Source organism: Hypomesus nipponensis, chromosome 23 (assembly GCF_054491055.1).
Source record: "Hypomesus nipponensis isolate SF chromosome 23, ASM5449105v1, whole genome shotgun sequence".
NCBI lineage: Eukaryota > Metazoa > Chordata > Actinopteri > Osmeriformes > Osmeridae > Hypomesus > Hypomesus nipponensis.
The window spans coordinates 22,400,074-22,470,277 of NC_140383.1; the positions used below are offsets into that span (position 1 = coordinate 22,400,074).

The following is a 70,204-nucleotide window of genomic DNA, read 5'->3' on the forward strand; positions in this document are numbered from 1 at the left end:
GTTGTGGGGATCAATAAAGTGTCTCCATAAAGTCAAGTGCTATTTCAAGGGTTTTTTAGGGGGTTTAGGGATAATGTTAGAATTGGTGTTTGAATTAGATTATGGGTTGGGGGTCAGGAGTTAGGGATAGTGTTATTGTTAGGGTTGGGAGCTAGAGGTAGGATAGGGTTAAGGGTTCGGGTTAGGTTTTTGGGTTGATGTTATTCTTGTGAGTCCCCACAAGGATAGCTGTACACAACATGTGTGTGTGTTTGTGTTTATGTATGTGTGTGAGGCTGTGACCTTATCCCAGCCAGGAAGGGACAAATAAACAAAAGCTAGCTGTTAGTCCCGCTCATTATCCAGACTCCCCCAGGGAGGATGAGGAGAGAGAGTCTACCTCTGCTGGAGGCGGGTCTCTCCTCTGTGAGAGATCAGAGGAGGAGAGACCCGCCCTGGGTCTTAGCGGCTTACTGTACAGCAACCGCAAAGCCTCCCTCACGACACACACAGGAAACACACCCGGAGCACACGCACACTCGACACGCACATACACTGGTTCCACCCACGCCCACTCTCACACACACGGGATTTACAAGTCCATCCCTCGTCGATCTCACTCTAAGTCAGCAGAATGCGGTCCCATGGGACGGTCGCACGGTGAGATTCCTGCCCCAGCAGCTGTCCACATCTCCACACACACACAGAGCTGCTGTGCCTACAAGCCTGGAGGATGTGTGTCTAAGGAACAGGCTGTCCGAGAAAGTGACTGATATTTAAGTCAACTATATAGTTAAGTCAGGGATTCCTGCGATTACCATGGTTACCCTTGCCCGTTTTCTAGTAACAACAACATGCGAGGCTGACTTCACTATGGGCACACTCCCTGGAAAACCATGACACACACATACACACACACACACACACACTCACACATACACACACAGACGCAAGCACACACTCCACCCTGTACACAAGTGAGTGAGTCTCTTTGTGTGTGTGAGAAACAGAGAGAGAGAGTGTGTGTGTGTGTGTGTGGTCAGGGTGACTCACAGCTTCATGTGGTGTGTGTGCATGTGTGTGTTCTTGCAAGTGGACCAGCATCTGTGTGTCATAACAGCATGGCTACAGTAGAGCTAGTATGCGTGTGTGTAGTTCTACAGTTAGATTACAGAGTTTGTTCATGATTTGTGATTAAATATCAACACATCAGATAGTGGCAGGTCTGTCTCCTCTCCATTGCTACAATATCAACTCTGCCCTGTGTGTGTGTGTGTGTGTGTGTGTCTGTGTGTGGGTGTGTCATTATGTCATCATCAGAGGGCATCCAAGACCCCTACCGCCACACTAACGGTCCGGGCTATATAAACATGCACACTCGCTGGGATGCTAAATGCTAACACCCTATACACACTCCCACCGCGGTGCTAACTGCTAGCGCTGAGCTGCTAAGTGTTTTTATCATTGCGACCCACAGCATGATCCCGTGCCCTTGTGCTAGCATGCCACAGTGCCACCCTGCCAGTGTAATGATATATGACTGCAGAGAGCTCTGTTTCCCTGCCTCCTAGTCACCTTGGCCGCCGGCAGGCGTCCACCGAGCTGCTATCAACGGAGCTATTTAAACTATAGGCTGTCAGCTGGAGATCTGAGCTGGCTCACACACACACACACACACACATGCACACACACACACACACACATGCACACACACACATCCACCAACACCCACAGACGTACGGACACACACATACATACAAGCCCACACACATACACACACACACCGACGAACACACACACACACACATAAATAAATACAGAAACACCCGTACATACATACACACACGCCCACACACACGCCCACACACAGTCCTGTCCCGGTCCATGGAGGAGAACAGACATGACTGTGCGATCCTGGAGGGGACAGATGGTTTGGTGAGGACATGCAAGGCACAGGGGTAACGGGTTAGTCACACACACACACACACATAAGGTGCCCTCCTCTGACAAGGACACAACGTGACCTCATTACTAACCACCTCCAGGGATTCTGTCCCGGGCCTGTAGAGTCTGGGACAGACGTGGTTCAGTGAGTGAGGGAGTGAGTGAGTGAGTGAGTGAGGGAGTGAGTGAGTGAGTGAGTGAGTGAGTGAGTGAGTGAGGGAGTGAGTGAGTGAGGGAGTGAGTGAGTGAGTGAGTGAGGGAGTGAGTGAGTGAGTGAGTGAGTGAGTGAGTGAGTGAGTGAGTGAGTGAGTGAGGGAGGGAGGGAGGGAGTGAGTGAGTGAGTGAGTGAGTGAGTGAGTGAGTGAGTGAGTGAGGGAGTGAGTGAGTGAGGGAGTGAGGAAGTGAGGAGTCAGTGAAAGGCCCCAGATATCATCATCATCATCATCATAATAATGTGTTTGTTTAACAGACACATAATAATAATGTGTTCATTCAGCTGACACATAATAATAATAATAATGTGTTCATTCAGCAGACACCTTTATCCAAAGCAACATACAGGCAAGACCTCCTGATTTCTAGTTCCACCGCCATAATACATATAATAGGTAATACCCCTGCCACACTCAGCTAAACCCATCTAGGGGTGAGATGACCTTCAGGTGTGACCTGGCCTGCTTCCTGTTTCCACTGACAGGCCAGGTGTAGGACTGCAGAGGGCCAGCGCGCACACACACACGCACACACACACACACACACACACACACACACATACACACACACACACACACACACACGCACACACAACAGAAGAGGTTCCCAGGGAGCCAGGCTCTATAGGGGCAGCAGAACAGTCAGGTGCTTCAGATGACATTGACTCACACTAACAAGCACACACACATACACTCACACCCACTCGGTGCACATACTCTCTCTCTCTCTGTCACTTTGTCTCAGTCTGTGTCACACTCTCCCTCCCAGCCTCCCAGTGTCCCCAGCCTCCCCAGCCTCTCAGTGTCCCCAGCCTCCCAGTGTCCCCAGCCTCCCGGTGTCCCCAGCCTCTCAGTGTACCTAGCCTCCCAGCCTCCCCAGCCTCCCGGTGTCCCCAGCCTCCCAGTGTCCCCAGCCTCCCAGTGTCCCCAGCCTCTCAGTGTCCCCAGCCTCCCAGTGTCCCCAGCCTCTCAGTGTACCCAGCCTCCCAGCCTCCCCAGCCTCCCAGCCTCCCCAGCCTCCCAGTGTCCCCAGCCTCCCAGTGTCCCCAGCCTCTCAGTGTCCCCAGCCTCCCAGTGTCCCCAGCCTCCCAGCCTCAGTGTCCCCAGCCTCCCGGTGTCCCCAGCCTCCCAGTGTCCCCAGCCTCCCGGGGGAGGGTCCCGTAAGGGGGGAGGGTCATACGTAAGCCATTTGATCATGTGTGTGACATAATGTAATATGCTTCATACTTCCACTTAAAAACACCAACTGGATTACAGGTCTATGCGATTTAGCAGCACGCCACATCAGAGAGCAGGGCGGGGGGGGCGGGGGTATTTTCACTATCATAACAGCCCTTTAAAAGGGCCATGTTTGTTCGTCCAGCTGTTACGCATTCATGGAGGGGGATTAGAGCTCATAATTATCTCAGAGTTGGTAATCCAGCCTGGACCAATCGTCTGACAGCTAGGACAAAGCCTGCTGGGTAACCTACTTGCACAGCCCTTTGTCTCTAATTTGGACCTGGACAGGATTAGCTGCATCCTAATCCCACTGAGATGCATCCTCCATGGACAGATAATCCCAGAGGTCTGAAAGACTGCTGACCTCAGTCAGTCTTTAGACTGGCACTACTTCAACATCACTGACCAATCAGTCTTTAGACTAGCCCTAGCCACTGGCTGACCAACCGTTCTCAAGAATGACTGTCGGAAGTCAGAGGGAATTTCATGCGTAGGACACGTGTAAAACGTAGAGGACACAATGTTGAGAGGGCAGGGAAGACTAGATGAAGAAGAGCGAGAAGGTTAGAGGAGGCGAAGCACAGGCGGAGAAGGAGAGACTGAGCGGGAGGAAGACGGGTAGAGAAGAAGGAGAGAGGGAGGATGAGAAGAGTAAGCGGGAAGGAAAGAAGAAGGGCGGCGGACCGAGACTCGTTCAAACGGACCAAGACTCGTTCAAACAATTCCTCTGGATCCTGCCGAGTCATCAAACATTCAGCAGTCAGCTCACTCCTGCTAATGGAACTGCCATGATCTCTGTAATGCTAGCTTAGACACTCACACCTCACACACTAAAAACACACACACACACACACACACACTGAAAACACACACACACGCCAACTCGGCACACATCACACCCATGGCCACACCGAGGGGAGGTGAGGGAGGGGCTGAGGGAAGTAGGACACAGGGTCGTCCCCCCCCCCCTGAGACCAGCTCCACTCTACTTTATCTATCTAAAGGCTCCGCTGGCTCTCTGCTGTCCTTGATTAGGAGGCACCGAGAGTCAGGGACACACACCAGAGTCGCGGCAGAGGCTCTGGTCGGGTGACACATCCTCAGCGACTACAGTCACTCTCTCGGTTTCTCTCTGCGTGGCATGTGTCACCGGTCTGGCTGGTGCGTGTGGCCTCTGACATCGAGAGTGTGTGTCTGTGTGTGTGTGTCTGTGTGTGTGCGCCAGTGCTTGTTTGCAGGATTAGGGCTATTGTTATGTTCCCCTCAGCTGTTGTGGAGCTAATGTGGGCCATTGTCTCTGGTTTACTTTGCTGGTTTACTTTACTTTCTCTCTCTCAGTTCTGATATTGCATCATGCCATACAGACAGGTGACGAGGCGGGGGCGAGGGAGAGAAGTTTTTCTTCCCCAGCCTTCCAGGTACACGATGAATCTGACACCAGGACACCTCCAGACGAGCCCTGTCAAAACCCAACCGCCGACCGACACCCAGCGAGCACACCGGGCGTCTGTCCCAACACCGAGCGGACACCAGGCGGGAGAACGCTCCTGGAACACACTGCCAGGCAACACAGACGGGAGGGAGAGGGATAAGGGATAGAGAGAGAGAGGAAGAGAGAGAGTGAGAGAGAGAGAGAGAGAGAGAGAGAGAGAGAGAGAGAGAGAGAGAGAGAGAGAGAGAGAGAGAGAGAGAGAGAGAGAGAGAGAGAGAGAGAGAGAGAGAGTGTGTGTGTGTTTGTCTTTGGCAGGGTAATGGTGTTTGATGCTCAGCAGACTGTTTGGTGGTTCTGTTGATGAGTCAGTCAGAATCTTCCTGAGGTTTTCTCTAGGCGGAATACTGCTTGATAACTCAACTGGAAATATAAGTACATGCTGTGTGTAAGCTGTCATGGAAGAGAGATATAGAAAGAGAAAAAGAAAGAGAACGAGAGAAATAGAGATAGATAAAGAGATGGAGATGGAGATGGAAAAGGAAAGAGAGAGTCTGACTCCGAGCTATGTGGGTGAAGACTTTCTAGAGTTTCCGAGGCGTGAGGTGCAACCTCTGACCCTGACCCTGACAGTATGCTCAGATTAGCATACCGTCTGACAGGGAGGCTGGGCCAGGGTTCAACATTAGCATCCGCACAAACAAACAAACAGCAACAAGGGCATGCTGATGTGGCCGGATGTCAACGCACACGGCCGGGGTGACGGAGAGAGCGAATCGCCATGCCGACCACGGCTACGGTGTTCGCAGGAAGTAAATAAGACGTCTTTCAGGCTCCAGTGCTCCCTTGCCTGATCTGTTCTGGGTGGGTTGAAGAAGAGATTGCAGGATGAGTGTCTTAAAGCTCCATCTGTCACGGGAGTGATTCACGGCCTTACAGGCGACAGTCCTCCTCCACGCCTCTCCTCTCCTCACCCACCCTCTCAACGCCACTCCTCTCCTCTCTTCTTCCCTCTCTTCTTTTCTCCATTCTCACTCTCCTCTTCACTCCTCTCCCCTCCCTTTCCCACCCTCTCTTCTCCCCACCTCACCTCTCCAATCCTCTCTCCTCGCCCACCCTCTCCTCACCTCTCCAATCCTCTCCTCTCTCCTTTCCCACCCTTTTCTCTCCTCCTCTCCCCTCCTCACCTCCTCTCTCCTATCCTCTCCTTTCCCACCCTCTCTTCCTCTCATCTCCTTTCCCACCCTCTCCTCCTCTCCTCTCTCCTCTCCTTTCCCACCCTCTCTTCCTCTCATCTCCTTTCCCACCCTCTCCTCCTCTCCTCTCTCCTTTCCCACCCTCTCCTCTCTCCTCTCTTCTCCTTTCCCACCCTCTCCTCCTCTCCTCTCCTTTCCTCCCCTCTTCTCTCTTCCGTCTCCTTCCTGGGAGCTGCAGTGTCTCTGACCTTCTCAGCATCGTCCTCTCCTGACCAACTCCTTACGTCTTCTACTCCTCAGAGACAAAGATACCAGGACAAAGAGAGGAGAGGAGAGCAGAGGAGAGGAGAGGAGAGGAGGAGAGGAGGAGGAGAGGAGAGGAGAGGAGAGGAGAGGAGAGGAGAGGAGAGGAGAGGAGAGGAGAGGAGAGGAGAGGAGAGGAGAGGAGAGGAGAGGAGAGGAGGAGAGGAGGAGAGGAGGAGAGGAGGAGGAGATGAGGGGAAGAGAGGAGAGGAGAGGAGAGGAGAGGAGAGGAGAGGAGAGAGGAGAGGAGAGGAGAGGAGAGGAGAGGAGAGGAGAGGAGAGGAGAGGAGAGGAGAGGAGAGGAGAGGAGAGGAGAGGAGAGGAGAGGAGAGGAGAGGAGAGGAGAGGAGAGGAGAGGAGAGGAGAGGAGAGGAGAGGAGAGGAGAGGAGGAGAGGAGAGGAGAGGAGAAGAGAAGAGGGGAATCCTACTGTCCTCTAACAGCTCAAGGACAGATCCACATACGTGTTCACACCCACTCTGTGTACTGTACATCTTTAAGACCAAGCCTGGGGATTGACACTGTTATTGTGAACCGGCCAATCACTTCCACTGTCCCCACTTCCTTATCACATGATAGGAAATGACTGAGCTTCCAATGCACCGATGCTGAGTAAAACCGCAGGTGCAGCTAAAACATCATCATAGCTACAGCAGCCCATAAATCACATACAGTACACACACACACACACACAGGTCTCTTACACAGACACACGTCTCTTACACACACACACACACACACACGTCTCTTACACACACACACATGGGTCTCTCACACAAAGGCACGCACGCATGGCCATCAGACCCACAGCCAGTGGAACGCCATTAATCATAAGAGACAGAATGGGACTAAGTACCCTCAGTGTGTTACAGTAGAGCTCCTTTGTACCTGGCCTGCCCCAGAAAGAGAACTTCTGGTGGTGGATGGAAGGCTGTATCTCCACAGGGGCACCTGGCTGTGCTGCATGCAGCGCTCCAGGAGAGACCCCCTGGGTGTTCGTCCCCGCCTCTTGGGGAAAAGAAAAAAAAAAGTGCCATCAGCTGACCATCCGAGGTAGCAGTCAGTTGCACCTTCCGAGGAATCTTCTAGACTGAGTGGTTCCTCGTAGTAACCTCTGAACACAGCAGTCAACACCTGATCATGCTCTCTCAGGCAAGAGGGTTCGAAAGAGGGTTCACCGTTCGTCCCTGGAGGTGAACCCTCTGAACCCCTTTCGGAGGCCTAAGGGAGAAGCGGTGAGATGGATCTATTGAGCGCCTTCTTTCGGAGAGAGGTGCCAGTCTGACTAACATCAGCAGCATCCCTCTGGCTCATCGCCTCCACACCTTCACAGCTACCTGCCAAGCGCACGCCCACATCTGACACGAGAGCACCTCTACTCACCAGCAGCTTCACACACACACACACACACACGCTGCCTGGAGCACTGTAAACTCACGTCTTCCCACCGCACCGAACACCGTCGCAATCCGCCATCGTTTTACCAACAGTCAATCCCACAGCTTCTACATCCACTTGTGTGTTGTATCAGGGGGTCTTTTTATCACAACGGCCCACACACACAGTTCTTATTAGACACACTAGAGCGGTCTCTCTTGTCCTGGACCACCTCTGATTAGACCTTAGTGTGACGCTCTCCACAGGACTCCCAGTTAATCTGCCATGACGTAACCAGATAGTAGACATGCTGGTTCTCAAGCTGCCTGACCGGTGGGCAGCCTGGCTCTCCATCACACCAAGCACACACACCCAACACATCAAACACACACACCAAACACACACAGAGATAAAATACACAAGGGGGGCCATATGCCTCAAGTATCAAAATACCACAAATCAAATATCCGTCCCTAAATAAATACCTGAGGGAACAGAGAGAGCTCTCTCTTCATAATAGACTTGCACACACAAACCCCTCTCCGATGGTCACCTAGCTTTCTACACCTGGATTCAAGGACCTATAGACTGAGCCACTCTACTCAACACATGACTGGGGATACTGCATTAGATCTTCCCTCTTCTCGACAATAGCCTTCAGTGTTGTCCAGAACCCTGGACTTTCTGTGGAACCAAGAATGATGAGGTCATCATGCAAGGTTGAGCACAGGAGGTCCTCTAGTGGATCTGAGCTGAAATGAACTCCTGTCGTTTAATAACACGAGATGTGTGACTGGAGACTGTTCTCTGTGTGTGTGTGTGTGTGTGTGTGTGTGTGTGTGTGTGTGTGTGTGTGTGTGTGTGTGTGTGTGTGTGTGTGTGTGTGTGTGTGTGTGTGAGTGAAGTGTGTACACTTCAGCTGCTCTCTGACTGCAGAGGTTTGCTTTTCACACACAGGCATCCAACACCACCAGCTCTGACACGCACAAATTAATGTTTTATTGCATTTGTTAGATACCTACTTATACAAATGAAAGCGCATTTTGCCTCTGAGAAAGACATGTTGGTCTGTGGTGGAGCCGTCCTCCCACTCCAGACAACCGAGTCAACTATGTTCTTTGACAACCATCAAGACCCTAAATATACATGATGGTGGCTTAATTTATTAATTAGACATCCACTTTCACAAGTAAGCAAGCTCGAGGTCGTTTTCTAGAGAAAACATAAACACAGGACAAGATGCGTAGTCGGTACCAGTTCGCATTAAGGATTTGTGAAGGATTATCAGTTGACATAAATGCATCCTGTGTATTCCCGCGGCTTTAAAACAGCACTCTTTGGACACAACGTGACGTATTCCTTAGCAGCAGCTTACAAGCTCATCGAATCCTTTATTTTACAAAATGCTGTCAAACTAAACACGACAGCATTAAACTATCTTAATTGTAAACAAATTAACAAACTCGTGCAGTAGCCAAGTCGGTAGATTTATTTACAGCTTACTGTCGGATCCGTAGATCCCTTAATTATAAGAGTCGGGTGATGAATGACTCATAATTAACTAACTCTAGTTCTCAGGTAAACAAACAAACAAACAAACAAACATCCATGAAAGTTCATTTGCGGTGTTTACAATTTGACCAGAAACACTCACGACGCTCAGGGGCAAAGCTGGTGGAGCGTCGACTTTGACTTGAACCGAACTGTCAAGCGTATAGCTTACTCAAACCCATCCCCCTGCTAAAAAAAAATCCACTCTTGGTTTACGAAATGCGTGTGGTCATTGTGAACAACTCACATTCTCTGTGAAAAGTAGTCATGACTAGAAACGAAATCATTTGGGAGTGGAGTGCCGAGAAAGCCAACGCCAGGGTCTGACACACGCCTTGTCTGTCATATTGACAGAACTCTGATAAAGAGTATAGGCTACTAGTGCACAACAGCAAGTTGTCCCGTTTAAAATGGTTTGGATATCCTCCACTTCATACAATAGTTCACTCTCTTTTGTGCGGGAAGGGAAAAACGGTTGTGGACATACCTGTAGTCAGCCTTTGGTGTCAGAAAGTAACGGTCTCTCGTTTCTCTCGTCGCCGGTTGCACCAAGTGCTCTCTCTCGCTCTCTCGCGCTCGGACGGTTTGACAGCGGTAAGCCGCTCGCTCTGACTATCCCAGATAGCATCCACGCATGCTCATCCCGCGGCCTCGAGGGCAGCGCTACCTGAGCGTGCGCCTTGCATATGTCCCACATCCACTAATGGACGTATAGGTACGGAAAGAGCCTCAATAAGAAGCTAAGAACTACGTTTCTTAAACCCGTTCACATTGAAGGCTGTAGCCCACTTGTAAATATTGTATTGACTGGCAGTGATTCGTTCCCAGAGGGTCACCCATTGCTTCAAATGGCCAACGTTCAAATGTGTTAAAAGTGTGGATGTGCTAAGATTAACATTTTACTGCTACAGAAGGGGAGCTAATTATATGCTATGTTGCTGGTCACCATATAAACCTCTATTTTAGAAGTTAAACACAGGCTGCAGGAACAGCACCCACACTACCAGTTCCTCCCCCAAAGCCTAAATGACCCCTGGAGGTTGATTGACTGCACTAACACACACACACACACACACACACATTGGCTGGCACACACATACACCCTCTCTATTAAAATGTAATTGTGTAATTTTTACCCAGACAACGTTAGTAGCAATAGGTGGCTAAATTCCCCATCCAGTGTGCCCATGAGGCAGTGCAGTAGCCCAGTAGCACCCCCCCCCCCCCCTCACACACACACACACACCATCCCAAGCAGCAGAGACAGTCTCTATCCATCCTTTCCACGCCTAGAAGGTAATGCAGATCCTCCTAATGGACCACAGGAACATGGGCAAGGTGATGTATGGTCTCATTACCTCTCCTCCCTCCCTGCTCCAGGGGGCGGGGGGGCGGAGACACCAGCTTAATGAGATGCTCACACTCCACCCCAAGCAGAGCCGTCGTCTCCGTGACGACCTCTCAGGAGAACGCAGTGTGTCAAACATCTGTGAGGTTCTAATGTAATATTCCACCCCCATCCCCCCATTCCATACACCCCATCCACCGCCCCCCCCCTCCCCACCAGGCCAGGAGAGACACAGGCTGCTATCTCATCCGAACAATCAGGCAGGACAATTAGACTGGAAGTGAGAGGAACAGCAGGAATTATCCCTGAAGCTAAAATTATCTACTGCTGTGGAGGTGACACATTCCTGACTGATACCCTGGGCCTCCCCCGGTCTCTCTATGTCTCTCTCTCTTTCTCTCCTCCAGTCTCTCTCTATGTCTCTCTCCCCAGTCTCTCTCTCTCCCAGTCTCTCTTTCGGTTCCATGGTATATTATTGAGGAGACTGTGAACCCTGTTCACACGACTTGCTCGCAGTTAAAACATAAACTGTGAATAGCTCAGGCTGGGAGAGGGGCTGGAGGGAGATGTGAGAAAAGGAGTCTATTTAAAAGAGACTCTGAGTGAACAATTAGCGATATCTGCACGTGTGAATTAGATAAAATGTTAACCAGTGCAGTCTCACTACAGAGAAACAGGAGGGTGTGTGTGTGTGTGGGGGGGGGGGGGGGGGTGAGAGAGTGTGAGTATGTGTTGATATATTTCATTGAGGAATGAACTCCTCAAAGCAGAAGATAGAATTTAAATCACCCCCCCCCCAGACACTCTGAACTGACAGCAGATCAAGCCTCTGTGATTCTAGATCTTCGTCTCCATCCCTGAGGAGCCAGTCTTCCATTCCGTTGCCCCCGACAACACTACAAAGGACGACCCACTTTCCTCCCCTCCCCCTCGTCCTGCTACGACCTTGGGCTGGCACTCAAGGTCACCCAAGGCAGACACTCGTGTGCGGTTCATCAATGCAGGATGCAATGTGGTGCGGATGGCATTTCTCTGCTATTTTAACATGAGGCATCTTCTGTGTTGCCAAAAAATATTCAGCGTGTCTCTTTAGTGTAAATAATTGAATGTTCCTTCAGTGAGATAAAAGCCTATTTTGGAAACACCTCTGCCTTGTCCTTCACCAGCTGCAGGCTGCCTGTCTTTCCAGTTGCAGTGTGATGAGGCAGCATAACATTAGAAAAACACACACACACACAGTCAAGAAGGGTGTCATTTAAGAACATCAGGTGGCACAACACTCTCACCATGAAAACAAACGTTTATTTTAGAATATGGAGAAAAAAACCCACTTATGCAAAACACACAGGTTTGAGGCGCAAATGATTTAGCTCCTAACAGTTGGATGCCGATTCAGGGTTTGGGGAATTTATTCCTCAACGGTCTACCTCACGGTCAAATATGTTGGCGCCAAGCAGACAGCTGGGTGAAAGTGAGGACATCATCCAACTGCAACTTTCATAGGCTGGTTGGTACTTGGGCTTTTAGTCAAAGACACTTGCAAGGGCATCAGCTTTTTATCTGAAGCCTCGACCAGTTTCCCAAAGCTAACTAGGCCACAGCTGGAGTGAGTAAAGCACAGCACGGGAAGAACAGTTGAGGGAGTTTTTATTCATGTTTCATCTTGTCACAATTTTCGTCAACAGAAAAATAGGTTCCACCAATACAAAATATGCTGCAGCAAATACAAACATGGATATTTTGAGGCTGTGAAGACGGCAGACTCCCGCAGTAAGAACCCCTAGAGATGTCCTTTATTTATATCATATATATACACAGACCACACTGCATGGCAGGTCAGGGCTGGATAACTCCCCCTGCTAACACACACTTCACCTGGCTGCAGCTGTTTGGTACACACACACGCACACACGAGACCACGATGGACAGAGAAGCCAGGACTGGATGAGAAACACATTACACTCCAGCAGTCAGAACGGCAGGAAGCTGGCTGGATGGTCTGGTTCACGGCTATGGATACACAGTAGACATAGCGTCAGCTCTCCCTCTCCTCTCCTCTCCGCCTGCCTACAGAGTAGATCTGATCCAGGTGAAACCAGGGTTTGGACCTCCACACAGCAGCTTGGTTTAGAAGGCCACAATGACCGGAAAAAAAGGACTTGAGCTCATAACCACCCAAGGCTGCATGATGACAGTATGGATATAACAGCCCTTATATCGATGCAGCCAGACTTTCATCACTAGTATTCTCTTATTCCATCTAGCGTGGCTGTTATCCCTTATCCCCTCCTTCTATCCTTCCTCCTCCTCTTCCTGTAGCCAAACTATCTCCTCCTGCGAGGGGAGTCATCTCTGCTCCTCTCCTCGTTCCTCCTGGAATCCCTGTATCGATCGGAATGCCGGTTCTCCTTGTCCTCCCTCCCCTCCCTCCTCTCCTCTTTCCTCCTCTCCTCGCCCCTCTCCTTCCGGTCCTCGCCCCTCTCCTTCCGGTCCTCGCCCCTCTCCTTCCTCTCCTCGCCCCTCTCCTTCCTCTCCTCGCCCCTCTCCTTCCTGTCCTCTCTCCTCTCAAGCCCGTTCCTGGAAGAGTCTCTGGAGTCCTTCTCCTTGCGGCCGGGTTCCTGCGACTTTGACCTTTCATTCTCCCGCTCCCTCCCTCTCTCCTTCCCCCTCTCCTCTCTCTCCTTCCCCCTCTCCCTCTCCTTCCCCCTCTCCTCCCCCCTCTCCCTCTCCTTCCCCCTCTCCTCCCTCTCCTGGCTGCGAGGCCGGCCGGTCCTCTCCTTGTCGCGGTGTCTACGTGCGTCAGCCGGCCTCTCCTCCTCCTCCCTGGGAGGCCTGGCGGGCTGGGCTTCCTGGCCGGCGCGGGCGCGCTCCCGTGCGGGCGAGGGGTCGTCGCGGGGCCCCCGCTGGCGCAGGGGGGCCTGGGGCCGCTCCTCGTCGCTGCTGCTGCTGTCGTCGTGGCGGCGGCGGCGGCCCTCCTGCTTCTTGCTGGCTCGGTCCTCCGGCGGAGGCTTCTTGGAGGACTTGTGGGAGCTCTTCTTCTTGGTCTTGTCCACCTTCTTGGCCTCTGGCTTTTTCTTCTTCTTATTCTTCTTCTGTCTCGCGTCGGAGTCTGCAACAACAGAGACGGCCGTCACGGTTAAGAGGTGCTGAACACGGCTCACTCAGACAACATCGTTGTTTATGATCATTGAGCTTTTGTAAAGCTCTCTCTTGGAAGTCGCTTTGGATAAGAGTGTCTGCTAAATGAATAAATGTAAACACACATAGCTGAGCTTCAGGAAACCAGATTTTTTAATCTGGTGTGGTAGACGGAACACACATACAAGGTTGTTTTCACAGTCAGTTCTGGGGTTTTCCTAAAACAGGTCAGCAAGTGGCTGACCGAGCAGAGCCAGATGATGATGGTGGTGATGTGGATGATGGTGGTGATGTGGATGATGGTGGTGATGTGGATGATGGTGGTGATGTGGATGATGGTGGTGATGTGGATGATGTGGATGATGTGGATGATGGTGGTGATGTGGATGATGGTGGTGATGTGGATGATGGTGGTGATGTGGATGATGTGGATGATGGTGGTGATGTGGATGATGGTGGTGACCCTAAGGCTCCATCTCTGGCTGCAGGGGCAATTCTAGGATCAGACCTTTAGGGGGGTTCAGCCCCCAATGAGAATGTGACATGGATACAGTGCCTTGCAAAAGTGTGTACCCCCCTTGCTAACAAATCCCTAATTTAACTGGATAACAATTAATACATTTATTTATTATTATGCAAAATATTGAGAGAATAAAAAAACGACGAAAGCCCCTTTCTTATATTTAGCAGAAGCTCTTACCCAGAGCGTCTGCCAAATTTCTTCATGAACTACCAGCATCAAATGAAACGATAATGATGTGTCAATAGGGGTGTAACAATATATCGTGGAACAATATATCACAATACAATTTTTTCATATTGCCATAACTCTGCGATACAATATGTATCGTAGAGTTATAGCAATATTTTTACAATATGACGTCCGTTTGATCCTATTGGTTGCGCTACCAGTGCATGATCTACTCTGCACCCGTGTCATGCATGCATTCACTGCACTCACAGAAATCGCTTGAACTGACTTAACTAAATTGTATGTACAACAAAGAATTATTGAAAATGTTTAATGTTCTGGAAATAAATCTGATAATTGAATTTCAGTTTAATTTAAAATGTTGTTCAAAATATTGTGATACGTATTGTATCGTACACCCATTATTGTGATACGTTATTGTATCGTGAGCTGAGTTTATCGTAACACCCCTATGAGTCAACAATAAATAAACATTGTTTTAACACGTTAGAGCACTAAAACTTATTTAGGATAATAATAATTTATTTTATTATAATTATTATATTTAGGGGTGCTGAGATGAAATTTAGGTGCTCTAGAGAAGGAAAAAAAAAAAAAAAAAGTCTAAAATCACCCGTCTGGCAGGCTGAGGTTTGTTTAGAGTAGTCAGGCTGAGGTCAGGACATACCAGGCCACTGCTACTGCTACTGCTACCACACACACACACACACACTATATGTACCAGCCCACCACTACACACATACGCACACGCACAGTGTAAGGAGATACACAGACCACAGCAGCCTTGCCATGTGAAGCAGGCTGGCAGAAGCAGCCTTGCCATGTGAAGCAGGCTGGCAGAAGCAGCCTTGCCATGTGAGGCAGGCTGGCAGAAGCAGCCTTGCCATGTGAAGCAGGCTGGCAGAAGCAAGCCTTGCCATGTGAGGCAGGCTGGCAGAAGCAGCCTTGCTGTGGCAGGGCTGGAGGCAGGAGGACCCCCTGTCACAGCAGAGTGGCCTGTGTCACGCTAGCCAGCCAGCAGGGCCCACCACACCACACACACACAGCAAGATTACAGAGCAGGGACTGGTGTTTCACATGCACACATAATCCCAGGGAAGCCCCATTCAGAGGGTGAGGCTCGGAGTGTGGTGTAGCATGTTCTAGGCTGTTTTCCGGGGGGGGGGGAACGGGAGAATGCCGCGTGCAGCTGATGTCAAGGGAAGGCTGGGTGGATTTGATCACCAGAGAACACGTGTTTGTGCGGGACAGATCCTGCCGTCACGCTCCATATCCCCAGAGGTGCTCTGACACACCGCGGCCCGCCTGTGGAACCGCGAGCCCAACGCGCACCAGCAGACACGTGACGCTCTAAGGCGTCAGTGTGTGTGTGCGTGTGCGTTACCTGAACTGCTGGAGGAGTCCGAGTCACTGGACGAGTCGCTGCTGCTGCTGCTGCTGTCTGAGGAGGAGGACGAGGAGGAGGAGGAGGAGTCAGAGTCGGTGGAGGACTCCACCTCCTGCCGCTGGGTCATGATGATCTTGGGGGCGTTCTTCAGGTGCTCCCTCAGCTCGTCACTACGGCAACCCAAACGGAGGGGAAGACGGAGAGAGGGGAAAAGGAGAGAGGGGGAGAGAGAGAGAGAGAGAGGGAGCGAGAGAGAGAGAGAGCGAGAGGGGAGAGAGGGAGGAAGACAAGGACAGAGTCAGTTGAGAAGGCGCCTTCCGACAGAACCCCACATCTCTACTGGCTGCGTAGAGAGGCGCGGAGGGCAGACGCAGCGTGGACTGTGGGGAGCGAGGCGCTTACGTCAGGCCGCCCAGACCGATGGAGGTGAAGAAGTTGATGGCGAAGCGCGTGTTCCTGGGGTTGTCGCGGGGAAACAGGCCCTCGAAGAAGGGCTGGAGAGTCCTGGAGGACACACATCCACACACACACACACGCACGATTAGACCCGCTGGGGGTACATATCCTGCTCGTCCTGACCGGCAGACCCCGAAGGGGAAGGGACGAGGCTCCGTGAGGAGCGTTCCCGGGGAGGCGCCCCCCCCAGTACGTACATGTCTTTCAGCCTCTCGTTGAGGCGGGGCAGACCCATGTAGGCGCACAGCTCCTGGAACAGGATCTTCACGAAGATGCGGCTGGAGGACGTGGTGGTGTCCTCGCTCACCTTGATGCACTCCAGCACCTGAGGGGCAGGCCAGACGCATGGTTAGCCCCTCAGACACACACACACACACACACACACACACACACACACACACACACACACACACACACACACACACACACACACACACACACACAGAGCTAGAGCCTGTCTAACACTGGGCTGATGATGGATCGGTCCATGTTTCCCCTGAATTTCTTTCCTGGCCTGGCGGTACGCCAAAATGAAGATATCAGTTATAAATCAGAAGGACATTTGGGTCCCTTTCATCATGATTGCCCACCACCCCCCCCCCCAAAAAAGAAAGCAAACTAGAACAGAGGCAAGCTGAACCCTGGGAGAGGACACAGTGTGTCAGCGGCGGCACAGGCGGCACAGGCGGCACAGGCGGCACGTACGCTCCAGGGGATGGAGTCCGTGTAGAGCAGGTGAGCAAACAGCCGCGCCACGTTCCTCAGCTTGTTGGTCTCCAGGCGATGGATGGACTCGTACTGCTCCATGAAGATGGCCTCGAAGCTCTCCATGTAGTCCTTCTTCAGCACGCAGAACCTCTGGGAACACAAACACACACATGAACACACCGCACTGTACGCACACAAACAATACCAAGGGCCATCTTTGGGTGAGGGGGGAGTCCCGGGGAGGCGAGGCGGCCCTCCGCACGGCGCTCTCCTTCTCCGGACGGCGCGTGGTCGAACTCGGGGCTCACCCCTGCTAGCAGACCGAAGAACTTCTCGTAGGTCCTCTGCTGGGCACAGCAGTCCAGAATCATGTTGCACAACTCTTTCTGTGGAGACAAGACACAATAATAACACATTTTATTGGCAATGCGCCTTTCTTGCAGCCAAAGCGCTACAGTACAGTAAATGACAACACAATAAAAAATCTGATAAGGTAAGTTTTAAGCAAACATTTTTTTTAAATCATAATAAATGGACCCTGACACATAAGGTTTCAACTTCTCAGTGCCTGTACCAGGACTAAGCCATAGATACATAGAGTCCATAAACAAACCATCCACAGAACACATAAAGGCCATATTGGATCAAATAGGATAGATTGGTCTCGATGTCTAGTGGAGCCCTCCCCCCAGAATCGCCCTGCAGCTGGAAACAGCCCCACCCTCTGGTCTCCAGGCACAGAGGAAGCAGAGATTACAGGCTTCCTGTCTGTGTTGAAGCATTAAGCCCCTGTTGCCCAGGCATGCCGCATCTGGGTTCTGGGGCCTAGATGGTCGAGGCTTGGGACAGGATGTTGGACTAGGACTACGGCTGGGGTCGGGACTGGGGGGGGGAGTGGTAGGGTGAGTTGTCAGGAAGGCTTTGGGGAGCCATCTGTCGTGAGGTTTGTGGGAGGAGGTGCTTTCATGGCAGACGAGGCCTTGCGCACTCTCTCCCTCGGTCTGTCTCTCTCCATTTCTGTCTCTCCATCTCTGTTTCTCTCCTCTCTCTCTCCCTGTCAGTCTCTCCCTCTCTTTCCGTCCGTCTCCAGTTCTCTGTGGGAAACCAGATGAGGTTCTACACCTGATACCTTATCTAGGGAGAAAGACAAGATAAAGGAAAAAAAAGCTAGAGCTGGCACAACTTAACCCCCCCCCCTCCTCCTCCTCCTCTCATCTCTCCTCTCCCCCCCCTCCTCCTCCTCTCATCTCATCTCTACTCTCCCCCCCTCCTGTCAGACAAGTCAGCTTCTCTCCTCTCCCTCCAACTCTCCTGTCAGACGTCAAACTCTTACACACAAAAGGGGGGCGTACAAACTAAACAGGCTTGTCATCTGAATTTTCCTTACAAAAACTAAAACAAATATCAACGCCATGTTTCCACATCCAACGTCCACAGGGTGGGTAGGGGAAGCTGCCGCACCCGCCCGAATGGGGAAGAGGTGCAGCCCTGTACACTCAAGCCCCAGGTGTGTAGCCGTGATTCATGTCTGACAGTCACTGACATGTTTACAACTGACGATAAAAACATCGCTGCGCTCGGCTACCTGGGCACGCTCAACCCGTCACTGACGAGACCCGGCTGAACCCTGCATTCACATTCCAACATCGACAACGAGGGGCTTTTCAACCCGTTTTTTCCCCCCCAAACATACCGCAAACGTCGGTTCGGAACTACGGAAAATCACCAGCTGCTCCTCTCCGCCCACGGAGGAGCGTGGGCCGGGCCACAGCTATATGGGGAGCCTGGTGGAGGCATCAGGTTGTGCTTATGGAAACCTGGAGGTGAGAGTCCTCTTTGGGAAGTCGGAACTGAGGTCTGAGGCTGGGGGGGAGCATGTCGGCCTTGGAGGGGGCTCACTGAACTGTGAACTCTACGTCAGAGGTCTTCAACCCTGGTCCTCAGGGACCCGCTGTCCTGCACGTTTTAGATGTTTCCCTGCTCCAACACACCTGATTCAAATGAATGGGTCGTTATCTAGTGATGCAGAAAGCTGCTAACGACCCATTCATTTGAATCAGGTGTGTTGGAGCAGGGAAACATTTAAAACGTGCAGGACAGGAGGTCCCTGAGGACCAGGGTTGAAGACCTCTGCTCTACGTGACTCGATGGGGTCACCGAGTTCACCCTGTGTCGTGGGGGGTTTGGAGGTTCGATATCTGGGTCGCGTCCAGGTGAGAATGTTGTGGATGGGTAGGGGACTTTGAGGGCAGGGCTCTGGATCCAGAGAAGGTTCTAGGCGTGGGAGCGGAGCTGCAGCCTGGTTCTGAGAGCGGCGGTCTTCAACCCTGGTCCTCAGGGCCCACGACCCCTGTACGTTCTAGATGGTTCCCCGCTCCAACACACCTGATTCTAATGAATGGGTCGTTACCAGGCTTCTGCTGAGCTTCGTAATGGACATTCACTTCAAACAGGCCAGTGTGGCCCTGAGGACCAGGACTGAAGATCATTGTCTGACATCTTAACAGGCCAACCAGGAAGTAGGGCAAATGTCTTCGCCCCCAGTGACCAATATGTGCATGGTCCCCATGGAGACCAGAAGTAAATATTTATACCCAACCCCTGAACAAAGTAAACATACAAAACGTGGGGGAGGGGTGATGGAGGGCTGTGATGGGGGGGGGGGGTGAAAAAAGACATTTATGAGGAGGGAGAGAAGAGGAAGGGGAGGAGGAGGGAGAAGGGGGTGGAGGAGGCATACTGAGGTGTGTTTGGTGGGAGAGAAGGAACAGGAGAAGGTGGACGAGAGAGTGTGCAGCATCCTAAACACCGTCGTCTTAGCAGAAGACTGAGCTGGGCTACCCACCGTCTCACTGTCAGGGAAGTCCATCTTTATCAGCTTGTGGGCACACTCCTCAAAGTCCAGACTGAGGAGACACAAACAGACAGCCAAAGTTAGCTTGAAGACTCCACCAATCCTGCTTCTCTACAGAATCAGCTTGTTTGACAGGAAGACATTTTAGAAGACTGTAATGTGCCTCAGCAAACAAACAGGCTGATTAACAGATTGGGTTTGTCCCCAGGGGGTCTGGACTCTGTTCTACATTGTCCTCATCTTACAGTAGACTGTGTGTGTGTGTGTGTTGTGTGTCTGGGGGAGAGAGAGAGAGGTGTAGATGTAAAGCAGAGCTGAGAGGAATACTCCAGACCCGGTGGGTGACTCCCACACTTACTACACACATTCTGCATCTGGGTGATAACAGCTGTGTGCGCACACACACACACACACACACACACACAGCATCCAACGCATCTGACTCAGTCTCTCTGGCATTCCAACTGAGAAAATTCACACCATCTTCTCAAAATACAGTCTCCTTGATAGCAAACATGCTCCATGATGTACTCCCATCTGATCAAGTGCACCAAGACCTGCCGGACTACAAGATAGATGACAGGACAGCTCGACTTCACACGCTCTCAAATAGCACTGAGCATCTTTTCTTTTTACACCAGAGAAATGTGCGGCACTGATATTTTCCTAACCTGGCTGAGGCTGTTAAAAGCGTGTGGAAGTGTTAGACGTGGTGCCAGGCGTGTGTGTGTGTGTGTGAGTACTAGGGTGAGGAGAGAGGGATGGTAGGCCAGTTGAGAGGAGCGAAGGGGAGGGAGAAGAGAGGACTGTAGACGATGGTGTTTGGGAGTGTTTTGGGGCAGAAGAGGGGCAGGGTAGAGGCGTTCATCAGCGAGCTGAAAGCAGTGCATCAGAGGAGGGGGGGGAGAAGCTTTCAGCATCAGTGCCAACTGACTGGCTGGCCCCAGGGTACAGCACTGATGGGCCTGCTCTCTCACCGATCCCTCCCTCCCTCCCTCTCTCTCTCTCTCTCTCTCTCTTCCTCAATGTAGCTCTCCCGTCCCTCTCTCTACCCCCCCTCTGTATTGGGCCCACCCTTGTAAAGGGTAGCTGAGGAGGGCAGATTGACCGGTTTCAACCTGGTGCTAAACCCTCACTTCAGCTCAGAAGTGTTTGGTAAACAAACGCACTCCCTCCTCCATCCTTCTGCATCTCTCCCTCCATCTCCTTCCCCCATCCCTGGGCTTGTTGTGGTGCTTATTTTGACATTGTCCCACTCAAGTGGCTAAATATATGTATGAATGTATAATAATGGACACAAATTAATTTGTATATAATAAAATATAAAAAATGAGGTGAAGTGAAGTTGTTTTGAGAATCCGTGGTAAATGTTGGTGAAAGCACACCCATCTGGTAGCCTGGCTGCCAGCCAAACTTCTCCCCTGAAGTTGGGTCTGGAGGGTCTCGTATTGGGAACAACTATATAAAACCAGGATCTGGGCGGACCAATGAAATTGCCAGGAAGGGCTTTATAGGATGATGGACAGATGATCAACAGTAGCATAATCAGCAACGTCACGAAAGAGCCCTTGGGTTTGTTTTCAACAAACAACATATTACGTTGCTCTGATTGGTTGTAGGTCTATCCAATTGAGCGTAGAGGCATTTGTTTTACGAGTTAGGTTGAAACACGCCCCATAGTCACAGCCCAACGGAGAGTTTTCAGACTCATATTCTGACTAGAATTATGAGTATGACAATGTCAGGCTACCCATCTGGTACAAATTCAGTTGAATTGTGTAAGCCGTTTGTTCTGACATTACATGTACTGTGCACAGATATCTAAGGCCACACATCCAACCTGCAGTCCAATTAGTACAAGCATTCTGGTAAATCTTGATTATATTACTGTGCTGAATATATTGCTGGGGTGAATATACAGTATGTGTACTGGGTTGAGGTCAGCAAATCCAAAATAATACAATAACGAAATATTTTTTCTATACGGTATCATGATAATCATATACTAACCCTTATTCATTTTTGTTCATTCCTAAAAAGTCCCAATTCATTTACCAAACTTCCTCACTAGTGATTCTTCATTTTTGATTTATTTTTAATTTCCCCAAATATTCCCCCTTATTCCTGAATACTGTATTTCTTTGATTAACGCCACCCTCAAATAAACCTAAAATAAAATAAAGAACTGGAGAGAGGCAGGTGCTCTTGCGTAAGCAAGCAAAACTAGTTTACATGGCTACAGTATAGGTGTTTTTGCTTTAAAGTTGTTCATGAATTCCTTGCAAATCAGCGTTAATAAAAAGCAGATGAGATAGAGCTAGCTAGTCTAGCTAACATTGACATTCGCTTGTTGCTATATCGGTAATTTAGAAGAACGTACTGTTCAAACTAGCTTAGAACATTTAATGTAGGGTGGTGTTTCCACCCCCCCCCCATACACGCCACCCTCAAATAAACGCCGCCCGCAAATTAACGCCGCACCAAAAATTAACATTTTGAAATAAACGCTGCAGCGTTTAATCGAAGATATACGGTATTCCCATGGAAAGCTTCCACCTCTGAAAGTTCCCAGAATCCTGCCCCCCTACCCATTCCCGTCCAGCTCCCCTCCCCTCCTCCCGATCCCAGGAAGGCAGTGGCACCAGGCCATGCATTTCCTCCAGACCCACATGGAGAGATGTGTGACTTCTTCAAACACGCTTTAAATATCCCTACCATCGTGGGAGGCTGCTGTGTGTGTGTGTGTGTGTGCGCGCGCGCATCTTGGCCAGGCATTGCTTTCTACCATCTGTGTGAAGGTTTGATTGAGACCCAGAAGAGAGGTCCAGATCCAGCCTCTGGCTGGCGAAATGACCCACTTCAGTCAGCAACGTTGGCCCTGGGACCAGAGAGACAGGCCAGCCCGGCCGCTGACTGGACCCTGTCAACCCTGGGCTGCCAGCAGGAACTGCTCCCACTCTACAGACACCGCATTGATATCTGGACTACAAAGTCCGGGCTTGCAGAGAAGCCGGACAGAGGCAGTATGGTGCAGTGTGCTTGTGGCCAGGGTATTACACGGTGAGGCGTATACCTGGACTGGATGGCCAGGTAGATGGTTCTCCTGAAGGCGACCAGGTTGACTTCCGTCTGGTCGAAGATGGTGATCTTCTCTCCGTCTGGAGCAGAGAGGAGAGATGATGTTAGGAGGACGTAAGGGGAGGGGGCACAAGCGGCCACCTCCTGGGGATCTCCGTGACAACCCTGGAAGGCCGGGGTGAGGGAAGCGTTCCAGACAGGCCAGTAGGAGAGGCAGGCTGACACACTAATGGCTTTCTGGCTTTGCTTCCTGTGGGCGACCCAGACGCTGGGTGGATGAGAGACGAGGACACACGAGGACACTACTGTGGCTGAATGCTCCCACTCTCTTCCTCTCTCCATCTTCTACCCCAGGCTCTCTCTCTCTCTCCCCCCATCCTCTACACCAGGCTCTCACCCCCCCCTCATCTCATTGGCTCTCTAGCTCCCTCTATCTGGCCCAACCAGCCATGTCCCTCCCTCCCTCAGAGCTCAGTACAGCCGGCTGAACACCTTACCTTCTCCAACCTCTCCCTCCTTCTCTTCATCATTGTCGTCGTCGTCGTCGTCGCTCCCGTCCGCGTCCTCTCCCGAGTCGCTGCTTCCCTCGTCCAGGATCTCTGCACGCGCACGCGGGGAACACGGCGGTTATGGGAGATTCAAAACCAAACACCTTCATGACTTCAGACATCAACGTGCAGATGTTGCGTCCAACCAAGTGGGCGTGTTAAACCTGCGACCTGGACCCGAGTTTGGCCTGTTGCTCCAACATTCCTCCGCATGTCAGTGAGACAGTAAGGCATCCTGATCCAGGAGCGCCACACCTACCCTTCTTGATGGTCTTGTACTTCTCCTCGTTCTCCAGGAAGTCCGGGTCCATCTTGAACACATCTGGACGGATCAGATATTTCCAGTTACAGTAGAGCACAAGGCGCTGTGACGGTTTTGGATATAAAGCATCAGATCAACAGAAACATTGTGTGTATGTAGGTGTGTGTGTGTGTGTGTGTGTGTAGTTAGGTGTGTGTGTGTATGTAGGTGTGTGTGTATGTAGGTGTTTATATAGGTGTGTGTGTGTGTATGTAGGTGTATGTGTCTGTAGGTGTGTGTAGGTGTGTATATAGGGGTGTGTGTGTGTGTGTGTAGTTAGGTGTATGTAGGCGTGTGTGTATGTAGGTGCGTGTGTGTGTAGGTGTGTGTGTGTGTAGGTGTGTGTGTGTGTGTGTGCGCGTCTCACTGAGGACGTCCTCCTGGTTGTACTCGTCCTCCAGGGGCAGCATGTGTGTGAACTGGTCCTCCTCCTCCACCAGGTCCAGGCCCTCGGGCACCACCGGGTGGTCCTTGAAGCCGTCCTTCCTGATGGCGAACATCACCTCGATCATGTACTGCACCCGCTTGTCGATCTCAGACTCGTGGAGGATGTTTCTCAGGCGCTCGAAAATGGCTGTGGGGAAGAAGAAAAAAACCAGTTCAAACGTGTTTGATAACGAAAGCAGTGGCTAACAGTAACCTTGTACTATAGGCACTGTAGTCCTGCATGATGTCAGTGCCTCAGTACTTCTCGCTGGTGCTCCTGTCGGGCAGACACAGCATGGTAAACACTCCTACTTGGTATCAGCTTCCCGTTACGACTACAGACTAATGACGTAGCCTGTATACTTGTTGCGAAAGTAAACAGCGGAGCTCAGCAATGCATGTGCCAACCTGCCTCAGAGAGCCACGATCCGATCATGCCCTGGAGTTCTCAAGAAGCAACGCAGGACGAATCCTTCCTTAGGCGTCCACAATTCGGAGATGTCTATCAGCGCTGTGCACAAGTGTAAACGACTCTTCTGCACAGCTTCTAAGTTGTCAATGTGACAACAAACCCACTGAACGTGGGAGAACGCGGAAATACTTCTTCTTAAGAAACTCAGACAAGCTAGATAAGCTGTGTGTAGCTGCCAACTGGCTTTACAAAGGCACTTTTCAACGTTTCGACCATAAACCCTCTGTACCGTTGATGCCTCTGGGAGAGACCTCGGTGAGCTTAAGGCCACACTCCTTGAGGAAGGCGATGGTGACCTCCACGCTGTCGTCTGAAGGTCTCTCCAACAGCAGGGTGAGCATCTCCAGACACAGCACCTCGTGGGCCTGGTGGAGGACAGGTAGGTAGAGAACCATTAACCGGGAAATAAACAACAGATTTGAGAGATCCCGATTGGTTCTTTGGACAGAGTGACGAGATCTGAAATGGGCAGTTCTAGAACTATGTCAAGAGGCCTAGATGCGTTGTGAAGATGTTCCAGGATGACATACCACATTTTGGTTGATGAGGTGGGCCACGAACTTGGATGCCGTCAGACATTGTTGCTGAAAAACAAACCCCACCGAGTGTTACCAACTAGAAACTGATCAACAGGGCACCTTTATGGTTCACGGTCTGCACTCGTGTTCTGATCTTGTAGTGTCGGTCTTGCGCCACGTGGGCTAGCACGCATACTGGGGCGTTTAGGGGGCAGCGCATCAGGGTGGCTACCTTGTCATTCCTGCGGTATCCCTTGCGGAAGTTGAGGATGAGTCGTCTGAGGATGAGTTCTCCGATCTGGGGGAACTTGGAGTTGATGATGGCCACCACGGCAGCGTACACGTGGGTGAAGATGGGAGACGCACTCTGGGCCTGCAGGACCGAGCGGGCAAACACACCTCTGGACACACACACACACACAGAGTTAGGGATGTGCAACAGGCCATCAATTGCTCCCAATTCAGACCCCTGACACACACACACACACACAGTCCGTTACCTGCCCCTGACGATGTTCTCCTGCAGAAGCTCCTGGATGATCATGGCGATGTTGGACACGTTGACCTTGTTGATCAGACCGTTGATGGATTTCTTCAGAGCCTCCCAGCTCATACGCTGGTATGCCAGGCTAGTGGGGAGAGGGAGATATGTGAGGGAGGGAGGTACAGAATTGGGGTTCACGTCAATAAGTGCACAAGACAGCACCACCTGGTCAGGAATCAGTTGTATCCCTATTGATTCTCATGGCGCTAATGATAATGACGAGGAGGACTACAAAGATGGCGGCCGTACCTGCTCTTGTCGGTGATCTGCGCCTGCATCATCCGGAGCTTGGCGGGGGGGATGTAGGCCCCCCCCGTGCGGGTCAGGATGGGGTCCAGCTCCTCCTTCTTCTTCTTGATTGGAGGCTCTTCGCCTGCGTCCTCCCTATTGGCTGGGGACGGAGACCGGCCCCTCCTCCTGAAGTCCTCCCTGTCCCGGCTGGAGTGGCGTTCGTAGCGGTCCCTGTCTCGGTCCTGATACCGATCTCTGAGGAGGAGGAGGTTAGTTAAGGTGAGTTACAGGTCTGGGACAGAAGCCAGGTGTTTGTTGTTGTGTTGTGATTTACTTGGCACTCTTACAGGCTTTTCACATGGGACTTGGTCCAGGATTAAAAGCTTTATTAGCCCCAGGCTAAGGGAGCTGTTAGCTCCAGGCTAAGGGAGCTGTTAGCTCCAGGCTAAGGGAGCTGTTAGACCCAGGCTAAGGGAGTTGTTAGCCCCAGGCTAAGGGAGCTGTTAGCCCCAGGCTAAGGGAGCTGTTAGCCCCAGGCTAAGGGAGCTGTTAGACCCAGGCTAAGAAAGCTTTCACCCTGGCACAATTCTGGCATATTCCAAAGAGGGCTAACCCAGACTTGAGCCTAGAGCTTGCCTCTGGAGCAGGGTTAGCCCCAAGTGTGCAGGGTTATCCCCTGAAAATCGACTAAACACAGGGATAAGATATCCCGGGGTCAACTCTTAGCCTGGGGCTAAGGATAACCATGGGCTAAGAATATGCAGTGTGAAAAGCCTATTAGATAGGGCCAGTGACCAGAGCAGCCAAGCCAGGCGTGTTGTTACCTGCCGTAGCGTCCCCTCTCATAGCGCCGATCTCTGTCCTGGCTCCTGGAGCGAGACCGTGACCGCGACCGCCGGCCCTCATCGCTCCTGGAACAACAGCAACACGAGAGATTTACCAAGAGCACACATCGTACAACTTGGTCCGTTCTCCCAGACCAAATCTGTCTATTCTATTGTTAACAGAACACATTTTACTCCAAGCATTTCTATGTATTCAGGCCTAGTCTATATCTACACATTCAGGCTCAGTCTATATCTAGATGTTCAGGCCCAGTCTATATCTACATGTTCAGGCCCAGTCTACATCTACATGTTCAGGCTCAGTTTATATCTAGATGTTCAGGCCCAGTCTATATCTACATGTTCAGGCTCAGTCTATATCTAGATGTTCAGGCTCAGTCTATATCTACATGTTCAGTCTCAGTCTATATCTACATGTTCAGGCTCAGTCTATATCTACATGTTCAGGCCCAGTCTATATCTACATGTTCAGTCTCAGTCTATATCTAGATGTTCAGGCTCAGTCTATATCTAGATGTTCAGGCCCAGTCTACATCTACGTAGATCTAGAGCCAGAGGGAGCAGGAAGCCAGGATAAATCTCCACGTACTCGTGGTCTGGGGATGTGCTCCTTTTCCTGGCCTGGCCGGCTTCCCCTGGGGCTCTCTGAAACACAACCACAACAGTATGAACACCAACAATGTGAACGTCGACATGGTCAGTTATCTGATCAAACACACAGCACGCGGGCCTGGGTCAGAGCCACGAATCAACACATACTTTGCGATTAACGGTCACGATTCCTTCGGCCACTGTGCTGCTTGTAAGTACTAAACATGCGTGTGGCCTCACCCTGATGACGTGAGCAACGCTGCTCTTCATCCTGCGGACCGTGCCTTCGTCTTCATCATCGCTGTCTTCGTCATCGCTGCTGTCACTGCGGGACCCGCTGGAGTCCTGGCTGCCTTCGCTGGGCCCGGAGGAGGCCACGTCTCTGGGGCTCACTGCCCCGACCCTTCCTGCCCTGGGGCTCACCACCCCGGGGATGGCTGGCTTGGGGCTCTCGCTTCCAGACTCTCTGTCCACTGCTACAGTGAGACAGAAACGACAGACAATAATTGAATAAGATGCTGGTTTTTCCCTCTGTAGAAAATGTAGTACTGTACAATTGTAACTCACCACGGATCCTCTCGACCTCGGCGTCTCTGGTTGAGGGACTGCCGATGCTGCTAACGGGAGGCTCCATCCGTCTAGGGCTGGACGGCTGAAGGTACAGAGGCCACCGAACCGTAATTAAAAACGAGTTAAATAGCTAGCTAATGCAGTTACTAACTTTGCCTAAGCGAATAGTAAAAGGCGGACTAGCTCAGAGCTCGGGTCAGTTGGACCGACATCTACTTAGGTAGCAATCGTGGCGGAAGCAGCAACAGATTGCCTGACATCAACAACTTAACAAGCTGGTTTACTGTGTAAGGCCGTCCATCAGTCAGGTCAGTTATGATTGAGACCGTTTTAGAGTAAGAATTCGTTGTTGATGTAGCAAACAAGTTAGCAAACCCATCGTTGTAAAGACATATCTATCAAGCAAAACATACGGTGGAATAACCCAAAACGCCACTTAGCCAGCATAGCTAGAGAACAGTTGCATGGAAGATGACAAAAGGGTGTCATACATAGCAGCTAGCTAGCAACTTATAATGGACCCATGCAACTTATTAAATACAAACATTTAGGCCAAAACTTTTTAATTATGAACTTGGACTAGGTAACGGGTCACGAATTGCTAGCTAGTAGTGTAAAGAGGCATGAACGTTAGCATGTCTAGCTAGCAGGATAGCTAGAGCGCGGTCCAGGTTTGCCCCATGTGAGGAGCGCGGTTGCTAACACCGCTAGGCTAGTTAGCTTAGCTGACGGTAGCCAAGCGTCGTAAAATTACCCCATGATAATAGCTGGAACAACTTCAGATACAAGTTGTAGCTAACACTTTTCCTCCTTTTATAGAGGAAATGGTTTGTTGATATTAGTCAACACAAGTATAAAGTTCTCCTACCTCTGATGATTTCGGACTGAGTTCTGCTACCAAATCTGTGTCGTTTGTCTCCGAAGCCATTTTCCACACATACTTCCGTAACAGCTACTCTACTACGGGTAGTTGTAAGGGTAAGAAATGACCATGCACTAAAATATATACATCTTGGAGATACCTGTCGAGAGTATAAGCTGCAGCACCATAATATGATGATGACTATCCGAAAAACTGGGATATCTCGATAAACATCATAGTTATGTATTTCTTAACTTCTTGTGTTCTTCAATGGGTTCTTATCAAGAAATAAGCTACTACAACTCTCAAGAAGTGTAGACGCACAATGATCTCACAAGCCTATACTTTACTGCCACGCAGTGGCTACTGCTACCAACTCAGAACAGCTATAATCAAGAAGAATCATTTGATAAGCTGAACAAAATGCATTGTTTTTGCCGGTAGTACCTGGCCTTGAACTTGATCTGCTATACAGGTCTGCAAAAGTGTCATATATCACACTTATATCGCCTGCTTGGAAATGCAAGCCTATTAAACAGGCTGATTTTTATTTGCAGTACATTGACTATAAAATGTGTCGTTCTGTCTTCAGCAGTAAAGAAGTGTGTACCATTCCAGGATATAAACAGTACTCAAGTTTCATCAACAACACAACATTCAAGAATATGATTTTATTTTATATTTCTTCACAGCAACAAAAAATAGCAATAGCCTACTAGTGTTTACCTTTGACATGAAATATATTATTTTTTCAAATGTTTAAATACATTAAATAACAATATGGCAAATGCCAAGATAGATAAGAAACAATGTTACCAGTTATATTAAATGCTATGTGTTAAACCAGTCCAAACTGCCTTCATTTCACAGGGAGCAACCTGGGTTAGTTAAGATCATACTTGTGATAGACCTTACAGTCTGTTTGTGTTGTGTACTAATTCAGTATGTTTTTTTTCTTGCTAACAGACTACATTAGTATATCAGTTGTATTGTGTCCTTACTTCATGTTCAACCTCTAACTATGTATGTCACAGTGATCAAACAAAACCTTATTATCCTTTCAGGTTTTGAGTAAAATCTTGTGTTTGAACACTCATCCTTTTGGCCATCTGTTTCTAGACAGTCCCTCACATTCAGGGCCTCTAACAAGACTGGCTGCTTTAGGTCCTTGTTGCCCGTCTAAGACAATTACACCATTGAGTGTATGTGAAAAAAGGGCGAGAAAAACTAAATACTGCCACACTAGAGGTGGTATATTTAAAAGTGTAATTGTAACAACAGTGGTTGTTGTCAAGACTTGATACTGATGATGTCAAAGGGCTACACCATGCAGTGGTGGGCTGCAAATCTCTCTCATCTGGGACGTCCAATCACAGACCCTCCATCTCTCATAGCCCCTCCCCCTCCATGACCCGTCCAGTCACAGACCCTCCATCTCTCATAGCCCCTCCCCCTCCATGACCCGTCCAGTCACAGACCCTCCATCTCTCATAGCCCCTCCCCCTCCATGACCCGTCCAGTCACAGACCCTCCATCTCTCATAGCCCCTCCCCCTCCATGACCCGTCCAGTCACAGACCCTCCATCTCTCATTGCCCCTCCCCCTCCATGACCCGTCCAGTAAAGGACCCTCCATCTCTCATAGCCCCTCCCCCTCCATGACCCGTCTCACAGACCCTCCATCTCTCATAGCCCCTCCATGACCCGTCTCACAGACCCTCCATCTCTCATAGCCCCTCCCCCTCCATGACCCGTTCAGTCACAGACCCTCCATCTCTCATAGCCCCTCCCCCTCCATGACCCGTCCAGTCACCGACCCTCCATCTCTCATAGCCCCTCCCCCTTCATGACCCGTCTCACAGACCCTGCATCTCTCATTGCCCCTCCCCCTCCATGACCCGTCTCACAGACCCTGCATCTCTCAATGACCCCCCCATGATCCGTCTCTCTCTCCTTGTGACCCCACTTCCCCTTACATAGTCTGACCCTCTCTATAGCCCCTACTCCTCCCATAGGGCCTCCCTCTCTCCTAGCCCCTCCCGCTTCCTTAGCCCCTCCCTCTCTCCTAGCCCCTCCCTCTCCCTAGCCCCTCCCTCTTTTCTAGCCCTGCCCTTGTGACCCCACCGACCCTCTCAAAGCCCCACCCCAGTCCTCCAGCCAGCAGATTGTCCTTCCTCCAACTCGTCCTCAGAGCAGCTGTAGCTCGAGTGTTCCGTGTGCCCCAGGAAGTCAGTAGGGGGAGACAGGCCCTCTCCATCCTCGTCTTCCTCCTCCTCCTCCTCCTCCTCGTCATGCAGGCTGTTGCTCCGGCTGTCTCCCCCAGGCTTGGTGCCTTTTTTCCCCAGGACTGGGCTCCCTGAGTCTGGCTGGGACGCCCGCTGCTCCTTGGCCTTGCGGCTCCGCTTCCACTTCATACGTCTGTTCTGGAACCAGATCTTCACCTGGTCAAACGCGAACATACACACACATGCACACGCACACAAACACACGCACATACATACACACACATACAAATAATGGTTAAAGTATAACTAAACTATTACCAAAAAATAAGCCTTGTCACCAGCATTGATCCCTAGCTGGTGGACAGTACCTGTGTCTCAGTAAGCATGAGTGAGGTAGCCACCTCGAAGCGCCTAGGTCTGGACAGGTACTTGTTGACCTTGAACTGGTTCTCCAGTTGCAGCAGCTGCTGGCTGGTGAAGGCTGTCCGAGGCCTCCGGCATTTCCCCAGTACACCGACCTGCGGAGTGACTGGGAGACAGGGGGGGGGACGACATTTTATAGGCTCTGAAAGGTAATGTCTCAATCTGCAAAAGTGACCCAACTGTCTGCTTTTACATATCCGCTTGAATGAAGTATAAATTATGATTGAGACACAATGAGAAAGTATCCAGAGTGGTGTACTCCCATGGAGACAGTCATAAATGAAAAGGATCAGGATCATATCCTTTTTTTTTAATCAGTGGTAGGACAAGAATATAATATGCAGAGTCTATATAACTGGACCATTAACTTAATGAAACCGTTGCCTGTTATCAGCTCTTGAAGATTATTTCCTGTGTTGTTCCTTCTCACCTCGACTGATGAAAAGGCTATTTATGACTAATGTAAACATGGTGCCGAAAAGGTGGCATCATTATAGTCACATTATAAAGGGGAAATATTTTAGGATATTATTAAATATTTTAGAATTAGCACTTGATTGAAAATTACTCACTAAAATATACATTATTTGCACGATATAATATTATAATAAAAGTTATACATATAGTATAGTATATATATATAAAACGAATAAGTCAAAAAAATTAAGGTGATGCCGGTAACTCACCTCCATACTCTCCGAGTCTGGGCATCATCATTCCCGCGCTGATCCAGTGTTCCAAAGAGAAGGATCCAGCCATAGCGGCTGCCTTCAGATGCTCCGGATATGGCTGGGCCATCTGCGTAAAGCCAGGATATATGAAGCCAGGATGCTGCGCTCCCAGAGCAGCCAGGGGGTACAGGGAAGCTGGGTACAGTCCGGGAAAGGAGCCCGGAGTCAGCGCCGTGAGGCCGGGATGGGGAATGTTCAACAAACCCGGTTTGGGGATGATACCCGTCTGGATAAGAGCAGCGTTCGATGTCCTCTGGGGAGACGGGGTTTCCGAGCGGTGGCACGACACGGGAGTATGTGTGTTTTCACTGCACAGCCCCTGAGATCCGTCCCAGTGAGCTGGGTGCGGGTGCGCGTTGTGCGCCAGGAGCGCATCAATGCGAAAGTTGTTGGATTTCTCCATTGCCGTCATTTTCTCTCCTCCAGGAAAGCAAATGTCCAGCCAACTCAAATTACACAACTTTTTGAAAAAACCCTAATACTTGTCAGATCGTTAAAAAGAGTCTTTGACAGAAGAAAACCGGAAAACAGCTTTGTTATTTGGTCGTTATATATATATATATATATATTAAAGCCTACACTCGTTATTAAAATTGGCTAATCATCATCCCATCTCCATTCCTTTTTTTTTTTTTAGCTTTCTTCTTTATGTCCCGTCAGCCCCTTGCTCTCTGCTCCCGTGCGTAATGCGCGTCCACCTGCCACTGGTCTAACTTTTCTCCACTATTGCGTCCAGGAATAGTTCTGTCTATCTGGCTTCCGATTGGCCCATCTCAGCAAGCGAGACAGAGGGACAACCACTCACTTATATATCCCCCTCGGTGTTTTAATAATATAAATTACACTCTGAAACTCCCCTCTCCGCGTGCATGCCAGATTGCCAACCGCACCACTCAGGCACGTGGAAAGATAGCACTGGAAAGGACGTTTCGGGAGAAAAACGTCTCTTGGTCTGCTACTGCACCAATGAGCTCATTTCTCAAGAACAAACAGAAAAATGCAAAGTATAATTTGTTATTTATTAGCTGCGACTACAGCTCTTTAGCTCGCTCTGTCCGTTGGTTGGTTGGTTGGTTGGTATACAAAACTGCATAGGAGTACGCAGTTACTGCGAATTTGCACTTGTTTAAAACGGCCTTATCTTTCAAATACCTCATAGGACGGCAGGAGTCAGGCTGGCTGTCCTTGCGCGTGGCCTCTGGCATTCTTTCTCTTCCAGCAGGTGATGCTGGGGCACCTTTTTCCCACCACCTCTCAAACACTATCTATCACACACATGCGTGCGCACACACACACACTCACACACACACCTTTGTGAAAGCTATGATGTTTGTACGTTAATGAAATGTTTAATAAACATCATTGGTTGTTACAATGATGACTATCAGAGGGCTATTACAGTCTTCAGGGTTACATCATAATTATCAGTCATTAACACACTGTACAGCTGATAACCATGACATCAACAACAGGCTTCCCAGCAGCTAACTTTCCACCAACCAGAAGCCATTTCCTGCTGGGTTGCAGAGATGATAAGCGTTGCCCTGCTCCTCTCATGGTGAAGACAAACAGCCACTAACTCCTCATAAAAAAACACATCCTCGTCTGCAGATAATAGCTGACACAAATGGGATATTTTGACGGACAGACTTATTTCAAATTGTAACTTATTTTCCCTTATAATAATGACGTAAAAAAAAAAATCTAGTAGATGTATATATCCAGAACAACATGGCTTACAAATGATTGTGGTTAAAATGTGTGGTAAATACAGGCCGTTCCTTGACTCTGAACACCAAAATACTGTTACCGTGGACTTTTCATCCTTAGCCTCCATAAATTGCAAACAGCTTAGGAACTCTGTGTTGGATAGGAGTATAGAATATAGATAGATATTGTATATGGAGTTCGACAGGGCCGGCCCAAGGCATAAGCGAACTAAGCGGCTGCTTGGGGCCCCTGTGGCTACCAGAGGGCTCCCAAGAGCACATGAAATGACTGTTTAATGTATTATGTAAAAATATATGTATTATTATTTTTTTTATTGGCAACGATAAGCGATGCCGAGGGGCCCCCAACATCTTTTTGCTCAAGGCCCCATAAAGGCTTGGGCTGGCCCTGGAGTTTGCCAAGTGAATGAAGTGGAAACATAAATTGTTGTGAGCAGAGAGGTAAGCCCGTGTTTGGAAGAAAGATATGTGAAGATGAACGTGCTGGTGTTCATACTTCATCTATTGAGACCCTCCAAAGGTGAACCTTGTCGACGTGTCTCCCTGGTGAGCAGACCCCCTCACCCAGAGGAGCACAGATGCTCAGCAAGCGTTAAGGAGCTGACAGACTGCACAGCCTATGGGCAGTAAAACAGCCATTCAGTCATCAACCATTCATACACAAATGTGACAAAGAGGTTAACCCCTTCGACAGCCTGACCCTAGTTAGCACTCTGAAGTTTGAAGAGAGCTGTCTCTCTGTGTTCCGGCCCTACATGTTAATTATAGGAATACAATTCTCTCAGAGCGACAAATGGGTTCATGCTGACCAGAACCTACTGAGGCTGCGCTCTCCTTCCGCTATAATTGTTTGACTATTTTCTCTTTCTCTGAAACCTTCGGCCTCCCTAGTTATCATAGCACATTTAGCAGTTTCTACCCCATTCTGATCCCCAACCCCCAGACCTTGCCTATCCCAGCCCCCAGACCTTGCCTATCCCAGCCCCCAGACCTTGCCTATCCCAGCCCCCAGACCTTGCCTATCCCAGCCCCCAGACCTTGCCTATCCCAGCCCCCAGACGTTGCCAATCCTCAGACCAAATCCGAGCCTCTGCAAGTTGGCCTGGAGCAACAGATGGAGCCCCAGCCTCCGGACTCCCGAGCCTCCCTGTCTTCTAGCCCCCATTCCCCCAGCCCCCATTCCCCCAGCCCCCTAACTATCCAGCCTACCAGGCCCCTAGCCTCCCAGCCCCCAGCCTCCCAATCCCCCAGCCCTCCAGCCCCCCGCCCCCCCCCAGCCTCCCAGCCCCCAATCCCCCAGCCTCCCAGCCCTCCACCCCCCCAGCCTCCCAGCCCCGTCTCTCCTCCTCCTCCTCCTGCTGCTGCTGTCTGTGTGGCCTGTGAAGCCTGGCTGCGTGTGTCTGGCCCATCAGCCTCATTCACAGAGACACCGTTTAGCAGTAATTATCCAGGGCCACGCCCCCTCCTGTCCCTGTCATTGTGCTGGCATGTCAGGGCGGAGGCCATCATTAATCAGCTCTTTCATAACCCTGCTAAACCCCGCTGAACCCTGGCACCCTGAACGCCCACCGCTGGACCCACTCCTTCCCCTGTTCTGCTCAGTCCAGCACAGCCACACAGGAACACCACAATGGAGGCAGAGGAGGGGGGATGACACCGACATGGGATCTGATGAATGGAGAGGGACACAGAGGGATGTCAGATATCTGATAGTGTCTCAATTTGGGAGCTTCCCTCGGAAACAATGTCCAGATTCTGGTTGGAATGTCTAGACTGCTCAAGTTGTAAATTGAATAGTTGAAACTTAGACCGGTGGTTTATGGTTTTGATTGGAATGTTTGCAATGGTCATGTTTTTTCTGGAATGTTCCAACTACAGTTAGATAGTAAACATGGGCGTCTCTTCAGAAAGAAATGTCGCTTTTATAAAGTGTCAAATTGCCATCTGATGTAGCAGAGAGGCATGCCAAGGTCTCTACAGCATAACCCAGCAAACACGGAGGAACAAGTGTGACCTCTTCAGTCCCCTATGTATTATCCTCGGATCTCATCTTCAACTCTTTGACTCATGATGACGGATATGTGACACTGAGGAGGAACCAGCTCTGACAGACAGGCGACTCACCCAATCAGCTCCTCTGTTGATCATGCTGAGCATCCCTGACCTAGTCCTAGTCATCAAGTTGTTTTTCATTTGGGCCTCCCTCCCTCCCTCCATCCCTCCCTCCCTCCCTCTGCCGTGGATAGAGACAGAGAGAAGACAATAAGTGGCGCATTTCCACCAGCTCGCTCAATTGGTGTCTCATCCTTCTGCCCCACAGGCTAACACTAAGACACACCCACTCATAGAATCAGCACATTTTAATCAGGGGCCCTCCCCACCACACATACACACACACACATACACACACACAGCCACTCAGAAGATTAACATGTGTGTTTAACATACACTAACCAAACAACCAGGTTCTATAGATTCCTCTCAAACTGCCTCACCCTGCCTGTGCTGCCTGAAACCTACATCAACCCCCCCCCTCCACCCCCCCTCCCCCTCCTCCCCCAGTCCTACATCCCCCTATCTCCCCCAGTCCTACATCCCCCTATCTCCCCCAGTCCTACATCCCCCTATCTCCCCCAGTCCTACATCCCCTCCACCCCCCCCCTCCACCCCCAGTCCTACATCCCCCTCCTCCCCCAGTCCTACATCCCCCTATCTCCCCCAGTCCTACATCCCCCTATCTCCCCCAGTCCTACATCCCCCTATCTCCCCCAGTCCTACATCCCCTCCACCCCCCCCCTCCACCCCCAGTCCTACATCACCCTCCTCCCCCAGTCCTACATCCCCCTATCTCCCCCACAACTGACAGCAGTAGAGAAAACACAGTGTTATAGAGGTAAATAGTTCCATTGGAATCCTTGTTAAACAGTGCTGGGACACAATCACAGGAGTAAAGACAGAAGGGGGGGGGGGGGTAGGGTTAGACAGGGGGAGGGTTGGGGTAGACCGGGACTGAGGAAAGGGTGTTGATTAAGTTGGATGATTTATAGAGAAATAAAGACAACAGGTTCCTCCCACTCCGGAGGGAAACCTGTCAAGGTCACACGCTAGGAACCCAGCTGAAATACCAGCAGCTTCCCTGTCTGTAGACACAGTCCCAGGCCCAGGCGGGGTCCGTTAATATGTCTGCTGATACAACACTTAGCCTGATCTTCTTATCACCTTCCTGATAGGCTATCCAGTCTAGCCTGCCTGGACACCTGGTCTAATACCTCTAAATGGACAGGTAATGGTGTGTGTGCAGCGCTCAGCCTATCTCTTCCCCAGCTGCTCATTTTCTCATAGGGGACACACACACACACAAACAAGCTCACACACGCATACACACCGCCCACACACACATAGGAGTGTTTGCTGGGATAGTGCTGACAGCTGCCTGTTTATTTAAAAGCCAGTCAGGCAGGTACAGTCAGTAAGTCATGCCATGTACCCGCATGCTGTTTATGCTCCTGCGGCCTTCCCCCTTCTCTCCTTCACAATCTGCTTCTTTATCTTCCGTACTCTCCTCCTCTCTCTCTCTGACCCCTGTCCAGTAGAAGACATTACTCACACACCCTTTTCTCTTTCCAGCTCACCTCGTACATGAAGCCTGAACATAAGTGGCCATAACCACAGAGAAAGATCACCTATCCATGCTAGCAATCTCAATGTGCAGGAACCACAACAGGCATTGATTTTTCCCAGGGTTGTGTAGTTTGGCAGACCAGCTCAGCTGACTCGATTTCCTATCCCCGTCTCAAAGCCAGATTTATAAAGCTGAATAAATCACCTGGTCTATGTGTCTCTATAGCAAGCCTGATTACCTTACAGCCTCACATTTCCTGTTGACATTAGCTCAGGAGCTGTTACTAGTCAATACCAGGTTAGGACCTATCACTGATCAATGACCCAGATCAATACTGTCAATGCAATCAGCTAACAGCTGTGGGCATGGAGCTCTCTGTTCTGGAGTTATCCCCGCAGCTCCCCTAGTGGACGCTAGTCTCCCTGAGGAACGGTTTGTATCTCCTCCAGTCTTAGAAACAGTTTGTGTATCCTGTAGTGGAAGCTGGTCTCTGCAAGGAACAGTTTCCATCTCCTCTAGTGGAAGCAAGTGGGCAACATCAGAGTCTTGTGTTTCTGAGGGACATTGTGTGTCTTGATGTCAAGTTGATACTACAAAATTAAGGTTTTCTTGATGGCTAGCCCGAGCTAGTAACGTTAAAAAGTAAACACCATGAATTGCAGTGGTTTTAATAGTGAGTTTTTTAATTGTGCATCCTGACAACCGACAACGGGGCACTCTTACAAAAAAAAGAAAGGTTGCTGGACAGTGTCAGCCTTAAATACAACATAGATCAGAAAATAGTATATAAAAACAAGGGAAAGTAATGATTCTGGAAGATTTACAACACTGATGTTGATGCAGATACCTTGGGGTTTATTCAGACACACATAAGTTCCTTCAGAGAAGAAGACACAAATAATTCAATTTTACTAACAGGAAGCCCACGAAGTACAGGTTTGGCAAATCATAAAACACAGTTGTTAAGAGAAACCCCAGGAGAAGTAACGAGCGAAAGCACGGAGCTCTTCAGTACTCCTCTCCCTCCTCATCCTCTTCAAACGAGTCGATGCCCACCTCTTCGTAATCCTTCTCCAGGGCGGCCATGTCTTCTCTGGCCTCGGAGAACTCTCCCTCCTCCATGCCCTCGCCCACGTACCAGTGCACGAAGGCCCGCTTGGCGTACATCAGGTCAAACTTGTGGTCCAGCCTGGCCCAGGCCTCGGCGATGGCGGTGGTGTTGCTCAGCATGCACACGGCCCTCTGCACCTTAGCCAGGTCTCCTCCAGGAACCACGGTGGGGGGCTGGTAGTTGATGCCCACCTTGAAGCCGGTGGGACACCAGTCCACAAACTGGATGGTGCGTTTGGTCTTGATGGCAGCGATGGCAGAGTTGACGTCTTTGGGAACCACGTCACCACGGTACAGCAGGCAGCAGGCCATGTATTTACCATGACGAGGGTCGCACTTCACCATCTGATTGGCAGGCTCAAAACAGGCGTTGGTGATCTCTGCCACAGACAGCTGCTCGTGATAGGCTTTCTCAGCAGAGATGACCGGGGCATAGGTGGCCAGAGGGAAGTGGATGCGGGGGTAGGGCACCAAGTTGGTCTGGAACTCTGTCAGGTCCACATTCAGAGCTCCATCGAAGCGCAGGGAGGCAGTGATGGAGGAGACGATTTGGCTAATGAGCCTGTTGAGGTTGGTGTAGGAGGGACGTTCGATATCAAGGTTCCTGCGACAGATGTCATAGATGGCCTCATTGTCTACCATGAAGGCGCAGTCAGAGTGCTCCAGGGTGGTGTGGGTGGTCAGGATGGAGTTGTAGGGCTCCACCACAGCTGTGGACACCTGGGGAGCCGGGTAGATCGCAAACTCCAGCTTGGACTTCTTGCCAAAATCGACCGACAAACGTTCCATGAGAAGTGAGGTGAAACCAGATCCGGTTCCTCCTCCGAAGCTGTGGAACACCAGGAATCCCTGGAGACCAGTGCATTGATCTGCCTGAGGAGAGAATCCAACAACATGTTAGTTTCATCTACCTGGAATTTCTTTTTTTGGAACGCGTTTTCCTATGATTGTAGGGACCTGATGCAGGGGGGACTGAAAAGGCCTCGATAAAGTGGAAGATGAGGATGATTAGTGTCAAGGAGTGGGAGTCAGGTGGCTGAGTGGTTAGGGAGTCGGGCTAGTATTCTGAAGGTTGTCATTTCGATTCCAGGCCATGTCAAATGATGATGTGTCCTTGGGCCCTGTACTTACTGTAACTCGCTCTGGATAAGAGCGTCTGCTAAATGACTAAATGTCAAGAGATTAATGCTAAAGGTCAGTTTTAGGTTTTCACCAGTTTGCGTGTCCTGTCCAGGACCACATCGATGATCTCCTTGCCGATGGTGTAGTGTCCACGGGCATAGTTGTTGGCAGCGTCCTCCTTGCCGGAGATCATCTGCTCGGGATGGAACAGCTGGCGGTAAGCTCCTGTACGAACCTCATCTGGAGGAAAGAATGAATAGGATCATTCATATCAGCAGTGCCATAGTCCATAGTTAGGGTTTGGTTGGAACTTCCTTTTTAAAAAGGAAGTTGATTTGCGGCCAATATGTCCGCATATCAACTCACAATGTACATACTACACCACTGACAAACAACAAAAGCTAATTCAGACACTGACTTTATGGTCACATTGTTTTATGGACACATATTTTTATGGAAATATGTGCAACAGGTGTAAATTCTCCAATTTGCAAATAAATCTGCCATATTGGATTCAATATCTCATTCACAAGTATACTTTTTTTCCAGACATCTATCCCAAACACGCAAAACCAGATTTCAAGTCAATCGGAGCTATGGATGGTGAGAAGATTTTTGTAGGTTTTCCCCAATGTTCATTATACAGGGAAATCCAACATGGCAGACTTTGACATATTTCGGTTCCCCATGAAAAATAAGGCGAGTATGTTGGACCAATGGAGTGGGAATGCCATCACTTTGAAAATGGAAAAATGGGTTGTGGCCTGTAGTGTCACCTATGGTCCAACGAGGGTGTGACAGGTAAAAGGTTGAGCGATTTCACAGATACGGATCACAGATCAACTATGGCCTGTTTATACCACTACCTGCACACTGCTGAACAGTCGTGTTAGCTACATCAAATCCCTGATTATTTGCATCCCAGGGTGAAACATGACTTTTTTGCTGGTCTAAATGGGTCCTGATTTCAGCCTGTCCGGTCCTTTTTGGTTTAAGTAATATACTTTGCAAATGACTGTTACATCAATGACCATGTAACTACATTGCAATACCTACAGTAACAACATTGTAGTGACATGGGAACTTCAATGTAGTTACACTAACTACACTTAACCCTGTCCTCAGGGAACCCCTGTCCTGCATGTTTTAGATGTTTCCCTGCTCCAACACACCTGATTCAAATAAATGGGTCGTTATCTAGCTCTGTAGAAGCCTGCCAACGAGCATGCATTTGAATCAGTTGTGTTGGAGCCAAGAAACATCTTACACAAGCAGGACAGGGGTTCCCTGAGGACAGGGTTAGCGGAACAAGCTATTAAAACAACTTACCGATGACGGTGGGCTCCAGGTCTACAAAGATGGCCCGGGGAACGTACTTCCCTGCTCCCGTGTCGCTGAAGAAGGTGGTGAAGGAGTCGTCATGGCCGCCCACGGGCTTGTGGCTGGGCATCTGACCGTCCGGCTGGATGCCGTGCTCCAGACAGTACAGCTCCCAGCAGGTGTTGCCCATCTGGACGCCAGCCTGGCCCACGTGGATGGAGATGCACTCACGCTGAGGTGGGGGGGAGAGGACAGAGAGAGATGGGGGAAGGGAGGGAGAAGAGAGGACAGAGAGAGATGGGGGAAGAGAGGGAGGAGAGAGGACAGAGAGAGATGGGGGAAGAGAGGGAGGAGAGAGGACAGAGAGAGATGGGGGAAGAGAGGGAGGAGAGAGGACAGAGAGAGATGGGGGAAGAGAGGGAGGAGAGAGGACAGCGGGTAGGGGATAATTGGAGTGACAGTGATTTTCGACAATGACATGAACGTACACCACTAACTATCCATTATGCCTTCTGATCACTGTGTGATAATGCGATGACATCGTTAATTCCACTGAACTCCACAAGAGGGAGACAGAGGCCGAGGGAATTCACAGTGATGAGTTGTTTGTGTGGGAAATGTGGGTCACTGCAGCTGCTGTTGAAAATCAGAAGCAGTGACGTGGTGTCTTGCTTCATGTGGAGGAGCACAGAGCTACTAGGATCTACATCTAGCCTATTTTTAGTTAAAGTTGGGCTTGCAATTAGGGTCAAGTATTTCCTTCCTCTCAACCACCTAACTACCTACATCAAACTTGGACGGGTGAGCAGTTTGCACTATTAACCTAACTAAGCAGCCTTCTCTACCTTACATACACCAACTCCAGCCTAGCCAGGACATGTATTAGGTATTAACCTACTGTACAAACAAACGGACAAGTACCCCATTGTAAGCTCTGTAATCGTCATCGTAAACACACAAAGGAGTGTTGACATGGTTTCCTATGCCATGAAGGCCAGAGTCGACAGAGTGAGCCAGACAGGTGTGTCTGAGCACATACCTGCCCTGCTACACCTTTACGTCTACGGCTGTTTCTGGTGCTGGCAGGGTACACACCTCGGGAGCTACACAAACGTCTGTGTTTGCTGGCTCGTGATGCGACCAGGATATTGAAACAGCAGGTGTGTCTCGGTGCCAACTGCCTGTGTTATCACCGGAAACTCTCTTCCCCCAAATTCTGCCTCCTTACTTCCCAGTTAGTTGACTAACCGGCAGCTCTTGTAGGAACCTTCCCTCTGCTTTAGAAATAAAAGCAGCCTGAAGCCCTGGTTATCATTCCTTGCATTCCTGCCAGACATGTACAGGCTTACCTCAGCAAGCTCTCCCTCCCTCTCTCTCTCTCCCTCCTCCCCTATGCCGTTAACTCTCACTGTGAGCGACAGTGAGTCAGGCATGCATATTGTTCCAGACCCTAGGCTAAGATTAGGGCCGGTTAGTAGGGACACGTCCCTACCAATGTCAAGTGACCCCTGAAACGTCCCCACCAATCATTTGCGGCAGGGAAAATAGTGATAGGATGACAGTAGGTTCCCACCCATGTTCAAATCAAACCGAAGCCCTGGTTCATGACTAAAAGGGTTTCCTTTCAGTGTCCTGTACAGTCACCCTCCCCTGACCACACGCACCCTGAGCTGCTAAACTCCCCCCCAACATCAACAACTATATTTACCCTGTCCCTTCCCAGCTGCCCCCCTGGGATGGATGGATGGATGGAGGGATTGGGGGATGGTATGGCTGCTGCCTAGTTTGGGCAGGCGTGGCAGGTCAGACTGCTATTTCTGGGGGAACTCTGCATCTGTTCACCTTACCTGCTGCTGGGAACCGGCAAGCTAATTGGGCTACATGCCCACCCACGTCCCCAAGCCTGCCAGCTGCACTGGGTCACTCACCAATCTGGGTCAGTGCATCCAAACTGAGCTGTATGACCCTGTATCAGGCTCCCGACACATGCACGCACTAGCGTGAATGTTTCTCAAAGCACACTTATAGAAATATAGTACACACACAACATACTATAAACACAGACACATAAATCGCCATGCTACGATGCTGATCTGTTTTCATTACACACAGTGCGTGTGTGTGTGTACGGGTGTGTCTGTATGTGTGAGAAGGCTGATGGATGTGTATTTGATCGTGTGTGTGTGTTTGAGAGTGTGTGTGTGTGTGTTTGAGTGTGTGTGTGTTTGAGAGTGTGTGTGTGTTTGAGAGAGTGTGTGTGTGCTTGAGAGTGTGTGTGTGTGTTTGAGTGTGTGTGCGTGTGTTTGAGTGTGTGTGTGTGTGTGTGTGTGTTTGAGAGTGTGTGTGTGTGTGTTTGTGTGTGAGTGTGTGTGCGTGTGTTTGAGAGTGTGTGTGTGTGTGTGTGTTTGAGTGTGTGTGTGTTTGTGTGTGAGAGGGTTTGCAGACGGGTGTGTCTGTGTCAGCAGTGACCACAGACTGGCTGACAGCTTGAGCACAGACAGCACTGCTGAGAGACAGAGCACTATAACTCGACTGTAATAACACATCATAACATATAATGGCCCTGGATAACGTTTAACCAACTGGGCCATATAAGGAGTTTCCTAGATGGTGGTGGTTGTGATGTGGTCATACTGATTTGTGCTGGCCAGAACTGAAGTCAGTGTAAAGCTGTACTCCAAGACTCCATAAGAATGTTTTCACTATTGATATGCTATTCTGAAAGATATCGGATATTTATCGGATATTTGTCTTTTCTAGACTGTGAAGCAGCGTGATATCAGAGACACACCTTGATGCAGAACGCGAGAGACCTGCTTGGGTAACTTTCAGAGTTCAGTCAATCAGGTTTAGCAAGCTGTCAGTCTGACCAAGGTGGAGACATGCAGAACACAAGCCAGGTCATACTTGAGAAGCTGTCGATGCATTAAAACGGTCCTTCTCAATGAGAATTCATTGAAACTCTTCCGAATTAAGGCCATCTGCCCAATATAGCAGTGACAGTCACCGTCAGACGGTGCTCGATTTTTCGCTGCGTCACTGTTTCTAGAAGAAGCCACCGGGCACCGGTCAGACAACTGCATTGCACCGTTCTCATGGCCAGGATTTGGGGGAGAGCGCAGGCTGTGCACGGTAGATGCAGCAAAAAAATACTCCCGAGAAGAGGAAATGGATTGAGGCGAAAGTATCGACATTAACAGCGGAAAGACATTCCTTGCAGAAAGGATTGTAATAGCATGTGTGGGCAATAAAAATGCAAAAAGAACCAAATTATATCAATATAAAGACGGAAGACACTTACCATTGTGTTTTCGGACAGTAGGTAGATCTATCTTCTCTTAAAGAAAAACAAGCGGATATAGTGCAGTACGAGTTGCCTAGCTGTGTCGAGAACTTCTCACAGCGCCCGATAATGTGGTCTCTGTAAGGCAGTTGTGCGGCAGGTGTGCACAGCGGCTGAAGACTAAACTCAACACGCGGGAAGCGCGTCACAAACGGCCCGCCCACAATTATGAATTTACAACGTATGAGCGGTGAAGCTGGAACGTTCTGAGAAAAAAGGGCGTGTCTTGGAAGGTGAGAGTCCTCTGCGTCAAATGTAGAAGTTAAAATTATGCTGACGCCAGCTGTAACTACTAGCCTATCTGGTTTGTCCCACTTTATTGTAAACTCACTGTTAAATCCCTTACCGCAGATTTTTACCCAACTGCATTTTTGCACGTGACCACAAGGTGGCAGACTAACCCAGTGTTACATTGGAGTGACGAGCGATGAGAACACGATGAGGGCAGCATGAGCCCAAACATGACTTACACAGGACACCTAAAGTATGCAAATCAGTGGTGGTGATTGAAGGTCTGTCTACCCCGACCCAGACCCCAACCCCTGGACCCTTACCCTAGAATCATCTCTCCCTCTACACCCAACAAGGAACCAACAAAAACACTCATTACTTTTGTTTAAACTGATTATACCAAACTTTTAAAGTTATCTAAGCAGTTAATTTAAGTAACTTATAATTGCTATCTATTAATTTACATTTAGTCATTTAGCAGCCGCTCTTATCCAGAGCGACTTACAGTAAGTACAAGGAAAGTCCCCGCCTTCTCTGCTGCCACTGCGGTAGTAACGCATGCACCGCTATTAGCTACTACAAATCCCAGAATGCTTTGTAAGTGCCTTGGCGCGTCAAGACCCGCAGGCATCCCCACCTCTATTTTCATTCATTCGCAACTTCATGCTGTCAGTCCCCACGAGCAGATGTCAGATACCTCTCCCCAAAAATGGCCAAACGGAAGGCGGAAAACAGTTGCCAGACAGGTGGGCGACAGAATATCTGTTCACCACCGCAAAGGACTGTTTGTGTTGTGTGCGTAGCGACGTGGCTGTAAGAAGTCTGTTCCCATATGAAAAAGTCCATCCATCCATCCATCATCTACCGCTTGTCCGGGGATCGGGTCGCGGGGGCAGCGACCTAAGCAGGGGATATGAAAAAGTGCATTATTATATCTAGAAATAAGGGAAAACATGCTTTTTTTCCCCAATAAATATGAAATCTGGCCAGCGACTTTGTCCCAGTTTTTTTTGGCCCACTGTGTATCTGAGTTTGACGATTCATTAGGGATTAAACCTCAAGTGTACTCACAAGCTCTTTCAAAGGTTACTATCCCACACAGGAAAACACAGGAGTGTTAAATTAGTTCTGTAAGTGTACATTTGACCTATCACAGTGTTTATATAATTCGCACTGAGCAGTGTCAATTTAACACTCACACTAGTGTAACAGTTTTAACTCTGCAACCGAGTTACTAGATTGACTCTAACAGTGTTAAATACAACTCTGGACAATGTTTCTATAACACTACACCAGAGTGATAACATCCCTTTAAAGAGTTAAATACAACTCTGGACAGTGTTTCTATAACACTACACCAGAGAGATAACATCCCTATTTAGAGTTAAGGAAGGTCCAAAGCCAGTTCTCTCTCCCATAGGGCTGCTGGCATCCAGGTTTGTTTGGGTACGATGGGATATACTCCTCTGCACGGTTCTAAGGCGCCATGCAATGTAGCCTGTTCCACCATCAGGATCGTAGAAGTGATCCTACAGAAATAAAAGCGAACATTTGCAAGACACAATCAATGAGGTATTATATGTTTTGGTGTTGCACAGAAGCAGATATACGAAATAGAGCCATCAAGTGTTGTAAAAAGGACTACTGGCATGACACTGAACCCAGACAAGATGGTAGTCAGTAGGAGACCTTATTGGTTGTTGGAGACAACTGGAAATGTGTAAGATGCTCTTTGGTTCTGGGAAGACTGTACTTTTTATAAATGCAGTAAAACATGTTAGTTAAGTACTTACATAGCCCTTCTTTGAAAAGGGATCTTTGAACAATGGGAAAAGTGTTACAATTCCAAGAGCACATTGCTCTTTCTGCTTGTTTGTGGGGATTCTCCTTAAATGGGAACAAAAAGAAAACCCCACACGCCCTTAGGACATAGACAGACCCAGTCGTATTTGCCACACATACCAGTACCTTAAAACAATTTGAAACATTCCTTAAGATTCATGGTTTACCAAATTATGTCCAAATCTGTTCATTTTTAAGACGATGTTTTACATTAATCCGTTTTTTAAGTTGAGGAATTTTACTTTAGAGCCACATTGGTTCCTGTCAACAACAAAAAAACTTACCCATGCATCTCAACCATGTGTCCAACAAGTATGTTGACAAGAAGTCGTCTCGGTTCACTTGACAAGTTCACTTTTGATGTACTTTTAAGTATGCTTTGAAAATAGTTCACTTTTGATGTACTTTTAAGAAGTATGCTAATAAACTGGTATACATTTCTTCTGGAGTAGGATGTACGTTTTTTATTATTATACAGCAAAAACAGTCCACATTATTTTAAAGTACATTACAGGTTACATTTTTTAGATCCATCTCCTTATTATTCATGTCTATGAAAATCGATAATGCATTGCACATTGAATCTTTTTTTGGTACTGAAGCTGTAACCTTCAAACCTTGCCAAAACATTCTGAAGCCCTATACTCTTATACTAATGATTATCAATTGGAGTATTAATGGGGAAAAAACGAAAAAGCTTCTTGAGAATTTGAAGGTTATAATGTCAAACTGACTGAAGAACGAAATAACGACGTGAAAACATGAAGATAGTGTGGCTCATTGGCTGGTCAATTCCCATGATGCAAGGCGGTAAATAGTGTTAAAATTTGCTGATAAGTTTGCCGTTTGTTCGAAATATAAATGTAACTTTATGAATTTCGTTTTTTAAATGTATTTGCTTAGAATGTAGTGTTTTTTTGCGTGGTAAATGTCATTGTTGTGCTGGTTTACCATTGTAACCATAAGTTAAATGACTGTTACGTTTCATCAGAAAAGCCGGAATCGCAGCTTAAAAGTTGTTAGACATCCTCTGGCGTCATTCAATACCTACAGTGTAATTTTATGGGGGCCCCGCTCACACCGTGTGATACAAATTCTGAGGGGCACCTTAACATTTGAGTTTATTAGTTAGTCATAGTTACATTACATATACTAAGTTAACTTCTTGCAGAAGTTACAATAATTGAATGTGTACTTGAAAGTTTGTAAAGTATACCTTGAGGTTCTTTAGGCAGTGTACTTCATGAACTGAAAGTGCACTACACAGGTTACTTTGGAGTATTCCAAAGTATACTTTGAAGAACTTTAGGAAGTATACTTGATGAACTGAAAGTGCACTACACAGGCTACTTTAGAGTATTCCAAAGTATACTTTGAAGTACTTGAGGAAGTATACTTGATGAACTGAAAGTGCACTACACAGGCTACTTTAGAGTATTCCAAAGTATACTTTGAAGTACTTGAGGAAGTATACTTGATGAACTGAAAGTGCACTACACAGGCTACTTTGCAGTATTCAAAAGTAAACCTTGAAATACACTACAAGTGTACTTTAAAGTGTACTAAATTAACTAAAAAGTGGGCCAATTCAGTTTACTCAGTACAAAAAAAGTATATCAATAAATACACTGCTAGTATAGTTTAAGTAACATGATAATAGTATACTTTTTATACTAAGTATACTTACAAAATAAACTTGAAGTATACTTCTTTTTTGTAAGGGGTTGTTTCATGTTCCTGTGTTTCATTCAAATAAATAACCCGTGTCATGTAAATCTACAATTAACGATGCATGTTTGTCCAGATCTTTGTCAGGTTATTTTTCAGCAAGATATCTAGAGCTAGCTAACTGAAGCCGAGTTGAATCACGATATGGTTTGGTTGCTAACCTTGACGTTCTACCCACCCAAATCAATCCAGTTTGCTTCAACAACAGAAGTGGAAACAAGTAATGTTATCATTTCAAATTATATGTAGTCAATGTGTTGAAAACAGTGTTGTGTAGACATAATAGATTAATTTGCATGTTTTTATTTCAAGTCTCCACCTTTGGTGTTTCAGTGAGTGCTGCTGTTGGCCATGTTGTGTTTTTGCTCCCCAGCTTCACTCGTTGAAAACCAACCAATCAGCGCGCAGATTATCTAAATATTAATGAGCATACCATAAAAGGAGAAAAGCTAGTGTTTTTTCCCGGAACATTTCAGAGGATCTATCAGGGGGCATAGAAGAGCACCCGGGCCATTTTCAACCCAACCAATGTTACATACCCCATTTGGAGACCTTAAGGAACAGTGTGAAATACCCCAAAAACCCAGTCAATCGCCCCTTTAACGTTGATATAACACTAGCTTGCTGATATATTTTCCTAAATCAATTCACTCACCCATGGCCTTTCTCCTGTCCTCTTGGCACAGACTGGGTGATAAGCTTGGTTTTGACTAGGGTTGCCAAGTCTGTGTATCAAAACCAGCCCAAAACCAGTCCAATGGCCAATAAAACCAGCCCAAAAACCAGCCCAATATCAGAACTCAAAATATGCCCCTGCCAAACCATATACACTGCTTTTAAAGTCCAACAGCATTGCTTTCATTGCCAAATCTATTGTAATATCTACAAAGTAACACCAAATGTTTAGTATGCCAGCATTAAAAACAATTTTCAGGAGATTTTCTCAGGAGACTGAGAGCATTAGGCACGTGTGCACACGCACAGTGCGTGTGTGTATGTGGGCGTGCCCCATGTCCATGTGTGTATGTGCTGATCTGGAGTCAGTTTGGTAGGATTTGGGCAAAAGTAGCCCAATTCCGCGGGAAAACGGCGGACCTGGCAACAATGCCTAAGACAACACAAGGGTTAAGTAAAGGCTTGGGCCCTGGGAAGAAGGCTAGTAAGGCACTACTTTTATCTGACTTTGAGCCCTGGAAAAGACAATAGAGCAGTGTCATCTGAGAATTTAGCTGATATCCACCTTCTTGAAAAGTCTTGCAGCTATTTATAGCCTATCAAGAAAGGCTGGTTGGACAGGACGTAACCCGAAGGTTTGGGCATATGTCCATCCACCAAAACCGACCTTGACGTGTCACATTCATATCTCCATGGGTAAGCAAATCCCCTCAAGGCAGACAGTCACACCGTACGTATCTCTGATGTCACTGCTTGTATAATTGTTATCGTTCAGCTCGTTACTGTGTATTGATGCTTTGCTTGTGGGCGTGACCCTCTAAGTGTCAGGAATCTGGCTCATCTGTCTTTCAATTTACAAGAAGCTGCTTAGTTTCGTTTTGGACTGAGTGAGTCTGCTGGCACGCCATAGATTTCATTTGCCAAGCAAGGCTAGGACATTAAACATTTAATAATATATTTTAAGCAATTAATCATTTACAGTAATAACATGTTTTATTTATTTATTTAATGTTTATTTCAGGCGCAATGGCCCATACACGAAAACATTACATACAAGAGACATGAATCCACTTATCTAAAATGCCTAACTAAAAACAACACATGGCCTATGTACAGTGTAGCAATAGTTACTCCAAAACTTATACCATGGTCTGGGTGAATACTCGATTCTGATTTGTTTTGCCTAGCTGGGTGGGAATGTTAAGGAAACAGAAATATATTACATATACATATATTACATAATACATATATTGATTAAAAAAATACCATAAAAAGTTTGATACTTACTTTCCCCTCAGGATCAGGCAACACGGATGATGACTGGAATGTTGAAAACAATGTTCTTAGTGGATAACATTTAAAAGTACAATAATCACAACAGTAGCCTAACAGTTACTGTTAGGCTACTGTTGTGGTTATTGTACTTTTAAATGTTATCCACTAAGAACATTGTTTTCAACATTCCAGTCATCATCCGTACTATCCGTACTATGGAGGGTGTTTAAGAAAGTGTTTTGTCCGTCTCTTCATAAACGGAGTGACTAAGTTCAGTTGAGTTCTGGATTTTAATAAGTATTTATCAATCTGCAGATTGGGAGAGAAAACCAGACCTCTGACAATAAATGACAACACAACACCAGGCTTAGGTCTCAATCGAGTCTCTCTCCCCTCTGAAGGACAGAGGACCATCTTTTATAGGCCACAAGAATGTAAACATAGATAGTGACAGTCAGGCAGTAATGACGTTACAACAGTCTCAGAGAAAGAGATTTACAGCTCCCAACACATGACCACTCAAACTACAGAGTTCATAGTTGGAGCTCTCCTTGTAGTCATGACAAGGACCATTTAGCCAGTACTTTCTCCTGATCTCAAACATCTATTAACCCTGACACATAGACACAATCTACTCTTATTAATAGCAAGCTTACATGAGAACATACTAACTAGTATCCAATGACTAGTTCTCTTGATTAGTGAATAATGTAAGCACACAGGAAATCTAAATTTCTTCCACAGTCCCCCCTTTTGACGTTTAACGTCAACACAACAATCATTCATCAACTGTTTACCTGGGGCCTGCTGTAGTGCCTTACATTTCACAAGTTTCATAACATTTCAATACCTTAACAATCAAACAATACAGTATCTTTTATTACTCACTACAGCATACATGATTATAGGATTTGAAGAAGTATTAGGTAGTACCCAATCAGGTGAAAAAGGTACAAAGTCAATGAAGTGAATAGCTTTTGTTTAGTTCTCTAGATAGGGCTCCCAGAAATGACCTTAACCCTCCTTCTATTTTCCTTGTTCAAAGTTGCATGGCATTATACACTTTGGTGATATTGTAACCTCTGATTCATCCTAGTAACACAGGCATTTCCTAGGACCTTACAAAAGAACCAGCTTACAGCTATTCACTTCATAAGCAAACAGCATAATGACAGTTTATCAACGATTCTAGAAACATAGGCATATTTCTCTCCTGGACATAACCAAGGGTCTTGCTCTCGTGAGCTCAACACAGCAGGGTATAGACCAAACATTGTTCATTACATGTAAATTCAGAGCATTTCAAACAGTATACAAGCAATAAAGTAACCATTATCTTTAATTAATGTTAACTGATCTGTGGTTAAAGACAGATCTCTTCAGATTGCATACAATATTGTATATCAATTGGAAAATAGAAGGAGGCAAATGGCCATCTTTATTACATTAGCAAAGTAGTCACGTGGTACTTGAGATTACATATCAGACAAGTCCATCATTCTCAGGGCAATACAGTAATCATCAGTTTTGCTTGCTTTTGTCTGTGGCTTGATTTGGGCTACCATAATTTTACTGGCATGCCTCAGAGAGCCTACTGCACAGCACTGTACACAACAGAAAGTACACACAAGTCCACTCTGCCATACACCATAACCATGCAGATGGGGCATATTCAAGAGATGACTGATTCGTTCCAAAGAACAGTCTCATTTGTTACATCCAACCTTACACGAAACCACTTCTTAACCTTACACATATCAGGCATTGACAGAGGGACAGATATCCCTGGATAACCTCCAGGGTGCTTGGGACTCTAACCACAAACTCTGTCCCCTCTAATGCTGGTCCAGTCATTTTTTTTCTTCCACGGTAAGGTGTTGTTGTACAGATTGAGATTCATCATAAAGCACACATGAAGAACAATGTTCACATCAGTATAATTGGGAGCGTGCAATAGTGACTCTCGGTGTGGCTCATGTATGCGATGTCTGTGGACTCGTGCGTCCAGTATCAGTAAATGTCTGTCAGGTGTGTGCGTCAGTATGTCTGGATCTCATCTTGCATCGTAGCTCAGGCAGCGGCCTTGGTTTCCTTTAAACAACCGAGTGCCTCTGCCTCAGTATCTTCTCGTCCCCGTTCTGGGTTCTGTCATCTGCTTCATGTAGAGGCCGGGGAAGACTGAAAGTGTCTTCCCCTCTCCAGGCTCCTCTCTCTGGTTTCCCGTCTGGGTGCTGTCATCTGCTTCATGAATCACATATGGGGGAGAGAGGCATGGTAGCAACAGCAGCCCCTCTCTGGCTTTCTCCACATGTGACTCACCTTTCGACGTCTTCAACACCTCCGGGTGGGTGTTCTTTGGGACCTCCTTCTCAGCACCCCTGGATTGGAGTGCTGGATGGCGGGGTCCTGGTTCTGGCTCAAATCGGTCCGCTGGACTGGAACCTGCTCCCGGATCAGCTGCTGCAAACGGGTCTCCACCCCCCTTGGTGTACTCCTGGAAGAGTAACCCGGTGGGGATGAGACAAATGACAAGTTGGAGCAGGCACCATTTGGAGGTGCACCAGCTCCTCCACCGGCCCCTGACTCTCCGTTTGAACCCTCCACCGTGTTGTTCGGTGGCGGGGCTGTTTTGCAGTGTGTCGCATGGCTCCATGTTGGACGACCCTCCACTTTCACAGCTGTGTGAGTCACCAAGATAAACAGCTATGGACAGCTCCATCTCGGTGAGAGGCAGTCCTCCATTTGTGCACTTTCACGTGCACGTAGTCTCCCGGTTGATAGGGATGACATGGCTCCCCAGGCAGGGCAGCTTTCACCTGTGAATGCACAACCCTGGCTGCTCTAGTTAGGGCGTACCAAAAGTTTAACACTGTATCATCCATTTGGTGGATATCCATCTGTGTCAGTGATAGTGGGAGAGACAGGCAATCTCATTGGTCTCCCTTCAACTATCTTGTGTGGGGAAAGTACATTTCTCCTCTGGGGAGTGGACCTCATGGCTATAAGAGCTAGTGGAAGTGCACCAGGCCACTTCAGGCCTGTCTCTACATATCTTGGCTAGTTTTTTTTTTTTTTTCAAAGTTCCATGTTGCCTCTCCACTGTCCCCGCAGACTGTGGGTGGTAGGGACAGTGGAAATGATGGTTGATCTGGAGCGCTTATCAAAGTTCCTGAACAATTTTTACCTGTGAAATGTGAACCTCTATCACTGGACAGTCTTGTGAGGATCCCATATCTACAGATCACATCTCTTATAATAAAATCTTGGCTACCGTGGTAGCATCAACTTTCCGACATGGGTAGGCTTCTACCCATTTAGAGAACATGACAACAATTACAAGTACACACTCAAAATTACAACACTTGTTCATCTGCATAAAATCAATTTGTAAATTAATAAAAGGACCACTTGGTGGTGGGTGGGCTGGGTCTCTTCTCTTTGGTCCCTTTCCGGGATTATGCTGCTGGTAAATATGACACTGAGCACAATGTTGCTCAGCCTTTGTGGAAAAACCAGGTGCAAAACTAAATCTGTATTTACTATTGAGACCATACCCCCCTTGCTCGTATGGGCACATCCGTGCGCCATGCGAGCCAACCAAGGGAACAATGCACGTGGAATCTTTCACACAGCCAACAGATAACCAACCATCCCTCTCAGTGTTATCAGCATCGACTTGAAGGTCCACCACAACATGAAGAGAGGGAATGCGCGTTTCTGGTTGCTGAGACACAAAAAAAAACAAATACAGACCTGGGACACATCAGAGGGCCGCAGCCTTTGCTGCAACATCAGCTCTAGTATTTCCTCTTGAAATTTTTTTTCTGCTATTGTTAGTATGAGCTTCACACTTAACAATAGTTGGCTTTCTCGGTATTAGTATTCAATTATCAAATCATCTTTCCATTCTTAATTGCTCCACCTGAGGAGTTAATGAAACCTCTTTCTGGCCATATGGCACCAAAATTGTAAGTAACTCCAAATCCATACCTCGAGTCAGTGTGAATATTTACGACCTTGCCTTCTGACAAACAACATGCCCTTGTCAAAGCAAAACTCTTCCTGCTGTGCAGACAGTTTACCAGATTCGAATGTCTCACTGTCCGTGCAGACCGCTTATCCGGAGTTTAGAGAGCCATCCCATGCTCGGGACGAAGATCCATCTACGTTCAACACAAGTTCAGCATTATCCCTAAGTTTGTCACAACATATCAAGTCTGGGTGTTTGCACTTTATCGACAACCATCTCACAGTCATGTGGTTCACCATCATCAGGGGTGGGCAACAATGAAACTGGATTCAATGTGGGGCATCTATGGAATGTAATGTTACTTTGAGTCAAGAATTACAGTTCATACTTTGTAGCTCTAGTGGCTGACAGGTGTTGAGTTTTGGTGCGTAACAGAAAAACACTTACTGCATGAGGAACCATCACTGCCAAGGGCGACCCCAGCACTATATCTGAAGTTGCTTCCACACATGTTGCCGCAGCACAGACTGCTCGTAAGCACGGGGGGAAACCTGCTGCCACAGTATCTAAAGAAGAAACTCACATAGGCGATAGGCCTCTTAAGGTAACCATGCTGCAGGGTCAGTACACCCTGGTGTATTCTGGCAGACCGAGAGCTGGCGCTTTGGCCAAGGCCTGCTTAAGAGATACAAATGATTTATCAGCTTCAGTTTTCCACAACAAATGAGTATCAGTCTCCTTCCTTTTATCAAGGAGAGGTCTAGCCAACACAGCATAATAAGGGATCTACTAACGACAATACCCGACTGAACCTAGAGTTGTTTTGGTGTTCTAGGCTTCGGTATCCATCGGATGGCCTCCACTCTATCAGGCGTCAATAGACACTCTGTACCTTTGAGTGTATGGCCCAGATACTTGACCTCCTAAGACCATAACTGCAGTTTTGCCTTTGAGGCCTTGTGGCCCTTCTCAACCAGTGCCTGTAGCACAACAATAGTGTCCTGTTGGCAGGAGGCAAGATTCTTAGAACATATCAAAAAGGTCATAAATATACTGCACCAGAGTAGAGCCGGCTGCTAAGGTGACATCCTGGAGTCCTCTCGTAATGCTTGACTAAACAACGTAGGTGATTCAGTGTACTCCTGTGGTACAACTGAAATGTATAGTAGACCTGGCGAAACGTGAATGCCAACAGTTACTGGCTCTCTTCTGCACTGGGAACAAAGAAGAAAAGCAACCAATAGTCATTTACAGAGCTAGAAAGTAACAGGGTTACTTGCTAAGTATCGTAACAGAGTTAGGCACACTAGGATGTATAACACAGGCATTACCATCTTATAAACCCATAATAAACTTCCAAGTATTTGATTAGCCTTACGGGATTAAATTGACCTAAGTCTACCTATGACTCCTTGTTTCAACAAAGCATCAATAACTGGGACAATACCTTTCCCTACTTCTCTATCACTAGCATACTGAGGTCCGGTTCTCAAGAGTCGTACTACAAACAATTATAACAATATGATTAGCTTGTGTGGACCACAGGAGCTCAGGCCCAGCTTCTAGCAAGGCCACATCTGCGGTCGCTAAAATCTCTGCATTCCACTGCTGGGGGATGTGTATGGAATTGCTAGGCCAAGTGTTCTTTATCCTAAGGAATAGACAAGAAACATCAGTAGTGCATATCATTTCGGTTTAGTTTGCACAACAAATTCCTTTCGAACAGATTTATTCGACACCCCATAGATGAAAGAAATAGAACTCTAACCTCAAGGATTTCAACCTATTTTTTTTCTTTACTTTAGAGGATTCTAACCTCAGGGCCTCTAACCCTATTTTTTAGAGGACTCTAACCTCAGGGACTCTAACCCTATTTTTTAGAGGACTCTAACCTCAGGGACTCCAACCCTATTTTTTTTTTAAACATATTATTTTCTTTCCATAAGAAATTCATTTGCAATGTCATTAATTTCTCAACTTTCTTTCCTGCATTCTCCTGCATCGATGTACAATTATGTTTGACATAATCCATAACCATATCAACAGTTTTTTGTTCTCCCGATGTAGAACCTGTTTCTTAACTTCTACCTGGAGTTCAGGAAACAATCCACATATGAACACTTGACAAAGTGGCACGGGGAAGCAGCTGCTGTAATGTCAGAAAGTTTTTTTTTCTTCTACATTCTTTTTCAACAACATCATCTTCATTGTCGGTAAATAAGCTACAAATCTTAGGCAGACTCTCTTGTTTCACTTGAGAATTAAGCTACCTTCAGCCTGTTTCACAACTACTGACTTCTCACAATTAGTTTTGGCCCTCTTCGTCTGTTCAAGCAACTTCATGCTAACATGTTCAAGCAATGTCTTGAGTTCCCTCACTCTATGACTTTGTTCAGTCTGATCACCTTTTAATAATGACTTTTCTGTTCATCTCGTCTCTGTCTGAATAGACTAGCATTCTATCAGAATCAGTTTTAGCTTGATCTGACCTTACTTTCTCAAGACAATGCCACATTGTCTCTTAGATTCAGTTAACCATATCAACATTTGCCAGCTTTAATATTGTTTACACGTCCGACTTGTTTCCTTGTCTTTCAGAATGGCCTTTTAAACTCCAATATCTTTACATCAAACGTTTCCTCCAGCGGAAAACAATGTCTCGAGTCATGATTAATCCACGCATGCAATCTCTCAATACTTGAAACTGCTTGAATTCCATGTAAATCACACATATATCGGGCTGGACTAACAACGTTTCTATCGCTCCCATACTGGAAGCTAGATTACCCATACTGAATTACAATGTATCTGAATACAAAGTATCTGTAACAAATCTCATAACTGTAGGCTATGTCACCAACTTTTATGATTTACTGCAACAAGAATCACACAGCACTTTAGAATAGTCGCACAATCTGGTACCACTGTAAAACGGTCACAATATTAAAGAATAAGAGAACTACAACATCATGTGGTTGTGAACTACAAATATGGCCCTTTTCAAGCCAAGCTATCCTCACCCTCCGGGCGCTCCATCATGGGACGCGCCTACAGAGACCCAACTCTTTGGGAACGCGCATACAATAATCTCCACAACTCCGTTACCTCATAAGTAACAAAAAACACAATTTGTGCTTAAAAGAGACGAGTTGATTCATAAACTGCCTGTCTGTCTTTCCCTTAGTATTTGATTGTGTCCCTCGCTGATCATTAAATGCCAAGCTTGTCAGTTAAAAGCCTAACTGTCCCTTTACATTGTCAAAGTATCCCTAACTTGTATAAAACCACTTTACCCTTAAAGTTGGTCTCTCGCATAAAGCCTTTGACCCTAATACATTATGACCGCCCACCTACTGTGCTTGGTCTTAAGAATAGCCCAAAACAAAACTTAATACAGTTACAATATAAACAAAAATAAAAGTCCCAATAAGATCTCTGTTCAAAAGAGAAAAGCCCAACACAAAACGTTATACAATCCAGTTCAATTTAATACAATTCAAACAAACATAATATCTCTGTTCAACTAAAATTTTCAGCTGTAAACATGCATAAAAAAAATAACACATACCTTTCCTTGTTTGGTTCACCCCTGGTCTGTATCTGTAAAACCATAACTCTCTGTTAACAGATCCTTTACCTCAGATCAAGAGTATATGGTCCGTATTCTCTGTTAACAGATCCTTTACCTCAGATCAAGAATACAGATTCTGTTACATACTTTTTCAATACTTCACGCAACCAGGGTTCTTGTACGCTGTCAGAGTTTGTCAACTCTGACCTAGACAAAGTAAAAATAGCAAGTCAACAAATGACCCAAATTTACTAAACCAAAACTCTACCTAAACTAAACCTAATATTATCTTCCTCCTGTTGAGGCCTAGCAGACTCTAGTCTGCTAAGACCAGGCTCCCAACTGAACGTCACAATAAAAGGTTCTTAAATTGTTTACGTTACCAGCATCGCAGAGGGACAGCAGGCGCACCAAGCATAAAGCAGTCCATGAATGGGGTTTTGGAAAAGGATCCCCTTACCATTTTGTTTTGTGCACCACGGGTTCTGCTTTATACTGGTGCTGCCGTGGGTCTCTCCTGGATCTGGTTCTGCAATCCTGCTGCTCGACAACGCCAATTGTTGAAGAAAGTGTTTTGTCCGTCTCTTCATAAACGGAGTGATTAAGTTCAGTTGAGTTCTGGATTTTAATAAGTATTTATCAATCTGCAGATTGGGAGAGAAAACCAGACCTCTGACAATAAATGACAACACAACACCAGGCTTAGGTCTCAATCGAGTCTCTCTCCCCTCTGAAGGACAGAGGACCATCTTTTATAGGCCACAAGAATGTAAACATAGATAGTGACAGTCAGGCAGTAATGACGTTACAACAGTCTCAGAGAAAGAGATTTACAGCTCCCAACACATGACCACTCAAACTACAGAGTTCATAGTTGGAGCTCTCCTTGTAGTCATGACAAGGACCATTTAGCCAGTACTTTCTCCTGATCTCAAACATCTATTAACCCTGACACATAGACACAATCTACTCTTATTAATAGCAAGCTTACATGAGAACATACTAACTAGTATCCAATGACTAGTTCTCTTGATTAGTGAATAATGTAAGCACACAGGAAATCTAAATTTCTTCCACAAGGGCTACTGTAGCCCTCCATAGTAACCCCCTTATCACACACACAAATAGAAACACAAACAGACGTATAATACATTTCATACCACTTTTTTTATTAAATGCCTAAATCTTCAAAATCACTGTGCCAACCCCGCTCAAATTTAACCCAATTTTGTGATGAAATTATGTTAACCAGCTACCATCACTCATCACAAACTTTCACATTTTAAATTAAAATGTATCTGATTCCTATGTCTATTAACTACATCTAACATTTTTTGTATATATTTAGCTGACACAGTTTTATTATAAATTTAGTTCACAGAACACTTTTTCATATGACAGAAGTTCATACTCTTATATAAGGAAGTTTATAGGCTATTACCCAGTTATGACACATAACCTGCTTTCTGGAATTTCATAAGCCTACTTCATAAGTTCATACTTTCATATGTCAAAGTTAATAGGCTACTTACTCAGTTATGTCGCATACTTTCTGGAATACCCCCCAAGGCAGTAGGGTTGCACACTATAAAAACCAGAGCCTCAAACGATCTTTACAGAAAACAAAATGGGACTTTGTGAGTATATCCTTAATTTTTGGTACCGCATTGAAGTATGCATTTAGTCATGTTTGCATATCAGTTTTCATATTAATGTTTGCTTCCTGTTGTGTGTTTAGTAATGATCCTCGGCGGAGCATTGGGTGCAGGTAAACAGTTACAACATATTATCAAAATCAACAGAATGTAATGTAGCTTCTTAACTGTTTAATAATGCATCATTCACGTAGGCAGTGTTAACCGATTTACCGAGGATTATTCATTTCTGAGTTAGTTTCTGACAAAACAAATAGGGGAGACCGGGGAGCAAGAGGAAGTTTCATATTCAACATTCGTAAGACGCTACTTTGCAGCGTCGAGTTAGGGACCGGGTAAAAACGAAACCGTACAATTTAGAAAATGTATGTGTTTCATTATATGTATATGGATATAAAACCTCAAACTGTCCCCATATTATTCTATTAATGTCTGGCCTACTTCCACAACCTTTACTTTTTCAATTACATTTCAAACAAAATGATAGAAAATTGCTCATCTCTTAAAATAGTATGAAATCTTCGCTAATCTTAATACCTTTTTAAAACTTTTGTCAAAAAATCTCAGATATACACCAGATTATTCTAATAATGTCTGAACTACTTCAACACCCTTTAAATATTTGTGTGCCTTTAAACATATTTAATTATAGCTTAGACCATAACGTTTCGTTTGCTGCTGGTTAGAATATTCTAACATGCATGATGCCAGAGAAATATGTCAGACAGTGAAAAGTGTGCCAACCAACCCCGGTCTCCCCTACGCAAAAAGGAGTCTGCTGGAATTTATGGATTTACATATCCTGTTTATGCAAATCAGGGAGCAAATAATGTATTCTGTCCCCTCTTACAAGGCGGGGCCATAGCTTTGGCACCAGTTGCCTTAGGAGCAATAGGCTTCACTGCTGCCGGCATTGCTGTCAATTCCGCAGCTGCCGGTATGATGGCCGCGGCCGCTGCTGCCAACGGAGGTGCAGTGGCAGCTGGATCGACTGTGGCTTTGCTGCAGTCTATGGGTAGGCCTTCCGAATGGAACCTTTCAATGTTTGTGTGATAAGTCAATATGCACAATACTTGGATTAGACAAACATTGTTAATAAATATATAAAGAGAGAAGATGTATTATAGTAATTCAACTGTATATTTGAGAGTACACAAGAGTTTTGTGTTCTATATCCTGTTCTGTGTTAATTGCCTCCCTGACCATGTGTGTTGTTCCTCAAGGTGCTGCAGGCTTGGGTGCAGCTGCTACAGCAGCAGTGGGCGGTGTCGGAGCAGTGGTGGGGACGGCTGCAGCTGCAGCTGTTGTCCTCTGACCATCCCAACTCACTACTACACCTTGAAGGAGGAGTCTCATATCTAGCGCCGATAATCACATGAAGGCTGATTCTCTTGTTGCTCAAGGAAGCAACACCTTTTGACTTACTATTAAATTTAATTAAATTTACTATTTTAAGGGGAAAAGAAGTGCATGACTGTGCATTTCTTTTTTATATAATTAAACATTTAACACTGTAATTCTTTGAATTCTTCATTTTACGACTGCAATGAGTGAGATGTGAAATTCTTCCATTCTTGGTTGAATGATGGTTATGGCTTTGGTGAGCCCCAGGGTCAAGATATGCTTTTTTAAATGATTTCCCAATTAAACTCATATTTCCAGATTACTTAAATATGACTCCCCCTAGAGCAGTACCACCTTGGAAGGAAAATTACACAAACTTTTCCTTCACAAAATAAATTCTAGAGTAAACTACTAGGCTCCAATTGCACATGAAAAAAAGGAAAAGCGACTATAAACCCTAGCCTGAATTGAGCTCTACAGACCAGTCAAATTGATCTTTTTCTTTGAGTCCTCTGAAAGACTTAAGTCTGTTGACATCTATGCTGTCATATTACATGAGGCGCTTGGCCTGATTGGAATATTTATATATGATTCATCTCTTTGTAGAGATCAGGTTATGTCTGTTTCCAATCATGCCTAACATGCCTAACTATAAAAAACCTTCCCTGACTTTTAATAACCGAACATTTAATAAACAAACCAGTACACTGCTCTACAGTATTTTAACAATCATAACAATTCAAGCACTTGCTGAAATGCTGTACTTTGAGTTTTGGAGTTCAATATGCGTCCACTGTCAAGTTTGCGTCCAGTTTATAGTTATGTTGTTTTATTCCAACACAAACGTGTATTCTTTGGGAGCCTGAGGTATCCTCTGATGTACTCACACACTGGAGAAATTAGAATCCTAATGCAGCACTTTTGCTTCAATTTCAAAAACAAGGAAATGACTAGCCATAACACATCTACAAAAACAAATGGTTGGACCCCATGTTCTAGTTGCTTGACTGAGATTAGACTTGAGCATCACAAGCAGACTGCCAAAAGCAAACTAGCTCCTGCTCTGTCATGCCACTATGGAAACTCTAAAGCAGTACTCAATGATGTCAACAACACAAAACAAGAATACAAATCTTACTACTTCCTTCCTTTAATGATGTCATTTATGACATTTAAGAGCATTGACATTGCAACCTTAATAGCTTCATAAATGCATGATGTGAAGGGATCACTTCCAGATCTTTGAGGAGAGCCATGCCACTCCTTCTCCAGTTGCAGCCCCCAGACTGCCCAGTGACACTGTTGCTGTGCCAGACAGCCCTGCAGCAGTTACAGGAAGAACACCCGCAGTACATCAGGTCCATGCATGCATGTAGAAGACATCACATAAACAACCTCCAAAACACAGTTTACCATCAGAAAACCAGGATTTATCTACAATAGGTTAAAGCAGGGGTGTCAAACTCCGGTCCTCGAGGGCCGCTGTCCTGCATGTTTTAGATGTTTCCCTGATCCAGCTCACCTGATTCTAATGAATGGTCGTTATAACAACCCATTTAATTGAATCAGGTGTGTTGACACATGTGGGTTAAAGGGTGTCAAATCCTTACAGTTGACTGTGATACAGCCATTACATGGTATTAGTGTTATGTTTTGAACGTTACCTGCCGACTGCCCCCCCCCCCCCCTCCCCCCCCAAGTACAATTAGTCTTGAACCGCCACTGCACACCTCACTCTAAACTTTTGGGATATCTGAACGACACGTCCCATAGGCACACTGTTGAACCATGTTGCTTCGGGTATATTAACTCTATGGTTGCTTCTGAGTCAAAGCTTGACGGACCTTCTTCTCTTAGTAGCGGTTGCTAAGGTATGATTGGACGAGGGCCGTTCTAGGGAGGAGTTTCGGGAACGGTCAATTGTCTCGAAAAACACTTTTTCGAAGCGTTCGATACATCTTCTCCATAGGGACATCTGCTGGTCAGTTCATGTATGGCGACTGTATCGAGTGATGGAAGGAATCAAGTGACGTCAAGTCCTCGAGACGTCAGTCTCACAATCGTCATTGACAACTTGATAAATAAAGGTTATGTGACAAATGTTTCGATTTGCAAGTGTCAAAAATATGTTATCATACATCTTGTTGTATTATAAACAACGTACTTTACGTTTAAAACATTTAGGCTAGTTTTAGGTTCTTATACGTCCCATCCCTACCAATAATATGATTACTCCGTTTAGTTACATGTGTAATTAGTTATGCGATTACTCAAACACGTCTACATGATTCTTTTTATTAAGCGTTGTATGTTCCACGGACGAAACTTGCACCATCATCCTTCTGCAACCAAGTGTCGCCGTGTCTTCCTGTCACGGCCCGTACTGTATGTTTCATTCAATAAACACATTGAATCCTACCAAGAAAGCCGAGTAAACGCACTCAATGATAGGCTACATCTGCTACTGATAATACTATCCCAACTAATTTCAGTTGTTAAGTAAGGGATAAGTATAGAACGCCGGTCATTATCGGGAAAATAAGCACCGACAGGGCGAACAGCACCCCGACGCGAAGCGGAGGTATTAAGCGTAACATCACTACTGACAGGTCAGTGCCACAACAATTGATAACCATAGCCGCGGAACATAGTAGGCTACGTAGATAATAAATTCACTGTATGAATATTAACTTATAGTCGTAACGCAGAGGGGTTGTACGTTTACATACAATTACAGGTTTAGCTACGTTTCTTACGATTGTGCCAATTTACGTACAGTAAAGACATTCTACAGTCTTAATACTGTCGCCAAACTAGCTGCGGACCTGTATAGCTACAACTGACTTTTTCAGTTTGATACCATACATTTACAATCTCGAACGAAAGCTACATCCCGAGATAAATATATGATTATTTAAACCTAGAATGAAATATATAAAATGTATGCTTCTCGTTTCACTCAAGCAAAGAAGAGAAGAACAATCAAGCGTAGCACCAGAGTCTATGGTAGCACTATGGGTAGCACCCAGCGTTTCCAGGTCTCTGTGACAAAACCAGCCCAATGGCCAATCAAAACCATCCCAAAACCACCCCAATGGCCAATAAAACCAGCCCAAAAACCAGCCCAATATCAGAACTCAAAATATGCCCCTGCCAAACCATATACACTGCTTTTAAAGTCCAACAGCATTGCTATCATTGCCAAATCTATTGTAATATCTACAAAGTAGCACCAACTGTTTAGTATGCCAGAATTAAAACCAGTTTTCAGGAGATTTGCTCAGGAGACTGAGAGCATTAGGCACGTGTGCACACGCACAGTGCGTGTGTGCATGTGCGTGCCATGTCCATGTGTGTACCTGCTGATCTGGAGTCAGTTTGGTAGGATTTAGGCATAAATACATTATTTAATTTAAAATATACATTTTTATTTAAAGATATTAATGTAATTTGCATGCAAAATATGTCTACCGGAACCAGCGGACAAAAAATTCAAAAGTAGCCCAATTCCGCTGGAAAACCACGGACCTGGCAACACTGACCACAAGTGTTAGTAGCATTTTCAATCAACTCTAATAAATGGAACTCTGCTCCACAGCGTCCGTTGTGGCATATTTTAACACCACCAGTGTTGCAAGCATTTTTATCAATTCTGACATTAACACTGGTCAACTCTCGGCTACTTAGCACTGGAAATTGAACACTACTGTTTTTACTGTGCAGGGGCAACTGAACAACATTTCATGGTGCAGGATACAACAGTGTAAAATATAGACAACAGACTGTTGAAACTGTATCTTTACTTCCCTTGGTCTCCCAGCCATGTAAATCTAAGGCCCTCTCATGTTTCAGCTGACAGCTATTAAGGTCAGAGACCTGGGGAACGATCCTGTTCACCTGCCCCCTCTGGAGACGAGCTGTAGAGGAGGCAGGGGCTGGGCAGCAGGGCCGCACCTCCCCTCACCACACAGACAAGAATGTGTTGACAAAGTCGACAAAGAGGTCCTTTGACTGTAAGTTGTTGAACTTTGGCCGACCATTGATGGTACTTGTACGCTGGCGTTCGATCCCTCGCTGCTCTGCACAGGACGCATATCGATGGACCCGTGGCAGAAACCAGAACTGCTTGGTTCCTCCTCTCCTCGGTTCCTCCTCGGAGCTGTGACAATAGCAGCTGGGTTCCTCTGAGGCCGGGGCTGGGCCTCCACCGTGGCCTCTCTCTTTGTGTGTCTGATGTTTCTGGGGCGGATGGTATCTCGGTCTTTGTGCTGTCAGCTGACGCCCATCTCCGATCACAGCTACCTGGCCCTCTATAAAGCTGAAGTTGTTCGCTGCCTCCCGCAGCGCAGCCTGAACTCCGGACATCAACCCAGTACCTCGCACACAGAGACATGGTGAGTTGGTTGGCTTTGTTTACTGTTACTGTAACAGACTTTACCCCGTCCGAGGTACACTCTGCCGATGTTCGCCCGTCACTGGGATCAATATGATCGGGATGATACGGGCAGGAAAAAGGCAGGAGTGTTTGGCCGGGTTGAGACGTTGTTATGCAAGTTATTGGGAAGCTGTCGCTCACTGCTCAGCTGTGTAATACTGCACAGCTGAAACATGAGTCATCCATCCTGTAACTGAGACAGTGTGAGTCAAGGAATCTCAGTCATCCATTGTGGAGAGCTTGCATTTTCGCAGACATGATGTCTAAGTGTCTCTCCTGGGTTCCATTACCCTGATCTTTTACCTCTCTGTCTCTCCTTCAACCCCTCTCTCTCTTTCTCTCTGTCTCTCTCTCTCATTTTTCTCCTTCAACCTCTGTCTCTCTCTCTCTCTCTGCTTCAACCTCTCTCTCTCTTCAGCGTGAGTGCATTTCCATCCATGTTGGCCAGGCCGGAACCCAAATGGGCAATGCATGCTGGGAGTTGTATTGCCTGGAGCATGGGATCCAGCCAGACGGCCAGATGCCCAGTGACAAGACCCCGGGTGGAGGAGATGACTCCTTCAACACCTTCTTCAGTGAGACAGCAGCAGGGAAGCACGTCCCCAGAGCCATCTTTGTCGACCTGGAGCCCACTGTCATCGGTGAGTGGGCATCCACTGATGGTTTCCTTGCTGCAGATTAGGTCTCTGGAACAAAGTGGTACCTTCTACCCTGAAGCCAACCCATAGACCGATTAGTTAGAGGGAATTTTTTTCCCTTTTAATGACACTAAAATTGACACAAACTGAAAAAATGATTGATTTTGTGCAATATGTGTATTAGGGTTATGAAGTGCAAAAAGGTATGTTTGAGTCTAAACTTAATATAAAGTTGTTACAATTGTAAGTACAAGTGTTGTTACTTCATAGACACAGTAGACAGTATCTCTCTCACTTGTCCAGATGAGGTTCGTTCTGGAACTTACCGCCAGCTGTTCCACCCTGAGCAGCTGATCACAGGCAAGGAGGACGCCGCCAACAACTATGCCCGTGGACACTACACCATCGGCAAGGAGATCATCGACCTGGTGCTGGACAGGACGCGCAAACTGGTAAAGATGTAACCAATGAAATAGCTGCAAAGTTATAGTGTTTGGCACTTTACATATAAAATATCCAAAACAATTTGACACATCAAGTCACCATGTAAAACTAGGGGTGGGAATCTTTTAGTACCTCATGTTTCAATTTGAATCGATTCTTGGGGTCACAATTTGATAAAAAATCGATTCACGTTAAAATAAAAATAAATAAAAACATATATACAAAAAAATATAATAATACAAAAAATTGAAATTTGGGAATCGATGTGAATTGCTTGAAGACTGAGTCTTGTTTCAAATGTGAATCCATTTTTCCCCCACCCCTATACAATACCTCTCTCTGTAAATAAAGTATACACATAGATTGAGTAGTTGACAACAAACAGTTGATTGACTTAAGGGCACTTTCCTCCAGCTCAAGTGTGACAGTAGTTTCACAAAATAAGGTAAGGAGGACCGGCTTACTTGCCGAGGGCGATTGGCAGAAAAAGGATTGTTGGAACATAATTGTCTGGAAAGCAGTGGGCTGCTCCAAAAATTTGACTGAGGTGTCTTATGTTGCTAAACAACTCTCAGAGGGCCTCGTGAGCTTGCAGGACATGTTTATAGGAGACAAACCCTTATTTTTTACTGAAAAACATCATACCTAATGTACCTTAAACTAAAGTTAGTTAAGATGAACTATGTTAGCTACATTGGCTATGCATCTTTGATGCAGTTTGAACACTTAGAAACTCCCGTAGATTACTGACCGTTTAATGAAGCAATTTAAACTGCTGAAAATCTCAATAAAGTCATGCTGATACCGTAAGTTTGACAGTCCTCGACAAACCTAGCATAAAAAAGGAAGTTAAAAACACATTCATATGTCCTCCCAACCCAAAACCATGCCACGTTTGCACAGCTTTGATCCAGTACACACCTAAAACACCTATTTATGCACTGCAGCTTTGTTGGTCTACTGTACTTCAAACATCTTACATCACAAAACACAATGTTTGTGCAGCGATTGAGTTAGGGTTTTGATGGTCATTTGAATGTCCTTTGTTTTGAGGCTTTTCACAAACCTTAACTTTCCACATAAAACATTGTTTTTGTTTTCAATTATAGTGTTTTCTAAGCTTTAACATTGATCTAGAAAATGCTTTTAACAAAGTCAACCTCAAAACCCATTTGACATTCTATAGGTTTTGAAATCTGTGATTGCTTTGTTTGTGACCAGGGTGTGGTTGATCTACACCCTGTCTTTTGTTTACCTACATGTTTACTTGTCTGCCATACAATTGAACTTCAAAGATAACTCATTAATTATCATTTCAATTTTATAGTTTCTTTAAACTTGTTCATGAGAGCCCCATGCCATCCCCCTTGTCTGCTTAACCTTCTTTGCTGTTTCTTGACCAGTGCTAACATGTTGGTTGCTATCCTCAGGCAGATCAGTGCACTGGTCTCCAGGGATTCCTGGTGTTCCACAGCTTCGGAGGAGGAACCGGATCTGGTTTCACCTCCCTGCTCATGGAACGCCTCTCTGTCGACTACGGCAAGAAGTCCAAGCTGGAGTTTGCCGTCTACCCGGCTCCCCAGGTGTCCACAGCTGTGGTGGAGCCCTACAACTCCATCCTGACCACCCACACCACCCTGGAGCACTCCGACTGCGCCTTTATGGTAGACAACGAGGCCATCTATGACATCTGTCGCAGGAACCTTGATATCGAACGTCCCTCCTACACCAACCTCAACAGGCTCATTGGTCAAATCGTCTCCTCCATCACTGCCTCCCTGCGCTTCGACGGAGCTCTGAATGTGGACCTGACAGAGTTCCAGACCAACTTGGTGCCCTACCCCCGCATCCACTTCCCTCTGGCCACCTATGCCCCGGTCATCTCTGCTGAGAAAGCCTATCACGAGCAAATGTCTGTGGCTGACATCACCAACAACTGTTTTGAGCCTGCCAATCAGATGGTGAAGTGCGACCCTCGTCATGGTAAATACATGGCCTGCTGCCTGCTGTACCGTGGTGACGTGGTTCCCAAAGACGTCAACTCTGCCATCGCTGCCATCAAGACCAAACGCACCATCCAGTTTGTGGACTGGTGTCCCACCGGCTTCAAGGTGGGCATCAACTACCAGCCCCCCACCGTGGTTCCTGGAGGAGACCTGGCCAAGGTGCAGAGGGCCGTGTGCATGCTGAGCAACACCACCGCCATCGCCGAGGCCTGGGCCAGGCTGGACCACAAGTTTGACCTGATGTACGCCAAGCGGGCCTTCGTGCACTGGTACGTGGGCGAGGGCATGGAGGAGGGAGAGTTCTCCGAGGCCAGAGAAGACATGGCCGCCCTGGAGAAGGATTACGAAGAGGTGGGGTCCGACACCGTGGGTGACGAGGACGAGGACGAGTACTGAAGCACCAAAAGAGCACTCATATCTCTTAATGAGTAAACAAAAGTTTAATCCTGATATATGTTTTACTTGGTGAACATTAAATCAGTCATATCTGTAAAGAGGGCCTTTCTTCTCCTTATCCTCTTTGGGAAAAGAGTGATACTTAAAAAGTAAGAATGATACTTTGGTTGTCCTTAAGGGTGAAACATTGGAAAAATCCTTTCAGAACACTTTTCCTTTCAGGTAAACAAAGGATAGAGCCAGGAAGGAACCAAACAGGGAAATAGATGTTCCAGGATATATTTTTCAAAGACAACAAAATAATATATTTGAAAGCCTTTCTAGAGTAGAATATCTCTTTAAGACAACTTTTTTTCAACCTCAAATTGTCGGGTTTCGCTTGAAAATGAAAATAAACTGTGTTCAGTGTGAACAGAAACCTTCCCTGTGGCTTCCAGTATATCCACAGCATGACGGAACAAAGTATTGATCTTCAATGAAAACAAAGTCATTAGGCTTCGTTTCTTAAAGCTTGTTATTCTAGATATGGAAGGACCTCTGTGATTCTCCACAGCAAGACCTTGTGTGGCATGCTGTCTGTCAGTCCCCCCATCCCCCCTTTCCACCCTCTCCACCCTCGTCTGAAGAATGTGTACTATGAATAGCCCCCTGTCTAAGCCCCTGAATACAATCCAGCTGCCTGCGAAAGAAGGACAGAGAGAGATGGAGAGAGAGAGAGAGAGAGAGAGAGAGAGAGAGAGAGAGAGAGAGAGAGAGAGAGAGAGAGAGAGAGAGAGAATGAGTGACTCGTGTTGTTTGTATGTCTCCTCTCCTCCTCAACAGTTGCTGGAACAATCAGCCCAGTGTTGTTCCTCTTTTCTCCTTTCAGGGTCTGGGATTTCTATAGAGTTGTTGTCTTATAAAAAACTACTTATATACAGTCAAATAAATGGTCACACTTTCCTTTTACATTTCCATTGTGTTTCATAGTAGTTCACTTCAATTTGAATGTGAGCTTAACTAAACTCACCCAGTGGTTTTTATTAGTGTCACTGTTTTGCAGTCTTGTCTCGAGATAGAGCTGTGATATGACACATATTTAGAGCTGTGATATAACATATTTAGAGCTGGACAGGATTTTGAGGAAGTAAAAATGGCTTCCAGGGAATATAAGTCTTCTAAACTACAAACCACATTGTCGGTCTGGGAGACATGCAAAGTGTAACAGTTTGACACAGTCTGTAAGGAAATCAGAGGGAGTGTAAATGTCACGCGACCTGTATGCAAACGAACTCTGAACCTGCCCCTGCAGGCAGACTTTGAACCAGAGTCTAAACGGCTCAACCAGTCAGTACGCATACCGCTAACACTCTAATGACACAGCAGAGCGGCTGACAGAGTCAAGCACTTCCTCTATTTTCACAGCCCCCTTCTCTCCCGCCAACAAGAGTCCTCCAGCTTCAGCTTCCTGCCTCCCCTTCCCCCCTCCCTTCCTCCTGCCAGACCCCGCCTCTTCCTCTCCTCTTCACCCTCGCTATATAAACTCCACCTTTTTCTCTGCGCACCACTTCTGCCTTCTCTCTGATTCCT

The 70,204-nt window shown here is 47.1% G+C and overlaps 6 protein-coding genes, 1 long non-coding RNA gene and 1 pseudogene across 8 annotated transcripts in view; 3 read left to right on the plus strand and 5 right to left on the minus strand.

Moving 5' to 3' along the window:
• The window catches only part of znf385b (zinc finger protein 385B), a 55,822-nt gene extending 46,029 nt beyond the window's left edge, over positions 1–9,793 (minus strand). The window contains exon 1 of the mRNA XM_084689523.1: positions 9,699–9,793. The gene's annotated coding sequence lies outside the window, so the exon portion shown is untranslated. The remainder of the gene's footprint in view (positions 1–9,698) is intronic.
• Positions 9,794–12,189: 2,396 nt separating this feature from the next.
• On the minus strand, positions 12,190–28,966 carry cwc22 (CWC22 spliceosome associated protein). Its single transcript, XM_084689522.1, has 21 exons — positions 28,807–28,966; positions 27,936–28,020; positions 27,609–27,844; positions 27,367–27,422; positions 26,757–26,843; positions 25,951–26,187; positions 25,658–25,786; positions 25,390–25,558; positions 25,170–25,223; positions 24,869–25,004; positions 24,109–24,315; positions 23,700–23,762; positions 23,390–23,491; positions 22,888–22,972; positions 19,806–19,866; positions 17,269–17,346; positions 16,958–17,110; positions 16,450–16,577; positions 16,199–16,300; positions 15,794–15,966; positions 12,190–13,668 (listed from the first exon to the last, which is right to left on the minus strand). The coding sequence occupies exons 1-21, from the start codon at positions 28,864–28,866 to the stop codon at positions 12,884–12,886; spliced, it is 3,186 nt and encodes a 1,061-aa protein (XP_084545648.1). The 5' UTR covers positions 28,867–28,966; the 3' UTR covers positions 12,190–12,883.
• Positions 28,967–30,931: 1,965 nt separating this feature from the next.
• Positions 30,932–32,590, minus strand: LOC146234926 (pancreas/duodenum homeobox protein 1-like). The gene is made up of 3 exons (XM_084688623.1): positions 32,134–32,590; positions 31,393–31,553; positions 30,932–31,240 (listed from the first exon to the last, which is right to left on the minus strand). Exons 1-3 carry the CDS (start codon positions 32,588–32,590, stop codon positions 30,932–30,934), a joined length of 927 nt encoding a protein of 308 aa, XP_084544749.1.
• A 5,602-nt stretch (positions 32,591–38,192) lies between these two features.
• LOC146234927 (tubulin alpha chain-like) lies at positions 38,193–44,541 on the minus strand. Its single transcript, XM_084689526.1, has 4 exons — positions 44,384–44,541; positions 41,092–41,314; positions 39,854–40,002; positions 38,193–39,513 (listed from the first exon to the last, which is right to left on the minus strand). Exons 1-4 carry the CDS (start codon positions 44,384–44,386, stop codon positions 38,539–38,541), a joined length of 1,350 nt encoding a protein of 449 aa, XP_084545652.1. The 5' UTR covers positions 44,387–44,541; the 3' UTR covers positions 38,193–38,538.
• A 7,659-nt stretch (positions 44,542–52,200) lies between these two features.
• On the minus strand, positions 52,201–53,206 carry LOC146234928 (uncharacterized; annotated as a pseudogene).
• A 6,053-nt stretch (positions 53,207–59,259) lies between these two features.
• Positions 59,260–60,889, plus strand: LOC146234929 (uncharacterized). Its single transcript, XR_014741738.1, has 4 exons — positions 59,260–59,354; positions 59,456–59,485; positions 60,226–60,387; positions 60,596–60,889. It is a non-coding gene; the product is annotated as an uncharacterized LOC146234929 (long non-coding RNA).
• Positions 60,890–65,092: 4,203 nt separating this feature from the next.
• Positions 65,093–69,554, plus strand: LOC146234930 (tubulin alpha chain-like). 2 transcript variants are annotated; one of them, XM_084689528.1, is made up of 4 exons: positions 65,093–65,110; positions 65,570–65,792; positions 66,093–66,241; positions 67,664–69,554. In XM_084689528.1, the coding sequence occupies exons 1-4, from the start codon at positions 65,108–65,110 to the stop codon at positions 68,633–68,635; spliced, it is 1,347 nt and encodes a 448-aa protein (XP_084545654.1). In that variant the 5' UTR covers positions 65,093–65,107; the 3' UTR covers positions 68,636–69,554. The 2 variants fall into 2 exon arrangements, with proteins under 2 accessions (XP_084545654.1, XP_084545653.1); XM_084689527.1 differs by lacking the exon at positions 65,093–65,110 and having other exon boundaries at positions 65,635–65,792; positions 67,664–69,552.
• Positions 69,555–70,137: 583 nt separating this feature from the next.
• The window catches only part of LOC146234931 (tubulin alpha chain), a 4,052-nt gene continuing 3,985 nt past the window's right edge, over positions 70,138–70,204 (plus strand). Inside the window, exon 1 of the mRNA XM_084689525.1 lies at positions 70,138–70,204. This exon is cut by the window's right edge and continues 33 nt beyond it. The gene's annotated coding sequence lies outside the window, so the exon portion shown is untranslated.

Bases quoted from the DNA above. Each gene is read 5' to 3' on its own strand.
- LOC146234927 (XM_084689526.1), bottom strand. The intron at 40,003-41,091 runs GTAAGTTGTTTT...TCTTTCCTCCAG, and splicing joins CCTGGAGCCCACCGTCATCG to ATGAGGTTCGTACAGGAGCT. The intron at 39,514-39,853 runs GTGAAAACCTAA...TTCTCTCCTCAG, and splicing joins TGGACAGGACACGCAAACTG to GCAGATCAATGCACTGGTCT.
- LOC146234926 (XM_084688623.1), bottom strand. From the start codon at position 32,590: ATGACGGCAATGGAGAAATCCAACAACTTTCGCATTGATGCGCTCCTG. The intron at 31,554-32,133 runs GTGAGTTACCGG...CCTGTCTCCCAG, and splicing joins CAGACTCGGAGAGTATGGAG to TCACTCCGCAGGTCGGTGTA. The intron at 31,241-31,392 runs GTACTGTCCACC...GCGTTTGACCAG, and splicing joins TCATGCTTACTGAGACACAG to GTGAAGATCTGGTTCCAGAA.
- cwc22 (XM_084689522.1), bottom strand. From the start codon at position 28,866: ATGGCTTCGGAGACAAACGACACAGATTTGGTAGCAGAACTCAGTCCG. The intron at 17,111-17,268 runs GTGAGCCCCGAG...TTGTGTTCCCAG, and splicing joins TCTTCGGTCTGCTAGCAGGG to AGGTTCTGCGTGCTGAAGAA. The intron at 13,669-15,793 runs GTAACGCACACG...CTGTTGTTGCAG, and splicing joins GGACTCCTCCAGCAGTTCAG to ACTCCGACGCGAGACAGAAG.
- LOC146234930 (XM_084689528.1), top strand. The intron at 65,793-66,092 runs GTGAGTGGGCAT...TCACTTGTCCAG, and splicing joins CCTGGAGCCCACTGTCATCG to ATGAGGTTCGTTCTGGAACT. The intron at 66,242-67,663 runs GTAAAGATGTAA...TGCTATCCTCAG, and splicing joins TGGACAGGACGCGCAAACTG to GCAGATCAGTGCACTGGTCT.